Source organism: Rousettus aegyptiacus, unplaced genomic scaffold, assembly GCF_014176215.1.
Source record: "Rousettus aegyptiacus isolate mRouAeg1 unplaced genomic scaffold, mRouAeg1.p scaffold_m13_p_4, whole genome shotgun sequence".
Taxonomy (NCBI): domain Eukaryota; kingdom Metazoa; phylum Chordata; class Mammalia; order Chiroptera; family Pteropodidae; genus Rousettus; species Rousettus aegyptiacus.
This window is the reverse complement of record NW_023416307.1, coordinates 87,081,619-87,153,707: the sequence shown is the minus strand read 5'-3', so window position 1 is coordinate 87,153,707 and position 72,089 is coordinate 87,081,619. Positions and strand designations below refer to the sequence as shown.

The 72,089-nt window shown below is 33.9% G+C and overlaps 1 protein-coding gene across 1 annotated transcript; it reads left to right on the top strand.

Moving 5' to 3' along the window:
- The first annotated feature begins 25,524 nt into the window (after nt 1–25,524).
- LOC107514385 (putative uncharacterized protein ENSP00000383407) lies at nt 25,525–71,749 on the top strand. The gene is made up of 6 exons (XM_036219665.1): nt 25,525–25,676; nt 47,628–47,665; nt 49,317–49,400; nt 55,734–55,813; nt 70,075–70,201; nt 71,385–71,749. The coding sequence occupies exons 1-6, from the start codon at nt 25,525–25,527 to the stop codon at nt 71,747–71,749; spliced, it is 846 nt and encodes a 281-aa protein (XP_036075558.1).
- The last annotated feature ends 340 nt before the right edge of the window (nt 71,750–72,089 follow it).

The following is a 72,089-nucleotide window of genomic DNA, read 5'->3' as shown; positions in this document are numbered from 1 at the left end:
CATCAGACCTCAACTCATTTTTTTTCTCCCATTGGAAGTAGCAGGAATGATCTTCTGCAATTATTCTTTTGATTGTGTCACTCTCTTTAAATAACTTTAAAAGAACTCCTAGTTTTAATTGGCTTCAAAATAAAATGTTCCAACTCTCTTTCTTTGTCCATCTTGTACCTTACTGTTCTTATTTTGCCTTACACGCTGCTCTCCTCCCTTCTGTAGCTGGACATAAACTCTGTCACCCTCCTTTCCTTGTTATTTTCCTCCTTTAAGATTTGTTATTGTCCTCACTTAAAACATCACTCACCTCCACTTCCATTAAACTGGGTCACTCATTTCTGATTTAAGTTTTAGAACTTTATTGCAACTGTTTTTTGTTGTGTGTGTATATCTGTTTCTGATACTACATTTAATTCATATGCATCTATGTTGTTCTCCACCAATAATGTTTAAGTTTTTTTTTAGGGATAATAGAATGATCCTCTTCCTTTTTTGTCATTATCTTAGTGTGAGGCTTATCGACAACCGTTGATCATTGGTTCAATTTGTATACCAGTAAATACCATGCTGTGTTGCTCTCCATTCAAGCTTAGGTAGACTGTATCACTTTGTATTCATGAATCTTTTCCATTTTCTATTTCTTCAGGTTTCTATCTCAAGTTTTAATATGTTTCCCTTGAAATAACAGCAAACATGGTATCTCTGAGCTCATGGTGGGTGGATTCAAGTGTGGCAGATCATGCTTTGGATAGCCGAGAGAGTGTAAGATAAATAGCAAACTCACAACTCTTTTCTCTTCCATTCACCCAATAGTTACCTGGCTCTGTGTTCATGTACATGTTAGATTCTTACTTATTTACATACTCATCAGTAGCCAGTATATCTTATACTGTCTATAGTATAAGCTTCCAGAAGTTTAACTTGTCTAATGATTAATATATATTGTCTAATTCCTAGTGTGGTGCTATGTTCCCAGTCTCTCTTAATTACTTATTGGTGATAAATAAACCACCAAACACTTTTTCTTTTACAAATACTTCCAAAGCAAAAACAAACAAACAAACACATTATAAATGATAGCATTTTCAACAGAAGCTTCCCTTGAGTCTCAGCCATGATCTTGTTACTTGCTGTGAGAGCCAAATCTACAGCAAAAAAAGCTTTGTGAGCTGTGCATTGAAACCACATAGACCTTTAAGTGTGAAGAATTTACATACAGACATGTATTTGCAGGCATGTGCAATATCCATTTCCTCCTGGAATTTCTCAAACTTTTTTTTATGTGTGAGAAACTGACCTCAGGGACTACTAGTATTAGTCATATAATTGCTCACTCTATATGTCAGGGTGTGAGCTTGACTCTGAGATCATTGTACTAATTTAAAATATTTGGAAACCAGCAAAAAGACAGACTTGAGGAGGCCACAAATTTTCCATTGTGCTGAAAATGTCAAATTTAGCCCTCTAACATTTATCTAAACAATTCTCAATAGCAAAAATAACCAATAGTTGAGAGAGAGTTAAGATGAGAATACTGCTCTTAAGTTTAATTGAAATTCTGACTAGGAAAAAATAATTATAATGTTGAAGGGATCCTTGTGACATGTGAGTTAGAGAGCATTTATAAAAAAGCTCTGTGAGATATGGATAGGTGAAGGAAAGTTGGAATAAAATAATGTATAAAGATGACAAATTGATCTGGGCTATTATTTATATTTTTAATTTGAACATTCTTTAAGAATACCACCCTCAGATTCAGGAGGAGCTTGATAAAAATGCCCCACAGGCCTGCTGGGCCAGCCTGCTGTGGGAGTTGTATTCAGGGAATCCATACTCTTAACTAGCTATCATAAGTGATTCTCATGTTCGGTAATGTTTGAGGGAACTATATACACTAAAATGGTACATAAAAATATTCACTGAGTGCTATATACTGTACTGGATGTTCAAATATGAGGTTAAATAAACAAGATCCACTGCAAGAATTCCCAGAGGCAAATTATAGTGCCAAAGAAAGTGAACACAGCTATGAACTCAAATTGTCAAACTTGAGAGAGTTTTAATAGGTTACTTTTAGCTACTTTAAATAAAAAATAATAATATTTTCTTAGCAATTCAACTAACCCAAACAATTTATTTAAAATGCTCTAGCCAGTTACAGTCAGAAAGTTTTAAAAAGTTATTTGCCTGAGCCAATCTAGAATGTTTTGGCAGAGCTGGTGGGCGTAGTCATGTCTCTGGGGCCCCAACTTCTTCCTTCTTTGTCTCTAGAACCTCCCTGATGTATCTCGAAGGGTTGCCTGACCTCACGACCCTTCCTTTGCTCTCCTGTCAAACTGCTCTAATAATACGGATATAATAAAGAGTACTAAGCTGATAGTCAAGAAAAATGGGTTTGTGCTGTGGCCATGATAATACATAAATTATATGGTTTTGATCAAGTTTCTTGAGTTCCTTTTGAGTTTCCTTATCTGAAAAAAATGAAGGATGGTGTTTTAGGAGCTTTGATATTTTCCAATCTTCTTTCTATGATTCACTTAGTTCTCTGTGCATTGCATGTCAAGATGGGAACTGAGGTTTACATTTGGCAGGAAGATAGACTGTGTGAGGAGGAGTCCTGGATGAATGACTCATGAATGTTGGAGCAGGGACCCAGGCAGGGACCCTTAGATCTAGTGACAAGTTAGAGTCCAGGATCTGAGAGAGCCTAGCTCTACCTTTGATTCAGTGTGTGAGATGTGAACACTTCCTTTGGCTTCACTGTGATTCATTTTCCTCATCTTTGGGGTGGAGACAGTAAAAATAACTGTCTTACAGTGTCATTGTTGACATTATCATGGGAGATGAGCAGATGTGTTTCTTTATTCATTGTAAAGGTGCAGTTTAATCAATGCCTCACTTTACTTTCCTAAAGTTGTGCTATTTATTTAACAAGTGTGATGTTCCAGGAACTGATCTAAGAGCTTCACTTTAATAGTAACTCTATTAATCTTTATAACAAGCCATCAAGGAACTATTATTATCCCATTAGACAGACAGGGCATCTAAGGCACATAACCTGCCCATGGTCATCCATGAACAAGATGTTTCCTAGTCCTAAACTCCCTCCCTTCCTCTTTCCTTCCTTCCCTTTCTTTCTTCTATTTTTTATCCTTTTCTTTTTTTTCTTTAAATTTTGCAGAAAGATTTTTTTTTTCTCCATAAGAGGTAACTGTTATCCTGATTCTATAGGAAACAAATATTTTATTTTCAACGGCAAACCAGCATTATGAAGTAAGGGGAGTGTGGGAGGGTCAGTTCTCAGGGAAGCTTCTCGAGCCATTGGGCTTTGGGGGCCCAGTTCTCCCACTGCCCTCCTACCCCGTTATGGCTGGAACAAGACCCATCCCCAACCTCCATGGCCTCCAGGGATGGATGTAAAATCATTCTTTATAAGAGTCAGGCTTTATTGATTGTTACTATTATGAGCCACTATATTAGATCTTTACACTGGTATCATAATTTTATTATCTGTAAAATATAATAAATTGAACCACTTTAAAATGGAGCTGGAGCTGCCATCTCAAAGGAACTGTCCTGCATGTCTTACAGCTCAGAACTTTGGAATATTAAAACAGGGCAAAAAACATTTGGACTGGGCCTAAAGCAACGTTGTGTCCCAAAGAACCGTTTTCAAGGAAAATACAAAGCAGATATTATGATTACCTAACTGAAAAGGAAAAAAACAAAACATTATTTAAAATTAGTATCATTATGTTAACTTATCTGCACCAATAGAAATACCTTCTTTCTAACATATAATTGTTCTCCTTTGTTTTCTCATAAATACCCTTTGTCTTTGTCTCCTAATCTGAACACTATTTGAGTTTCTGCCTGAGTCAGTGCTTCCTAAATAGCTACTCTTTTTTTTTTTTTTTTTTTTTTTATCTCAAATAAATGCCTGTTGCCTCTCAGTTTGGCCTTTTATTTATTTTTTGGTTAATACCTCCCAACCACTTAATGAAATAAGAACTACTATTCCATTTAAAATTGAGGAAACTGAAACTTAGAGAATTTTAGCATTTGCTTAATGTCAAGTCTCTAGTAAGTGGGCAATGCTGGTTTGGAATACATGTCTAAATTCTAAATCCACATGCTTTAAAAATGGTTTTCCCTTCCCTTTTCATGAGTGATTCCTATATTAGACTTTAGTAAAGTATATAGTTAGGAGTAATATTTACGTGAAGTTGTTTCTGTGGGAAAGTAGAGCCAGGATAACAAAAATCTCTGTAGATAAAGAATTGGTAGAAATGAATGGTTAGTCCAGTGGTCCTAAATTTTGTCTGCAGAAGAGTCATTTGGAATACCTGTTGAAACACAAATTTCTGAGCCCAACCCACAAAAGTTCTGTTTTGGTTAAGTTTGGGATGGTGTCTGAGGATTTGCATTTTAAACAAGGTTTTATGTAGTATCAGTGCTGGTGGTCAGTAATTTTAAAATTCAGAGGCACACTAGAATCACCTGGAGGAAATTTTAAAATTTTGGCATCCAGTCTGCTTTAATAAGTCTTAGATGAGTCCGAGGATTTGTAGACTTTTAACTTCCCCAGGTGTTTCTAATGCACAGTGAGGATTCAGTAGCGCTGCTTTGCACTCTCCCAATATCAATATCCTCTGTGCTCAATATTCAGCATTCAATTTTGTTGGGATGGACACAGGAGATTGATAAAAGACAACTTAAAATTAAGATTCTTGGCCAGTTCCTACAGTGGCAAGTATTATGCTATTTATTAAAAGGAGATAGATGCCAGGCAAGTAGGTGCCAAGGTCTTCTATTGCAAGTTTTATGTTTTTTCATTAAACCTCAAAAGGCCTGATCATCTATAAGATTAGCTCAAAATATGCCCCCCAACATGCAAATGAGGTAATTTGATGACAATATTTATTTTTACTTCATCGCTCTATTTTTCTCAAATTGATGAATTTGATTTTGGCTTTAAGAGGTCACACTGGTCTATTTGCTCTGACAGCAATAAGTTGACATGCAAATCACATCCAGAGACTCTTCTTTAATGTGATCCAAGTGCTCCTTGCTATTGTAGCATTGTTTCTGCATAACCTGAATTTTCATACATTTAACAGCATGCCCCTCATCCATCTTTCATATGACAAATACAGACTACTCCCATCATCTAAGTAAGTAATATTACCAGCTCCCGTGTAGTGAAGCTGCCCCAGAGTCATGAGTTCCTTCTGGGCTTCACTATCATGTTGGTCTAAGTAGTATGGGTGTAGTATGCAGGCAGGAGCTGGCTAGTTCTTCAACATTTTCTCTTATTGAAGTTTTCTTATTATTTTATTGGAGTGAGTGTTTCTAAAAGACAGGTAGAATTAGAAATTTTATATAATATTTTAACTCTTAGAATGTCCAAGCCTATCACTTGACTTTCATACCTTTGAATTTTACTCATATATTCATATATTTGTTCAACAAGGCAAGCCTGTATAATAGGCGACTTCATTACAGACAATTATGAAAGTAATTGCTCACTGAAAATGATTTATCTGATTTTATATTTGTAGTTTTGTGACCTGAATTCTCTGCTCTGGTTCAACACAACTTATTTTGTAGCACAGACAAACATATAACCTGCAGGAAAGTATTCAAAGTTATAAGATTGATAGGTATACAGTTCACAGTAGGGATTCAAGAGAAGCATTGGTTATTACCCGTGGGTATGTCAAGACAGGTGTAGTGACACAGGTAACAATGGAGGTGGCTTTGAAACTATCAGGTGTAAATTGTGAGCAAAGAGGAGAAGGGCATTCTAGAGGAGCAAAGGCCATAACAGCACAACATATCACACAGATCAAAGATTTTCCTGATAGTGTGAGGACTGTGTTCAAGAAGAAGGAGAGGCAGGGTGCCACAAGAGATAAGATAAGAAGAATTGCTACAAAGAAAGCAAATGACATTTGTGAGCCATCTGTAGCAGATGCTGTCAGAACCTCACCCATATCTCTTGCATTTTAACCAGTTCACTGTGCTCCAGTGCCAACTTCAGGTTGTGCCTGAGAGCTCTGTTGGATCTGTGGAAGGTCATCCTGGCCACTCATGGCAGATCAGAAATGATATGGGAAATGAGACTTCCCACTCCCAGGAGCAGATTGATTGGAGTTAAAGTATATGTATGCCAGCAAACTTCCCCCTCAAGTGGGAAAATTCAACATGTGAGTTTTGCAGCATTTTCCCAAATATTCCCGCAGGATTAAGCTCTGGTCACCTTCCCTTCCTGTCTCTGTTTAAGTTCCCCCACTCCACTGATAGTATTCTTTATAATCCCAAATGAGCTATTAGCAGATGACCACTTATGTCAGGGTCTGCTTCTAGGGAAATTTAAGCTAAAGCAACATGATTAGGAATGCTAGCAAGGAGTTCAACAGTTTTAGGTAAGAGTGATTTTTAGAGATCACATTGACAGCAAGGGATAGAGGAAGTGGAGGTGGAAGAGAGTGAAGGCAGCAAGACCAGTGAGGAGAGAATTGCTGGAGTCTAAGGAAAGGTCATAAAACCTGGACTAGGGCACTAGGGGGTTGGAGAGTGGAGATGCATGCGGAGGTGCTGGGGAAGGTGATGGCAGTAGACAAAGAGGCAGTAAAATTAAGGCCTTAGGGAAAACTGAGAGAGAACAGCCCAAGAAAGAGAAGAAGACCAAGAGAAGAGTTATCCATTTCAGGAGGAAGAAAGCTATCAACTGTGGCAAGTGCTGCAGAGACATGACACCGTGATAACTATCAAATTGGGAAAATTTGAATCATTAATAAGCTTTCACAAATTACTTTCTTTGGAATGATGGGGACAGAATTCTGATTGTAGCAAATTGAGGACTAAATGAGATGACCAAGAGATTGTAAACCAATCTTTGGAAGAAAGTGGCTGTAAAGAGAAAGAGAAAAAGAGTCATGGTTAATGAAAGGAGGCTTAAGGTCAGAGAAGGTGTTTTAAAAGGCAGAGAGAGTGTGACTTGATATATAGATTGCAGTGATTAAACAAGTACAGGTGAAAATGTTGAAAACACATCAGTTTAGTAGTATAAGATCTTTGTTCTGGAAGGGTAGAGAGGGTTTAAAATCACGAGTATAGCAAGGAGTTTAATCTCACATTGTCAAGTTGAAGAGAAATTGTTTATATGCCAGAAAAATGAAGAAAAGGAAGTCAGGAAGCTGGTAAAAGGAATATAATATTTGAAATCATTTCTCTGTTTTGATAGGCAGTCCTGAAAACTCATATTCATGAAGAAAGTCAGATTGTTTGTTTCAGATGCAATGCTGGGTCCTCAGCTGTGTGCTACAGAAACAGAAGGTGATGAATATATCCAAGGATTGGGAGTAGAGAAAGAAGGGAGCCAGTTTGGGAAATGACAGTTTGGGAAACTGTAAAGTTTATGGTGCTAATGATTTTCAAACATTTTTGGAAGCAATGGAAAAAAAGAACACAAAGAATTAGTTTATTTTCTAAAACGCATCTTTATTTCTCAATTTCCCCTTGCTAACATCATCTAAATTGTGTGGGTTTCTATTTTGAAACTATAAAGACTATATCATGTGTGTGGATTACTACTCATCACTCAAGCAGTAAACAAGTAAATGGATACTCCAGGTTTTAATGAAGCAGGTTATTACTTTTTTATACCAACTTACTAACTTCTCTAAATTCTACCTCGAATGTGTACACTGATCAATCTAACACCTACACCTCCCTGTAAAAGAAGAAAAAAAGGACCCAGAGCTTTCAATATTAATCCTAAAAATATCTCTGCCTGACCTTTTTCTGTAATGTACAGACATAGCAGGTTTTAGTTTTTCGGATCTTCTTTTTGGTGTCTAATTTCCTAAAGACTGAGAGACAGCTGTCTGGGGCCTGAGAACTAAGATGATGAACATGCAGATATCAAGGAAATGGTTTTCTTACAGCAACAGCTCCATTTAGAGCTGAGCATTTCCTCATTCTTGTCTGACTGTAGAGCTTCATAAGTTGCCATTTGTGCTAAATTCAGAGATGTTCTTTCTTACTGTTGGGGATGGATCTTTAGCCGGCTTTACACAAGGCAAGATCAAATCAAAGCGTATTTTCCAGATTTCATCAGTTGGACATTTCAACTGTGTATCCTGTAGAAAAACAAAGCATATAGCTACTTGTAAGTGAAACCAACAGAAAAATATTTAACCTCCCTTTTTAACATTCAAAGAATGCTTGTTCTTGTTTCTGGGCAATAACACTTGTATTTTAGCCAATGTTTCCTTATCAGTCTGAGAAAAGTAAAGTATTTTGTCTTCTCTTGCAGTTGGGGTTTCTAATAAGAGTATGCTACTTTTCTGCATATTAAAACAGGAAGCACAATTGACTGGTTGACAGAATTCTTTCTCTTCGTGTTTGCTTACTTAAAATTTGGCTTGATAAATTGGTTGAATCTTTGTGGTCTAAGTGAAATAGAAGATGAAACAATGAACCACCTAATTTAAACTATGTTAAAAGTCAATCCACATAATTCTAACATTGGACTCTTTTACACCCTGAATTATTGATGAAGACAAATCTATAAAGTAAAATATTGGTGATGAGCCAATACCTAGCTGGGTCACTTAAGACATAAAGTAGACAGTTCAATTTCTAACATAGAGTATTTGTAATCTCTCTTGATGGTTTATATTAGTGTTTTCAAACGACTAAACTAGATATTTTCACTCATTTACAATTTTCAATACTATAATGTTTAATTTTAACATCCTCTTTCATGCCTATATTCTATACAACAATTTTGATTTTTAATAAATGACTTTATACTTAAATTTAAGCAACTATATGCCACTTTGCTTATATATTTTTTTTCTCGAGTTACTTTAAAACCCCCTAATTTGCCTTGAAGGCAATTTTAGAAATTATTGCATTAGAAATAGAAAACTGTAAGGAATCCTAGGAGCATCTGGTCCTAACTCTTATTTTAGAGATAAGAAACTGAGGCCTAGAGAGGTGAAGGGAACTGCCAAAGTCAAACAGCTAGTTAATGGTTGTCGTATACTGATTACAAAATGGTTCTAGTTGTACTTACCACTTGTGTCTACATCCACTGCAATGTGACTTTCCAGCTTTTTTCATTAAAAGGTGGCATCTACTTCCTCACACTTTGAATCTTGGCATTGCGACTTCTTTTTGCTGATAGAATGCAGAAGAAATAAAGGTGCCAGTTCTGCAGCAACAGATAACTAATACATAATTATTTTATTTTACTTTTTAAAAAATTCTCGAGTATTCTAGAAAATCATCAGTTCTCAGAAAGATTTTTTTCCCTTAATTTCTGCTTCCAGCTACTTGAAAATTTTTCAAATATTTTCTCTCTTTGCTTGTACATTTTTTTTTTTTTTTTTACATCTTCTACCTCATAAAGTTTTCTAAATGTGTTCTTTCCTCTTCTGTTTTTTAGTTTTTAGGAACAGCTTCAGCTGAAGTGGAATTTTTTACTACACTATTGGGCATTACTTTACGGTACAAAATTTTAATTCACTTAACAGCTTTGATCATATTTATGTTTTTCTGGCAGGCAGGTGATGCTGTCAGCTATATCCATACCAGCAGGTAAATTGCAGCAAGCAAGTAATTCTTGGAATTAATTTTAAAAATATGTAATTGAGGGAGAGGTCAACTTGCTGTGTTTGATAACTTTTGGTTGTTTGTCACCTGAAGCCATGTACTTTAACATAAGAAATTATCATATTGATGGCCTGAATAGAATCATATTATCTGAAATCTTCTATTTATTTTGGATGTTTAGTCATTCTTATCTGAGAGGCAGTATGATGTAATAAAATGAGCCCTGAACTTCATCATTGGAAACCTGAATTTAAATTGCAGATCATCCATCCATTAGTTTTGTCACTTTGGGCAACTCATTTAACTTCTCTTAAACCAAATGTCTTCATTATTTAGTTTTTTTTTTCCTTTTTTTTAGAGTATAAGATGAAGCTTGTAAAGCATTTTGTAAGCTGCAATCTCTAATCTCTCTTTCTACCTCTCTCTCTTTTTTTAATTACCTACTGAGCATTCTCTGTCGGATGTCCCATGTCCATTTCTATATCAACATGCCCTATTCAAGCTTTCATTTTTCTCCTGACTTCCCTAATTCTATTAAATGACACTAACATTTTGCCAGTTACCTTGATTTCAAATCTCCAAAGAAGTTTTTTATGGCTTTTTCTTGCTTATCCCTTATAAGACATTCATTTATATATTAATTCATGCATCCAGCAAAATTTTATGAAATACCTGCTCTCTTTTTTGAGGCTGCACATCCTCCTTTCTCTGTCCCATCCCTATGTTTCAGACCAGATTAGCTTCATCTTTCTATCAACCTCAAACTCTGCCCCTCTAGATTAGGCATCCATCTTGGATAGCTCAGCCTAGGCCTTGACCAGATTTTATCATTTCTCTGTTAGTCTTTTCTCCAGCCCCCAGTGTCTCCTGTCTCTGGTAAGAAGAACACTTTTTTCTTAGTCTGTGCTCTTTAAAACATATCTCCTCATCCTTCAATAACCAGCTGTGCCACTAAGACAGTTTGTCCCATCAAACTGATTCAAGAGGAGACTCAGACACTCTATGTGACACTGGGAGTGTTACTTAATTGTAATAAACATTGCTTCATCATTTTAAAATGAGAGGGATATTGACTACCTCATTAGGTCATGAGGAGCAGAGAGAGGACCTAGGATCATCATTAATGACAAAGAGCAAAGCTGGGATACATTCACTACAAGATAGCTAGAACTGTTCTCAACTTAATAATTAAGAGAGTGTAATATTGGTACCAAAACAGACCAATGGAATATAATAGAGATTCAAGAAATATATCCACATTGAAACGGTGCCTCGATATGTAAGGGTGCAGCTGTACATCAGTAGAAAATCGATGGCCTTATCAATAAATAGTGCTGCATCAACTGGATACATCAATGAAAATAAAAAAAAGAACTTTTGACTCCCACCTCACAACAAACACAGAATTTAATTTGAAGTCAATCACAGACATCACATACAAAAGCTAAATCGATCAAGCTTCTAAAATTAAACATGGAAAATATCCTCATTTGAACTAGGTTAAGACTTCTTAATTTCTTCTCCCTTTCCCTGTCCTTCTCCCTTCCTTTGATACTGGTGCTTCAAAATGGGAAGACAATGTTATCTGGTTGACTAGCTAATATGATAGTAATCCTTTCTGTGAATTATTTCCAAAGCGATAGGTAGTTTCCTGTTCTACTGCTCTAATTAATGCTTCTTCAAATTTCATAGCTTCACATTTGTCCTTTGCTTATGAAATTTTAGAAATGGGCTTGAGACAATAAATAATTATTAAGCTAAGACCTTTTTTCCCACTGAAAAAGACTATAAGATTTTTTAATTATTTCAATTTAATTTAAGGAAGCACCATCTGGGGATAAGGTGGGATCTGTACTGTAATTTTATTCGACAGTCCATAAGATGTGAATATTAAGATTAAATCTAGCTTGAAATGTTTGTTCCCTCTCCACTCTAGTTTTACCATTTTCCAGGCTCTGAAGTATCCATCACTGAGTATCATGAGCTAGAGGGACTTTAGATATCTTCCAGACCAGAGCTTCCCATGTGGTGCATGGTGACATGCCGATATGCCAGGAATTATTATAGACATGTTGAGATATCATCTCTCTGGAAATTGAAGGAACTGTTGGGGACTGGAGGAAACTTCCATTTTTTTTTTTTTTTTGTATGCTATTACATAACAAATGTTGAGAAAGACATTATTTTTTGTTTTGTAGATAGATGTAGAAGCTGAAAAACCTTTTGAGTTCATAAGCTGTGGTTACAGAGTTCCTTAGTTCCAGGGCTAGGTATAGAATTCAGATCGTGTGGCTTTTGTTCTGATGCTTTTTGGCTATGACACACTTCCTTCCTTTTTTTGAGCGAGACAGTAAAATTTAGTGGCTGCTCTTGGTATGCACTTCAATTGGAAGAAGTGACCAAACTAATTTATAATAATCTGATAAATTTTTCTTAGAATTATCTTTACATACATTGGTATCAATTTATATAAAAAGGCTTTAACACAGTTTCTATCAGTATTTTTTATAGAAGTGGAAATTGGCATTCATAGGAGTTAAGTGACTTGTCAAAGATTTCATAGTAAGTTATTTAATTCAAATCAGGTCTGTCTGGCTCAAAAGTGTATGCTCTTTGCACACTACCTGATAATTACCTATTGGAATAATAAAAAAAATATATACAACTCAATAGCAACAACAACAACAGTAAAAAAAAAAAATGATCTAATCAAAAAACAGGCAGAGGACCTGAACAAACACTTCTCCCACAAAGACATACAAATGGCCAACAAACATTTGAAAAGATGCTCAATGTTGCTAGCTATTAGGAAAATGCAAATCAAAACCACAATGAGATACCATCTCACACCTGTTAGAATAGCTATAATCAACAAGACAAGTAATAACAAATGTTGAAGAGGATATAGAGAAAAAGGAACCCTCATACACTGCTGGTGGGGCTGAAAATTGGTACAGCCATCATGGAAAACAGTATGGAGGGTCCTCAAAAAATAATTGATCCATCATATGATCCAGCAATCGCTCTACTGGGTATTTACACCAAAGACTTGAAAACTCATATCCGAAAAGATATTTGCACACCGATGTTCATAGCAGCACTATTCACAGTGGCCAGGACATGAAAACAACCAAAGAAGCTGTGGTACAAATATACAATGGAATATTACTCAGCCATAAGAAGAGATGAAATACTAACGTTTGTGACACAGATAGACCTCGAGATATTCATGTTAAGTGAAATAAGCCAGACAGAAAAAGTTGAAAGCCACGTGATATCATTTATGTGTAAGATATAAACCTAGAAGCAACAAATGAACAGGACAAACAAACAGAGACTCATGGACATGTACGATCAACTAATGGTTACCAGAGGGTAGCAGGGAGGGGAGAGGAGGAAGGCATATAGGGAAAAAGGGGTCAAATACGTGATGACAGAAAGAAATCTAACTATGGGAGAGAAACACACAATGCAATATATATATATATATGCCTTACAGTTGAATTGTATACCTGAAATACTGGATTTCATTAACTAATGTCACCAAAAAATAAATAAATTAAAAATGCTAATGATAAGACAAGTAATTGTCAGCTTACAATGTACTGAAATTCTGCCTGCTGAGGAAATAGAGAAAAGATATTTAATTTTCAATATATAAGAAGAGAAGGGTATGAGGGGAGGAGACAGGGGCATTTGCTGTGCCTACCAGGACCTTTTTTCCATTTTGAATTGGCAATGGCTTTAGTGAGTGGTTGACTTGGTGAAATTTAAAACACCTCAGAGACCTTTTGTGAAAGGAGTCTTATGATGTTTTCTTGTGTCGTTGCTTCTACCAGGCACAGGAGTAAGGAAAATTTCAAGTTGAAGAATAAGTACAGAAAGGCATGTTTTTACAAAGATTTAAAAAGTCAGATACTACAAAATTATCTTCAGAATCTCCCAATTGCTATCTCCTCCTTAATGTCATGAGTCCATGTAACAAAAGTATCTCTGACCCCAAATTGAACTACTCGTAGGTGATATGAAGAAATAAATTCTCTAATCATCACACATACGTAAGACTGGATATGTGGGAAATAACTGGTCCCTTAAAACAAGCAAATGAGAATCAAAGAGAAAAAAGAACAGCAAAATACCATAGCACATAGATTTTCTATTCAGACTCTATTAAAAGATTTTGGACTTTCCTTGGATGGATGGCTGACTCTAAATCTGAGGAGGAAAATATACAAAATGGACCTGTGACATCTTGTTGTACTAGAATTCAAACAACTCAAAGAACAATGAGCTGTTTTTTTTACTAGAACACGTTTACTCAAAGTCTCTCAATGGCTAAAGATAGAACAAATTGTTTATCAAGAATATGAAAGCATTAATTGAAGCACACTGTATATATAAAAGTCTATAAGCTTTTAATGTCATAAGAAATAGAATGAAAAGAAGAACAAATTGGAGAAAAAAATATATAATTTGTTGAATACCATTGAAAAAATAACTAGAGCACTAATTCTTTCCTCTGATATTGTCATGTACTGTCTTTTAAGTTATGAGAAAATTTTTTCCTAGTTAATGTGGGATGACTTATACAATTAAAACAACTTTATTTTGTAGTTTCTAATGAAATAATATTTAAGTTTGAGTAACCAATAGTTTAAACTACTTTAATATCAGTAAAAGTGAGAAATATTGAGTGCCTCCTCATTGGATACAATATATAGCACCAAGCATGACTTATGAAATGTTCTTGCAAAAATTTGATTCAGAATCTAACCAGTTTCCATTTGTATGAAAAAGCTGATCCTCATTCACAGAAAAAAACTACAGATAGAAGAATAAGTGGAATGATACACAAAAGAAACCAATCAATGGAAAATTCTGCATGTGATACATTTTACAGGTCTTAATTTCTGCAACATGTTAGTTGCAAAGGGAAGGGGAAGAGAGAGAGAGAGAGAGAGAGAGAGAGAGAGAGAGAGAGAGAGAGAGAGAGAGAGATTGATTTAGTTCTAAAGAGACATAGAGACATGAGAGACATGACAAATGAATGTGAAATGTGGTCTTTCCTTGTTTGGATCTTGATTCACATGGGGCAAATGAAAAGATCCTTTTTTTTAAAGATCATTGGAGAATTTAGGCAAAATATTTTAGCTATCTTGTCACATAACAAATCACCCCACAACTTAGTGGTTTAAAACAACATTTATTTTTTCACAATTTTGCAATTATGCCAGTCCTCTTGGGATAGCACTCTGCTCCACTGTTGTAACTAGGGTGGCTCCTGTGGGACTCCAGGAGATAGAGTCAGGAAGACTTGGAGTCACTTCCACATCGCTGCTAGTTGTCAACTTGGAGATCAGTTGGGGCTGTCACTGGAGACCTTGATGTTCTTCAATTAGGTCTCTTCGTATGCTGCTTGTGTTTCCTCACAATAGGACCCCTGGATTCCGAGAAAGAGGAACTGGAAGCTAGAAGCACCCTTAAAAGCTAGGCTTAGATTTAACACAGTGACACTTCTGCCACATTCCATTTATCAACGTAGTTACAGCTTTAGCCCATTTTTAAGGGATGGGAAGATAGACTCCACCTCTGTGTGGGGAGTGACACAGGGAGATATTTGAAGTTATCAAGGAATAATTTTTAAGTGTAGCAGTGGTACTCTGATTATCCAAAAAAATGTCAAAATAATTTAGAGATACAAAATGAGGCGTGTAAGAGAGAAGTGACATGATATCTGGGATTTAAAATGCTTAAGCAAGAAAGGAAAATAAGGATAAAATGAGATAGATGAAGCAACTATTGTAATATCTTGATAATTTTTGAATATGGGTGATAGAAATATGGAGAGATTATGGAACTCTACTTTTAAGTATATGTGAAAATTTCATAACCAATTTTTTAAAATATTGAGACTTGAAAAATATTATAGTTTCTAAAAGAAACTCGAAGTTCTAATTTATCTGGCCTTGATTTTTATTAAATTTTAACATTACATCTTTTCAAAATATACCTTAAAAAATACTCCCCAAAAGCACTAACTTGAGAAAGTGTGCAGAAATAGAGGAATGCACAAGGATGCAGAGGCTCTCAGGAGGAATAGTAGAAAGGCAGTGAACATGGAGCACGGTTTGGCATTGGTGCAGATAATGTCTTCCTTTCATGTGAGGGCAACTGGTGAGGACTTAATGGTTTGAGTTTCTGCATTCATCTTCAGACCATGAAGGGAAAGGAAGGGCAACTACAGACAGTGACCATGATTCTAACCTCACCGGCCATCTGCAACAACGTAAACAATTGTCAATACATGGACCTGTTCTTATATAAGAAGAATAATTTGAGTAAGCACTCTCAGTCTTATTATCTGTTACTCAAAATGTTCTTAACCGATAACACTCTAAAAGCAGAAGGTATCACTGCAACTCTCCAGGTATTTTTATTTAAAGAACAAGGGACAACAGTGCGTAACCTTTCCAAAGGCATTAGATATAAGTGTTATTGAAAGAAAAAATAAGTCCAGGACTAGCTGAAGAATAAACATATTTAAAAGATCTAAATGTAACTTTACAGCAAGTCCATTTCTGGGTGTATTCTCAAAAGAATTGAAAGCATGGTTGCAAATAGATATTTGTACACTGATGTTTATAGCAGCATTAGTCACAATAGCCAAAAGGTAGAAGAAACCCAAGTGACCATCAACATGTGAATGGATAAACAAAATGTGGTATATACATACAATGAATATTATTCAGCCTTAGAAAAGAAGGAAATTTTGACACATACAAAAACATGGGTGAGCATTAAGACACTATGCTAAGTAAAGTAAGTCAGTCACCAAAAGACAAATATTTTTTCCACTTGTATGAGGTACCTAGAATACTGATATTCAAAGAGACAGAAAGTAGAATGGTGTTTGTGAGAGGCTAGGGGGGCGAAGGAATGGGGAGTTAATGTTTAATGAACATAGAGTTTCAATTTTGCCAGATGAAAATGTTCTGGAGATGGATGGTGGTAATGGTTGTACAACAATATGAATGTACTTACTGTCACAAAATTCTGCATTTAAAAATGGTTAAAATGGGAAATTTTATGTTATGTGTATTTTACCACCATAAAAATGTGCTGATCTCAGTATCTTACCATATAGAGATCCAATATTGTTTAAATTATTGGAAGAGAAAAGAGGGATGGGAGGCATAGGGACAGAGCCTTAACCTACCTTTGAAGGAAAGGATGATAGTTTTTGTCAGAGTTTACTTTATATTTTCAATTTAGTTAGCTAGGTCTATGGTTGTTTTCACTGCATTTTCCTCCAGATTTTAGGGATATTATTGTTGCCTTTGAAATCCGTTTATGCAGATCTTGGTATGTCTCATTCTCTCATTTTATTATTCTAAGTTCCTCATTAATTTAGGAAACTGTTCAATAAAGACCTATCTCATTTGATAATGGTTTCCAAATCCCCTGGATTATGGCAGGGATTTTACTTTGTAATAATGTCCAATGAGAATTGTCTAAACAGCTGTGAAGTCAAGAGAGAGCTACAAGGGGCAATCGTATTTTTTAAAGGAGCAAGAGACTGAAGCTGACCAAAATGAATCTTTTCTGCTTTTCGCTGGTAAGTTTCTTTACATGTACCATTTATATTCTCATCTTTATTTTATTGTGTCGACTAAAATGAATGAAATTAGGGTATACTCTAAACTTCCTATGTGGTACTATTAATACATTTAGGGTCTTAAAAAAAAGTCCACATCAGAAAGAGGAGAAGAACATTTTCATTAAAGTACACTATTCAGAGCCAAATAATTTACCAAAAAAAAAAAAAAAAAGAGAGAGAGAGAGAGAGAGAGAGACAGAATTTATACATTTATCTAATAACTAATTGTTTAATAGTTTGATGATGAATTTCTAAGTATGACATGCAAACAGTGTTTTTGAGGAAATATTTCCTTCTACTTATTATGACTATGAGAAAAATTTTTGCAAAATAGGCCACACTTGAGTTTCTTGCTTTGAGACATCCTAGGAATCACAATTTCTTCTTTACTGTTGAGTAATGAATTCCATTCAATGTTGGCTTGGTTAAACTACCATGAAGGCAGCTTTCTGAGTTTCACAACACTGTAAATGCAAGGTACAATAGATTTATCCAGTCTTGCAGATGTGCTCATTCAAGGGTATAAGCACTTCTCAAATTCCTTTTTTACAGTTCTTTTTTTCTTTAGCCTGAAGTAGATCAGTGAAAGTTAGCAGATAGTCATAGGTCCGGAAATACTTTATAACTCTGCCTATAATTGTGATCATCTTCCAAAGCAAAAAATGGATTTTAAAATAATTTTATTCATTTTTATCTGTGTTTACAGAAGGGCATTTTGCTGATTCATTAGTTTTTCAGGATGACAATGGATGATCTTTTTCATTTAGGGAAGTAAAGTGATTTAAGTTAATGTTTGTTTTCTTTCCAAATTGCAAATAAGATGAACATTAGTGCTAGAGATGGTGCTGACATTCGTTGTAATACCTAGGCAGAAAGTGTTTTAAGCCAAGATAAGGGATTTAATCTTAGAGCATCTTGAAAAATAAAATGCAATTGTGAATTGCAGCAGGCCGAATCATCGCATTCAGGTTGCCTATATAGTCCCAATTTAAAAAATAACTGTCAGTGCTCAACTTTGCTTTGTGATATATAAATCTGACTGGAGAAATTCCACATTAGGTGATTTAAGTGGTATTGTGCATTCCTTTCTATTTGATCTAAAAGAGCTATATGTAGTTTAATGAATACACTTCCTATGGAAATAGGCAGTGTAGCAGCAGAGGTGAATGCATTCTGAAATCACTCTGAATGGTTCTATAATCAGTATGCTAATGTTTCTACAACATAGCACGACTCGGCATAGCATGGCATAGGTTTGTAATCCACCTACTAAAGACGTATAATCATATAACGACCATGATTGTTTTTCTCTGTATATAAGAAAAGGAACACATAACCAAAAAGAATTGCTTCAAAGCCATGCCTCATAGACTCAATTTGACTGTAACTCTTTTCTTTCTTTTAAAGTTGTCCTTTAAAAGTTACTTACTCAGAAACATGTTGGATTAGACTGAATCATCATGAATACTGAATTATTTTGTTCAAGCATTCCAAGGTTTATAGGTTGTCAAAATTAATTGCTTTAATAAGAAAATGTCTACAAGGTAATGGACACAATCAAAACCATCTTAGATTTTTTGTTCCTTCTTGTGAAGTAAATAAATAAAATTATTTAGATTATGGGCTCTCAACCAGGGTGTTAAAACACCTTACTATGCTGTTATGAACTGTGAAAAAGGGATGGGGTTACAGCTTTAGCCAGGAATTTATGCATAATTCAAAGCATGGTTTATCTGTGCCTATACAGATGTGAACATATTGGATACTGAATTTTTAAAAAGAGATTAAAACCCACTAATTTAGTGGAAAATAAGATTGCAGAATTAAAAAGTGGAGGTATATGTAACTATATTGACCTTTAACTCTAGGATGGCAATGACTTTAAATATTGAGCATCAGATAAAGATTATCACTAAGGAAAACCCATGTTAAACATTCTCTTATTTAAGTATAAAGGGAAATTGTAAATCTTTTAGGAAGTGGGATTTTTAAGAAAAATATGAAACAAACTTAATGAACTACCCATTCTGAACCAAGAATACTATAAATAATCCACTGAAGGTGACTACTATTATTTTGGATCTATAAACTCAAAATGGGGTCTATCTTTCAAAAGAGAGGCAGCAATATCCTTTTACGTATGCCATTTTGACTCTAGAATTTATCCTTAGAGTTTTACATTATGATAAGGCTGTTAGAAAACTGGTTCATTAGAAGCAAGATGATTTTCTTGTTGAACTCATCATACAGTTATTGAGTTTACACGAGTTTGTAGCCCAATATGGTTACTATTCAATTGATCTGCACCATTTCTTCAGCGATTCGAAATGCTTGCCTCTATGTTTATTCAAACTCTGTATTCTATTCTATTGGCTTATCTCTCTCCCTTTCCTTATATCTGTTCTTTTACATACCTATTAAGATAATTCTAATGCCATATAGATATCTTATTCAGCAGAACATTTTTCTTTGTCTTTCTTCAGCATTTGGACTTTTTAAGTCTTTGGGCTTCTATGTAAATTTAGGATCATCTTGTCAAGTGATATAAAAATCTTTGGTGGGATTTTGCTTATGGTGAGTTTGATTTGTCCATCATCTTTAAGGGAGATTGGCTTCATTGTGGGGTTGAGTCCTCCCATCTGCAAACATATATAGCTCTTCATTTATTCTAATCTTTTATGGCCTTTAATGATGTTTTATACTTTTCTTTATAAAATTCTTATACATCTTTTGCTAAATTTATTGGTAGTGGTCTAAGAATTTTGGTTGCTGTTGTAATTATTTTTTCATTTGTTTTCGATGATTTACATATACAGTATTAATTTTCAGATATTGATATTACAAGCAGTTTTACTGAATTTTAAACATTCTAGTAGTTTTTAAATATTTTCTATGGATGTAACCTGAAATTTTTCTTCTTCTTTAGCAACTTCTCAACTTCTCTGTTTTATAACATACACAAATAAGAATGATAATGGCAGGCATCCTTGTCTTGTTTCTAATGTTTGTGTAATTACTTTGAATTGAGTCATCCCAAGGTTTTTAGTAAATAATCCTGGAGGTTAAGAAAATCCTGTCAATTCCCAATTTTCTAAGATTTTCTCATGAATGAATAATAATTTGTTTAAAATCCTTAGAATATTTAGAGAAATTTAAAAAATATTTTAATGTATGTTTAAAAGTTAAAACATCCATATATTTCTATATTAAACATTGCCCATTTTTATACACACTATTAAATTTAATTTTATTACCATTATATTGAAAATTTTTAAAAACTATATTATAAGTAAAATTGGTCATAGTTTTCTTGAATTGACAAGAAAATTGTGTCATCTTATTTGTTTAGAATTCTTATTAATTCTATGTTCTAGTATCTTAATATATCCTCCACATTTTTAACTGAATGTTTCATGTGTTTTCTGTTTATATTTCTATGCTACATCCTGGATGAGAACTCTTCAGCATTTTCTAATTCCTTTGAGAGGTCTAGAGTTCATCCCTGTTTTTTGATTATTTAATATAAATTTCTATGATTATTCATTTTCAAGATTTTTTAATTGTTTTTATTACTATTTCATGGTTCTTGTTTTATTTTTGCCTGTTTAGGTTTCATCATAGATTATTTTTAATTGGAATTAAATTTTCATTTAGTTCTGTAAAGATAATATTTTTTATTAAATTATTCCTCCATTTATTATGTGATTTTAATTTCATCTAGAATGAAATGGTTTTATTTTCAGATTGTCAATTCATTTGGCTCTCTTCTTCATCATTTATTCTTCTCATGTGTCTTGGCTAATGTCAAATAACTATTTTTCTGTTCTCTGCCTCTGTCTCTTTGTGTCTCTGTCTCAGTTTCTCTCTTCTCCCCCCTAAAGCAACCTTTCTCTTTTTCTCTCCTTTCTGGCCACTTCCCTTTTATCAATCCAGTTATGAGGCAAAATCTCAAGTCTCTCTGAGGCCCCAGTTTAAAACCAAGGCTTGTATTGCTAGTCCAGGGTGATGTTTGGTGTATTACTGACCCTGTCACTGAACCAGCTGAGTTTGTTTTGAATCCCAGTTTGAAGGCTTTGTTGTTGAATTTTGCTGTTCTGGTCTATAGCTTCCTAGAAACAAGGGCCCTAGCAGCTGTTACAAGGAGCTTTATTTAGCCTCTTTTCATTGTTTTGAGTGCTGCTGTGGCCCCTGGATTTTAGCATGGAGTTTGTTTTATGTGGAGGACCTCTAATGCGTGTTACACCACAAAGTACCTGTTTGTGGATGAGTGCTTAACAGGTGCAAAGATTTACTTTCACACATCACTTTGTGTTGCTTTTAGGTTTTCAGTTTCCCTATATATTTATGTATTTTATGTATTTATGTATTTATGTATTTTAGAGCCCACATGTCTTAGGTCTTACTTAGGTATTTTTTAATTTTCCCAATAATTTGCCATGTGTCTGGAGCAGGGGGTTACTTAAAATTTGAAACTGTAGAAAATTTTGGTTGAAAGTTCTAATGCTAAACAATGCAGAAGCAATTAAATCTTTACTTTGCGTATATGTTAATAAAAGACATTTTTTTAAAGATGAGAATATTTCAATGAAGCATTATAGTTTTTTACTAATTTCTTCAAGCAAGAAACCTTTTTCATAATCTAACATATACTTATATTGTTGACACCATCAGCATCAATCACTAGTTACTAAATCTAGAAATTTTCAATATTCTAAGTGTATACATCTCACCCTTAAGACTATTTCTAGATATTGCTATAACTAGACCAATTCTGTCTCAAAAGAAAATACATATATATATATATATATATATATATATATATATATATAAAACAAGTCAATTCAGTTAATAAGTTTGCTTCCCAAATACAAAGATTTACAATATAGCTCACAATGGCTTTATATTCAAACTCATACATTTTAAAATTCATCGTTCCATAAAAGATAAAAACAAATAAACTATTATTTCTTAACATGAATACTGTAGACTTTAATATTAATACCTTTATTCTACCTGTGAAAAACTTTTGCTGTTTCAAGGCATATACTGTATTTATTTGATCCTGACAATTTCTCTTTCCAGTGAATGAAGCTGTTGCTTTATAGTTGAGAAAGGTGAAGTACAACAAATTTTGTTTCTTACACAAGGACATAGTACAAATTAGAAGCATATATATAAGTCTAAGACTTGACACCCAACATAGTTTATTGATATTCAAATAGGCCTTTATTTAGAACGTGATGTCATCATCATGCTTCTTGAGAATTTGCCTCTTTTGTACATGGCTCCCCAACACTTAGAGTCGTGTTTGAATTTCTGGTTCTGTAATAACTTTTGAAAATGCCTTTCTTCACTGTCTTGTTCACTGTTGAAAACTGGCATACCATAAACTCTTAATCTTTATGCCCAGGATAATCTAGATAGGGTACTATATAAAGGTGGATGGATAAATTAGATGGCTTTTCAAGGAAAATTACTGTTTTGTTATTTCTTGACTCATAAATCTCTTTATTGCAGGCGGGTTCTATGGATAGCTTATATGAGGCCATCCAAGAGAAACAAACTAACCAAGAAAGTGCCTCTGGCAGAACTGGTTCTTTCATGTCACCCTTTAGGGATGGTGAAAATGCACACAACAAACCTTTCATGGTAAGTGAAGCCTTGAATTGAGTGGATTGTTTCTGTATTATAAATTTAGAATAACTTGCTTGATGATACTTGTTAATACAGCAAAAATCCATTGTTCTCAGAAAGTTCATTTACTTTTAGTTTTTGATTTTTCTCTTCATTTTATCTCTTTTGTGATTTTGGCTTATTAATATGAACTGCCATTTACAGACTATGTATTAGGTGGTTACATAAAATAACTCAGTCCTCAAAGCAACCTTATGACAAAGAAATACTTATATTATTTTCTAGATGAGAAAATTGCTGGAGAAAAAAGCAAAATAACTTGTAAAGGCTATAAACCATTAAGTGTTAAAGCTTCCAATTAAATATACATGTGTCTGTGTGAGTAGCTTATGAGTAGTTTACTTGTAAACCAGATTTTCAGGGTGGGTGGAACTCCAAATATGTAGCATTTACCAATTGCCATGGTGTAAATGGTCTTACCATGGTCGATTTCAAGCTACCAATAATTTAACAACAGGCTTAGAATATGTGAATATTTAATTACTCATTTTCTCTTGTGCTGACTCCAGCACGCTACTGACAACATTAAAATTTGTGCTAACCACTTACTAAGCTGCTTATTAAATTTATGGACACACACCATCAACTTACAAAACATGAGTATTACTAGAATGCAAATGCAAAGAGTTTTTGTGAATTACCTTTATAATTACTAGAGGGATAGAGTTCTTCATCCTCTGCAAAATTGGCCCCGTCCCTGTTCAACCATGTTCTCTCTTAGTCAGTTATGAAGTTGTGCTGTATTTAAATGAACTCTATACTAATAAATTTATATTGCTTCTATTGTGGCTTAGGAAATACAAAACATCTTATGTCTGCTGCAAACAATGAACTTCCCTACACTTATATATTTAGATTTCATCTCCTACCGTTATAATCAAACCTTTGCTCAATGGCAACACAAAAATTAATATTAACTATATTCGGTGCATCCTATTTGTAAGGCACTGTATTAGGTGGTGCAATATGTAAAATTATTTGTGTTGATTCTTATAATAACTTTAGAGAGGTTTAGAAATGTTGAGAAAAGTTAAATAATTTTCCCAGTTAAAAAGCAGATGACTCTGGATTCAAACCCAAATCTTTTTGTGTTCTAGAGAAATGGTTAAAGAAATGTACCTTTGAATTTTATACCTACCTTTGCACCTACCTATTTTATTCTTCTGAAGCAGTGAACACTTTTTATTTACATAGATTATGAAACATCACTTTTTCCTAGAAATTTAGATCAACTAAAAAACAATGTAATTTTTGTTAGAATACAAGTTCAATCATAAGTCTCAGTAAGTAAAATTAATCCAGAAGATTCTTAGTGTAGTAGAAATTCTTTCCTCAACTCTGTACCTTTTTCAATATCTATAAGATTTTGATGATGACAGAAATTCTTAAGAAGGAATGATACATTTAACATATTAATGTGAGAGAGAATGTCCATTTACATGGAGAGTGTCCACCGACTTTGCAAAAGTAAGCACATTTACTCTATAATTAAAAAGAAAAATTGAATAAGCTGAAGAACCTGAAGATATTTCCTCAAATGTGTGAGTTTAATAACTATGCATGAAACATAAACAAGTTCATGGCTGACCAGTCTACTAGAATTTTTATCAAACTTCATTTGCATTACAAAAGTAGATGAAAATAATAAAAACATGATTTAGATTGCCACGGTTCTCTCTATATAGATAGATGGATATATATATACACACACACACACACACGCACACACACACATATACACATACACACACACACACACACACATATATCACTATATATATAGCTCATGTATATATATGCATCAGTATTTAATTTAAAATATAATACATATATACAAATAATGCGTGTGTGCCTATATACTGAAAAGCAACTAGTTCATCTATTAATTCCACTATTTAACTTTTAAATAATATCAATCCTATCAAATTATCATTTTTACTTATTTTATTCTTAATGAAAATAATTAATTCTTAATGAAAATGATTCTACAGCATGGACAAAATAAAGTTTAGCTTTTAATAATTAAATTTAGTGATTTAGAACTTTCCTGACTTTTCCTCTAGGCCTCTGAAGGATGAATGCTTCTTTTTTTTTCTTCTAGTATTCTCAGTTCCTGTTTTTTATTCCTAATTTTTTTAAAAAAGAAACTTTTTGGACTAGTCTTCACAATATCATAATAAGATAATTCTTTTTAGATTTATGTTCTAGAAAGGTTAATAAAATTATGCCTCAAGCTCCCAGTCCTCAATTCAAAAGATCTGTAACCTTTCAGAAAGGAGAGGAGAGGAGAGGAGAAGAGAGGCCCCCAAACCCACACTCTTTGGAACCACTAACAGAATATCTAGTTGTTAGAGTGGAAATTATAGTGCATACTGAAAACGACGTTAATTGCCACATGAATGGTAAAAAAAAAAAAAATCAAAATGACAAAAGAATCCTAGGCTTCTCATCTTCCTTTAAAGATATTTTATTTATGCATATTTATTAGGAGTTTTACTGTATATGAAAAACACTTCTTAAGCAAGGCAGAGCGTCACCTAGTTGAACATAAGATGACCCAGTGTCCCAAAGTTGATAATCCAGTGCAGATCAACTGCACGATTAAAGGTAGAAGAGGTATTGAAAGAAAAGAAGTTTACTTGAGGTTTTTAAATAAGGAACATCAGAAATATTCGGCTTACCTTTTAATTGCAGTTCCAGGAAGGTTTGGTAATGGAGAGTTAGTCCAAAGAGAAATCAATTTAAAATATGAGATTTTATTAAATTTTGTAGAAAGAAATAATAAGCGATATACTTACAGTATATTAGCAAAGCCAGTGAGTTTTGGAGGGCTACTGCCAATAAAAAAAAAAAATAGTGGATAAAAGTTTTATAGAGTGAATAATCACACAAATAAATAAATATGTTGAAAGAAAATACATTAATGTACTAGCCTCACTAAGGATTGACTACTTCGTTATTATATCAGTTAAAATGTAGGCTATTATTCCTTGATTCTGTATTATTTTAGTACCTCTGTATTATGTCTGAAGCTAATAAAAGATCTTAAATTAGAAAAAGAGTGAGGACATAAAATATTTGTACCTTTGCCAATTTAGGGTTAACTGGATCAATCCTGAATTATCTGATTTGCCATCTACATTGATTGAAGTAAGCAAATAATTGTCATTTTTCCTTTTCATTTTGTATCTCATAAATTAAATTGGAAAGAAATTTGAGCCTTTTTGAAAATGAACTTACATGTGGGGCAGGGTCAATGTTCCATTATTTATATGTTGCACTTTTTATTTGTATGTTGCACAAATATTCATTCTCTAAATACTTAAAAGCTAAATAAATGGATCAGTGAATGTTAATTACTCAAGCTAAAGTCTTGATGAAGAAGAGTGTATAATGCAGTATCTAAAAGGTTGGGCAAATATAAATTCTCATTCTAGCTCTACCACTTACCAGCTATTCGACCTAGGAAAGTTGCTCAAATTCTCTCCACCCGGAGTCCCCAACCCCCGATTCTCAGACCAGTACTGGTCAGAGGCTTGTTAAGAACTGGGCCACACAGCAGGAGGTGAGTGGCAGGTAAGAGAGTGAAGCTTCACCTGTATTTTCAGTTGCTCCCCAGTGCTAGCATCATCATCTCAGCTCCACCTCAGGTCATTAGACACTGGATTATTATAGGAGCACAGGTCCCTGGTGTCAAAGAAGTTGGGGACCATTGCTCCAGGCTTCAGTGTCATCCTCTGTAAAATAAGGAGAACAATCCTCTGTATAGGTTTAGCCAAGTTCCATTGCAGAGAAGAGACCCCTTTTGCTACCCTGGGCAGGAAGAATTTAGCACAGAAGTTAGAGAACCATAGGAAGGGCTCATGTGTCACAGTACAACTGAAGTTGCAAACTATGGCCTGAGGCAGCCTATATCTGTACAGCCCATGAATTTTACAATTTAAAAAATTTGTTTAAAAACAGAAGCAAAAATATTATGCCATAGAAACTATATGTGATCCACAGAACCTAAAGAATTTCTATCTGGCTTTTCACAGAAAAAGTCTGCTGATCCTTGCCCTTGAGCTGTGCCACACAGATAGAGTGGCAATCAAATGCTTGAAAATTAGCTAGTCCAAATGCAGATAGCATTTGGTAAAATATATGCCATATTTTAAAGACTTTGTATGAATAAAAGAGTGTAAAACATATTATCAATGATTTTATATTATTTGTTGAAATAATATTTGAGATATGTTAGATTAAATGGAATTTCATTCATCTCTTAATGTGATTACTAGATTGTGGCCTTTATTTCACATCCCATCTTTCAAATGTCACATGGATGCTGATGTGCTGCTGAACCTAAATTGTATCTGTTATTCAGCCTTCAAGGATCTTGTGAAATAAGGTTTTAGCCTTCTGGCCTCTGATAGAGGAAGACACACCAGAAGGAAGGTGAGGAGATGTTAAGTGTTAATCTGCTATGTCCACCACCCCTCCTTCCCAAAATCTCTTCATCACCATCCAAAAAAAAAAAAAAAAAAAGCAGTGCCCTCTATCTCTGGAGTTTCTCTATAGTGGTCAGGGAGGATGGTTGGCTTTCTGAAGATGCTCTCCTTTGTCTTTATAGAAAATGATTTATATCATTTCTACCCCAGGCTTACAGTTTTATGCTAACATTTAAAGTGAGCTAGCTATGACAACTCTTCTGTAATTTTTGAGTCTTATAAAGAAATGATAAATTAAGACTTTCAATTTTTTTCCAGTTAAAATAAAGAGAAATGACAAAAATAAAACGCACAAGATAATTTAATATTCTGTTAGAAAATAAATCACAAACAAAAGAGTCATTGAAAAAAGATGTTGCCACAACTTCTGGCAGTCATTCTTCACAGTGGTTGGACTTTAGGTAATCTTCAAGGCACAAATATCCAGACACCACTCTGGACTTACTGCATCAGTAAGAAGGATCTAAAGTAGCCCTGTCCAGTAGAAACACAGTGCAATCCACAGATATAATTTTAGATTTTTTATTAGTCATATTGAAATTTTAAAAGTAGAATTAATCTTAATATATTGTATTTAAGCCAACATATCTGAAATATTATTATATCAACATGTAATTAACATAAAAAATTAATGAAATATTTTATATTTTTGTTTTTAAACTAAGACTTTGAAATCTGATGTGCATTTTATACATCTCAATTCAGATGCTAAAGTTTCAATAATGAAAGTGAAATCCAGTCATAGTGAAGCAATGATAATTATGTACTTTTTACTAACTTCAGTTTTTAAATCAAATTAAATTAAACTAAAATAAATTGAACTTTAGTTCTTCAGTCACACCAGTCATATGTCAATTGTTCAATAGCCACATGAGGCCAGTATGGTTTCCCTATCAAATAGTATAAGAGACTTGAAATTGCTGGTGGTATTGAGGTACCAAAGTAACCAGGTAACTTCATATGCCACTTTAGTTAAAGGGGTATAGATATTAAAGTATAAAAATATTTGATGATAAACATTTAGTGATATACTTTTAGAAAGAGATAAGACTATAGGGGACAGGTATGTTAACCATGAGGAAGCTGAGGTTAGTGACTTGTCTGAAGATACAGATGGAGTTTGGTTTCCCAAATACTAACCTTATTTTTTGGCCTCTCTGCCACAAGTGGACAAGCATTATGGGTGTGTAGTGTGTGTGTGTGTGTGTGTGTGTGTGTGTGTGTGTGTGTTGTGGTATGCATATATGTGTATGCAAGAGTTAAAAGAATAGCTCGGGTGTGAGTGAGTGTGTTTTGGGAGATGAAAAGTGAAGAGGAGGGGAATAAAGAATGAATAATTTGACCTTATAATAGAGATGCTAAATATAATCTGATGATATAGGGAACATTGCAGAAAGAACTTGAGATGGGCAATGCAAGTTATAGACTTGAGTTTTATTCCTGTTCCCCAGGCAGCTGAGAACTGTGTATCTTTGAGAATGTTATTGAACTTTAACTTTAAGTTTTCTGAGGAATGGAATATAGATAAAAATGTCTGCCTCTTGGTTTGTTGTGAGGATCAAATGTTATCACATGCGTTAAATACCTGGCGCAATGCATGTTAATGTTCATTTTCCTTCCTTTTGCAACCTATCACACCAGGCAGAGTGATCCTTTAATATTCTTGATTAAATGACTTTAAGTCAAACTCTCACTGGAGCTTGGATGTCATTTTAAAATAACTGCTTAAAATAATTCGTAATCAACACTCCTTACCTAAAAGCATTGATTTTTACTAGGCTGGACAAGGAGAAGCAATAGGATTTATTGTTGATGTGCATTAAAAACTCAAGGTTTTAATCTCCACAAATTGTCTCAAATCATGAAAACCCAGGTTGAGTGCACTTTTTGTCAATTCAGCCTTAGATTTCCCACCATGTATAGAAAGAGGTAAACAAGAAAATTTATCACAGTGGCTCGTGTTTGCCTAATTCTTATTTCAGGGTGCTTTTTTTTTTGTCCATTTTAACTTAAATATTTTTAAAATGCTACTTTAATTTTTTTGTGTATTCATTCATCAACATTCTGGACCGATTAAAAGCACTTGATAAATCAATTAAATTGTTCCCAGCTATCAGATGATAATGAGAGATTAATGTAGCAGATTTAAACATAGTTTTAAAGACAAAACTATATAATGTATGTCTAACAGTTGATTTGAGCTCAGCACTAATGAGGCCACAGTCAGGGACTTAATCCCTTTATGGCCAGTTATTTCTGCTGTGTTCCATAGCTGCTGGCAGCATCCATGACCCCTGTCCGCTATCTTGGCTATGTGTATCATTGATCATTAAGGAATCTGGGTTGGAAGATGAGGAGGCATCAGCACAAAACCAGTATTCACTATAGGGAGAGCAATTTTCTTTCTTTCTTTCTTTCTTTCTTTCTTTCTTTCTTTCTTTCTTTCTTTCTTTCTTTCTTTCTTTCTTTCCTTCCTTCCTTCCTTCCTTCCTTCCTTCCTTCCTTCCTTCCTTCCTTCCTTCCTTCCTTCCTTCCTTCCTTCCTTCCTTTCTCGTTCGTCCGTTCGTTCGTTCTTTCTTTCGTTCTTTCTTTCGTCCTCTCTCTCTCTCTCTCTCCCTCCCTCCCTCCCTCCCTCCCTCTCTCTCTTTTTTTCTTTCTTTTTTCTTTCTTTCTTTCTTTGTTTTTTTCTTTTGTTCTTCTCTTTCTCTCTCCCCCTCCTCCTTCTCTTCTTCTCTCCTTTCCTTCCTATCCTCCTTCTTTTCTCTTTATCTCTTCTTTCTCTTCTTCTTCCTTTTTCTATACATTGATTTTTAGGATAAATGAATGACAGATGTCAACTACATCAACAAATATGTATACCCAAAATATCTAGATAGTAGCATAAATAATTAAATGCTATATTACAAATATTAAGCCCAAATTCTGTAAGAATACTTAGAAAGAATTTTTAAAAATATATACAATGTGGTTGTCAAGAACACAAAATTTGGGGGTCAAACAAGCACTATAAAAACCTCAGCTTTGAAATTTACCAGGTATGTGATTATGGACAAGTTCCTTAAACTCTTCATGCACTGTTTCTTCTACTGTAAAATGAAGAAACTATTTGTAGTCTTATTCGTTGTTTGAGAAAAAAAAGTGACAATGTAATAAACATTATTAGTATAGTGGCTAACACAAAGTAAATGATCTATAATAGATTTTATCTCTAAGAATATAACTGTGGTTTGTGGTTTAACGGTGCAACTTTCATGAAGACAGTGAGATTTCAGCTGGGCTCCAAAAGGAAGAACTAGAGTTAAAATTAGTGAAAAGGAGGTGGTTTAGACATTATCTTTGCACACTGTCCTAGCATTTTTCACAATGGACCTTAAAAAGCTCTTAGAGCCAAGTATGTTATAAAATAGATGAATAGACATTGAAATGTGACATGTCATCTTAGAATAGGTGACTCATGGAGAAGTCAAGGTAGGTGATTCCCTAGTTAGTACTCTCTAACTGCTCAACTGCATTTCTTACTTGCTTCCAAACTATTAAAATTGGGATTTTTTTCCCTTCTGTCTCCATATTAGCATCAGCATTGATATAGTTACAAATAATATAGACACTCTGGGAAGGAAACGAGATTAAGAATGGCATCCCATCAGCAAGATCTTCATCAAATTGTGAACAAAAGGAGTCAGTGTCAGAACAGTGCATGTAATCATTTTCTTGATTTCTAGAGTGTAAAATGACTCATAACAAGCTGACTTATGTTAAGACAAAATGAAATCAATAGATTAAGGTTAATTATGCCCCACTCTCTTTTTTATTTCTTAAACTTATGATGCAATTACTAATTGGATCTGATTAAAGCCATGGTTATCTCTTTAATCATGTTTTAAACATAAAGCTGCAAAACAAACAAATAAAAAACCATTCTCATTTTAATTTTCTCTTAAATGCTTTCTCATTCTTATTTACTTTGGATTCAAATATTGTAGATAAGAAACCATGGATTGTTTCTACTGGAAGAGATTTTAAAGTTATTGTCCACCAACCTTCATTCTATAAATGTAGGGACCAAGGTTCTAAGAGGGTTCTTGGATCCTGCCCAGTTTAGTAGCAGACCTGGGAAAGCAAGCCAGGTTCTGGAAGTGCCAGTTCAGTGTTTTTCCATTGTAAGGATGGAGTTTGATATTTTTACTCATTTTATTTCCTATCATACTTCTTGTGAGTTTGTTTGGCTTGCCCAAGTTTCTTTTGTGGCTGTGAAGATTAAATAAGATAATGATAGAAATATCAGGAAACATAAAACTTAATAAACATTTGTTGTCCTTTCCCTTTCTAAAACCTTGTGTAAATATAATTTCATAAATCACAATGCACTTAAGGATACTTTTAAAAGCTCTCTATTTCAAGAAATCTGAAAGAGAATCTTTTCAAAAACGAAGAATCTTTTATAATGCAAGTAACAATCCCCTAGGTAACCTGTTTTGCCATCCTGGATATTTATAGTGTTGTGAGAGGAGTTTGTTAGTTCAGGATTGACAGAAAACTCACCTAGCACACCAGTCGACAAATGGCAAAGTTCCATGCAATTTACTAGCTCTGTCCCTGATGGATTAGACACGATACCTGTGCCTTCTCCAGGTACTATAGGCTATACGATCTGCACTGGGATGATGAGCTATGTGGGGATGCCAAACACCACCTGCTTCTCTTGGGGAAACCAGAATTCATTAGCTGTATAGTGTTGTTACTCGCACAGGAGCTGGACAGGCTGGCAAGAAATTCTACTTTTCCCATCAGGATGAGCTGACATTGCTTTTTCTTCTTTGCTGCATTCTCATGGGGAGGATAAAATCTGTTTTCCCCGAGAAACATAATATTATTACAGTAATATACTGGGGTAGGAGGGTGCCCCAATGTACAGACTGTCATCCAAATTCAATGATTCTTGAAGTAGCCACTTTTAATTAAAAAAGCTGTCATAAATTATTCGACATTCTTTGATGATCATGGCATACACAAAATGATTAACACCTTTAAAACATATCAATGTGCTGTCTATATACTTGTCTTCAAATAACACTAAATTATTAATATTAGTGCTTTATAAGGGTGTGCTTTCTGCATTATTTGTTTAATAGTGGAATATAGTGGTATATTTTCTCTGCATTTTAATGGCCACTCTCCCTTCTGGCCAATAATGCTCGTTTCTGAGGTCTCTTATCTAGATGACAGGTGGTTTCTGCATCTGTGCAGTCAAGTATAGAAGTACTATCATGTACTAGTTAAGACATCAGGCATAAAATCTCAGTGTTACCACTTACTAGTTATGTGACCTTAGGCAAGAATCTTGACTGTTCTGTGCCTCATCTGTAAATTGAGAGTGATTATAATTATCAACCTCACAGGATTGTTATAAGAATTCAATTATTTACTATATGTAAGGAATTAGAACTGTTTGATAATACATGAATGTTCTGCCATTATTATTGTGCAAATATGTTCAATCGAGAAATTAAAAAAACAATAGGATTTAAAATCTTGTCTTCTTAGTAACTTGCTTTAATCTACTGGGCTTAGTCTGGCTAAACTTACTAATACTTCTCTGTGCTGTATGATCTATTTGGTAACCTAGGAGATTTCTTCATGTTTCCCCCACACATTTGTAATCAGGTATAGAGGCAAGGTAGAAGAGCTCATAGATGGTGCAACTCTTCTACATGGGTGATGGCTTGTCACACAAACCCCTTTGTTGAGCACAGAGCTGAAAGCTGAGTGTATGCTTTTTCATCTCTCTGATGGCTTTGGGTGCACTATAAATTGAGTCTACTTTATTAACTTTGAAGCATCATAATAATCATCACTGTTGCAAGATGACTATTACAAATTTTTTAAAAAATAATCTATTAACTTCCATCTCTTTTTTGGACATCTGTAGGAAATTAATTAAAGCATGAGGCGCTAAGAAATGTCAAAAACAAGTTCATTTGGTTTGGATGTTGCATTCTTGGAATCATTGCATTTTAATATTAGTAAAACTATTTTAGTTATGTAAATGAATAATCTTCATGCTTGCAAGAAAATGAATTGAACAAAATAGATACTGAGTTAACTTATTTTAAAGAAAAGGTGTGTATGCGTGTTTATATTTCTGAACTCTTCTCTCAATATCAAAATTATATGTAATTATTATTGAATAAACAATCTAATGAGACATAACATCTACAAGTATCTTCCATGTGTTTGGCATCATATAAGCGTTTTATAAAGGGTAGCTTATTTAATCTTCGAAGTTAAGAAAATCATGGGAAGCAACAGGATTTTAAGATTAGCAGTAATTGATGGTGGATACTTGAGAGAAGGACCACTCTTCTTTGCATCTAAAACAGTGTCTGGTACATAGTAGATGCTCGATAAATGTTTGCTCAATAAATTGTGGATATATGAGAGAATAAATTATATAATTTGAAAGGAATATATTAGCATGGAAAAAAATGACTAGCATTTAATCACGGTAAAGCACTATACACATGACCCTAGATAAGTCAATTTACATTTGAGAACTCAGTGTATTCATTTGCAAATCAAAGGTCAGATCTCATCAGCTCTGCAGTCTTAAAATTTCACCATGGGATTTACATCATCATTTACCGCCAATCAATTTTCTCTGTTGCAGAAACATCTTTCACATTTCCATTACCTAGGCAACAACATCTCCTTACATAGTCGCTTCATTTTTTCTTTTGACTTTGTGATTTGAAAGTAAGATTTAAAAACCAATAATGCAGGAAATAGGCACATATTAGTTTCAACCCCAAAGGACAGTCAACTACAACCACTGCATAAGAATAGAAATAAGGTATTTGGTATCTAAAATTTCCCTCTTCTTTTAAACAGTATCTTTTTTCATTTCTAATTGTTTTTTAATTTGTCCTAATTTGACCTTGTATCATTATTATGTGAAAAGGCTTTGCTTCTAGAGTCTACTCTTATCTACTTGAAAAGTAACACAGATTGGACATATTCTTTAGTTTTACTGGCCCATTCATAACTTGCCTACATTTCATTTTTTATTTTCCTAATAATTGCCAGGAGTTAAAATTAAATTAAGCCAAAAACTCCTTAGTGAATGAAAGGTAAGACTAATGATTAGTGCTTGATTTAGGGGATAATGAAATGAAAGGTAACAGGAGCAAGTTTTGCCTGGTATTTATAACAAGTGTCAAATTAATGGACTAGACAGAATTATTTCATTGACTTTCTTAAATGGTACCTACTTTTTGAAGTTCAGAGTAACATACACACAGAGAGATGTACTTCTAAAAATTTAGCTATAAATAGCCTTTCTTTGACTAGTTCCTCTAGGAATAAAGAACCTAGGGTCTCAACTCCGAAGGACATGACAGTTCGCTATGTAAGCAGAAGTCAGAATTTGAAAATAGGTGCTTTGATTCTGGTACGAGCAGTACGAAAAATTGCTTGACTAATTCAGTAGTAATCTACAAGTAGACAACACCCAGAAAACAAACATATTATTCTAATTAAGTAGATGTTGCCCTGTTTGAGTAATCCCTTTCCTTCATATAATTGCGTTCAAACAAGCATTTCGTGTGCTTTACTCTCTCTACCCTCTTGTAGGAAGCAGGTTGCCTAAAGAGAACTACATTAACTATTTTGTCCCAGTAGGGATTAAAAACCAGTTTTAGCTCAAAATCTTTTTCAACGTATTCATTGCAAGAAAAGTCTTTAATCTAAGATTTATAAACTTAAGCTGATTCATTACAAGCAAAAATTGGATGATCTGCATTCCAGTAAAACAGAACAAAGTAGATCATCTCTAGAGAATGCTGTGACAATGCAAGACCTAAAGTAACCAATTTTTATCCATGGCCTTGTGAAATTTCTTCAATCTTGGCCCAGATGTCTCCAAAACTTAGCCCAGAAGCTAACTGTATCCCTTTCACCACAATCAGCAAACACAAATATTTAACCAGTTTTATATGGGCCCAGAACTTGATTGTATTAATTTAGTCAAGGCTTCACTTACGTGAAACAAAAGACTATGCTTTAATAATATGCTCCCTGCTCTAATTCAAATTCTCAGTTGTACACAAGTTTTGCAAGACATCTGGAATTAATCTTGCTGGTAGTAAAAACAATGAATTACTGATGTAATAAGTTGATGTATGTATTGCTACAGATTCAGGTTTCTGAGGTAAGGGATATGAGGCTCAGAGTTGGAAGAAAATGTGGGAGCCATAGGGAACTGCAACATAGCTCTTTATTCCAGCAAGGGTACAGCCTACCTCGCAGTGTGGCATCATCTTTTTGTACAGAGGTTAAACAATAGTGGCACAGTGCCAGGAGCCCACGCTTGTGTACCGAGCACATGGTTACCTAAAGGAAAAGATGCTGATTCACTACCACCCGGAAGCTGCTGAAGGTGTCAGGAGGGAGTCTGACTACAGCCATCTTTCCTTCTCCTCACAAGACAAAAGTATAGTTGACCCTTGAACAGTACAGACAAAAAACAGAGGTGCAGATCCCTGATCAGTTGAAAATTCACATATAACTTAACTATATTCGGCCCTCTGTATCATGGGGGATTGGTTCCAGAGCCACGCCCCCAATCCTGTGCAAATAACAAAACCCAAGGATGCATAATATAAAATGAAGCAGAAAAATGCATAGTCATATCAACAGATTTCCAACCAAGAATGAAATACTGTTTCAACAGTTGGATAAAGTCATGTATGAGAAATTCAAGGGTATTGTATTTATTGGGAAAAAAATTGCATATAAGTGGACACACACAGTTCAAACTATGTTGGGTCAATTGCACTGGGATTTGAATAACTAAACATACAAAATATATCTAATGTTTCCCATCTTTTTTATTGCAAATCTACGTTTTGTGCTGATTAGCTTCTAGACTAGACATCTTTATTTTCATAGAATCTATTTTAAAGAGTGCAAGCTGCTTAATCCAAAGAGATTTGTGTAAACCCATACAACAAATTAATGAGACTCAAGACATGCACTCTGATTATAGTGACATATTTGACCCATACTACATAGATCGTGTGAACATGGAACTTGCTCCTTCCTAGCTAAATTCCAAATATATATGACAGCAAAATGCTACTATAAAGATAGATGGTCATTCTCTTTCCTGATGATCCTCACAAAGCTGGTGTGGCTGCTGATTGTGGTGAAAGAGGCACAATTACTTTCTGGGCTGAGATTTGGAAACTTCTAGACCGAGACTGAAAGAGTTTCATAAAAAGACCATAGATAGAGATTCATCATTTTTAGGACACATGACAACAAAGTATAGAGAATTGAAGGAGCGGTCAATATAACTTTTAACTCCTCAAGGCTCTGATAGTATCCCATCCACCTCAGGACTTGGTTCATGACTCCTACTCACCTGCCCCCTACTAGACACTGTTGTCTGGGTGATCCGCAGGCATTTTAATTCAGCAGAACTTGTTCCTCAAGTTCAGGGACTACTTGTTTCAGAATATAGAATTTTCAGTGATCTGCTCATCAGCTTGAAATAGGTAATGCAATACCAAGAATTAAATCTTGGTAAAAACACAATAAGGTTTAGAGAAATAGCTCCCTCATTTATTACATAGGGAAAAGACTATCCTGGATTTGACAGTGTTCAGACAAATACTATCAACCATTAGGGTAATAACACCAACTTTCTTTTTTTTTTCTTTTTTTTTATTTTCATGCACAATTTCTGCTAGCCTTTACATCGTGTTTTTCCCTATCTCTATGAAATATTAGTCTCAATATTCTTTGCTGCATACATTTTTACCATGTCATACAAACCTGTCCATAACATGGTCTGTTGCCTACTCATGCAGAAGTTCAAAAAGCACTTTGCATATCAAGAGTATAAATGCTTTTTAGATCAAGGAATGAATGGATGATAATGAGAGAAACTGAAGAGTTCTTAAAGGTGCCTGGGAGCAGTTCAAGTTCTTCTAAGGATGGTGAAAGATGTGACGACCTGTTCAACATTCAGTTGCCTGATGAATCACAGGTATATTTCAACACACTCAAGGAATTGTGACAGGCTATTTTCTATCTTTTCGAAAGAGAGGTACTGTGTAATGTAATTAACATATTCTCCTATTTCTCCCCTTATTCTTGGTGGGTTGATGGAAGATGGAAAATTGAGATATGAGGATTTAATTGCATATATTTATTTAAAAGACTTGCTTTATTAACTGGCCAGGGCTCAGAATAAAGTACAAGTCTTAGTTAAAAAAGTAAACATTCTATATTTCTTAACATGACAAAAATAAAAAGAGAAGAAAATAAAAATCTGACCCAAGATTCTGTGATGTCTTACTAAAACACAAGAGGGAAACACCAGTCATTTCACTAAGAGAAGGAAAAATGAACTACATTTGGATTATACCTGATGATGAACTGTACTTGAATTCTTTTTCTGATTTTTTTGAGTTAGTATTATTTTACTTTACTTTTTATTTTATTTTACAGGAAGTTTCTAATTTTGAGAATGTAAAACCAAAAAAAAAGTAAGTCAAATTTACTTTGAAAACATTGTTATCTTCTATAATGTCAAATGGAATATTTTAGTGGTTTTCCTGTCAAAGTGCTTTTTAAAAAAATATCATGTGTAAATCTAGATATGTGTGCTACCATTTGTCTGTTTATGCTGATATACAGGAAACCTATGTTGTGATTTTCCTGTAGACAGGGATGTAAAAATTAAATTTTCAGAGGAAGAAACATGTTTAAACTAGGCTCAGATTAAAGTGGGAGCCTACTTGAAAATATGTTTCTCTTGGTGACCTGTTAATCTTCTGAAGAGTTCTAATCCAAATAAAAATGTGTTTGCAAAGAGATTTGGGTTATTTAGGTCAGGCTTGGCTTTACATTCAGTATATCAAGCTGCCAGAGGATATAACACATACATGTTGCATAAGGTAATGAGATTTTAGCTAAGCAGGAAATACATAGGGACAGCAAGTTAGACTTATAAGGAAATTTCCAGATTGGTTGCTGATGATACAGAAGAATGAGTTCCTTGCACTCCATAATAGACTGGGACCAAATTGTAAATATGTGAAATTCTCTCTGGATGCAGTCTTCCCCCACCCCACTGCACAACAGCCCTTGTGCTCCCTGTCCCCAGTATCTGCTCCCCCAAGGGCTGTGGCTTTCTTAATTTTTTCTCCTTTTCCGGCTCAAAGCTTTCTCCCAGTAAGGATAGAAAATGCATTCATAGTAAGTGGGTAATTGCATAATTAACAGCTTAGAGTATCAGGCAAGTACAGTTGTATTTTAGCCATAGTTACCTACTTAAACTACAAACACTATGGAATTTTGAGCATGAGCTGGAGTAAAGAAGGCTTTTGTTGTTTGTTTGTTTGTTTGTTTTAATTCCAATCATCTATTGAAGGAGATTTTGGTTGTTTGCATGTCTTGGGCACTGTGAATAATGCTGCGATGATGTCAGATACATATATCTTTATGGATAAATGTTATTACTTGTCTTGTTGATAATAGCTCTTCTTAATAGTAGTGAGGTGGTATCTCATTGTGGTTTTGATTTGCATTTCCCTAATAACTAGTGAAGTTGAGCATCTTTTCATATGTCTGTTGGCTATTTGTATGTCTTCTTGGGAGAAGTGTCTGTTCAGGTCCTCTGCTCATTTTTTAATTGGATTGTTTTTTTTGTATGAGTTCATTGTATACTTTGGATATTAGCTCCTTACTAGAGGCATTGTTTGCAAATATCTTCTCCCATTTGGTTGGTTGCCTCTTGGTGGTTTCTTTTGCTGCATAGAAGAAGCTCTTTAGTTTGATATAGTCCCATTCATTTATTTTTGGTTTTACTTTCCTTGCCTTTGAGGTCAAATTCATATAATCCTCGCTAAAACCAAGGTCCATGAGTTCAGTACCTATGTTTTCTTCTATGCAATTTATTATTTCAGGTCTTATATTTAGGTCTTTGATCTATTTTGAGTTAATTTTGGTCTATGATGACAGATAGCAGTCTAGTTTCATTCTTTTGCATGTGGCTTTCCAATTTTTCCAGCATAATTGCTACATATATACAATGAAATATTACTCAGCCACAAGAAAAGATGATGTACTGCCATTTGCAACAACATGGATGAATCTCGAGATTATCAGGCTAAGCAAAATAAATGAGATAGAAAAAGTTGAGAACCATGATTTCACTCAGATGTGGGATATAAAACTGAAAGCAATAAATGAATAAGACAAACAAACAAAAACTCATAGACACAGATGACAGTTTAGTGGTTACTATAGGGAAACAGGGAGGGGGGGAAAGTAGAAAAGGGAAAAGAGGCTCAACTATATGGTGATACAAGGAGATTTGACTTTGGGTGGCGAACACATAATGCAATATAAAGATGATGTATTATTGAATCGTACACTTGAAACCTATATAATTTTATTTGTCACCCCAATAAATTAATAAAAAAGGGTTTTTTTGTTCAGGACTTTTCTCAGTCTAAAAGTCACTCCACCTATGTAAGTATTTATTCTATCCATGGATAGAGAACTTACTGGTTGCCAATCAAATACTTACATGAAATTACAGCTATTGATTTATGATTGATGCTTCTACAGATTCAAGGATACCATCACATTGGGCCAGGGGCAGAATAAGGATAATGAGAGGGAAAGTACCTCATGCTGACCGAATGGGGTCTTTGAAACACAAAGCAAATCTATTAATGCGCTCCTCAAATTCCAACCAGGTATAATAAAATTGAACAGTCTTTCGAATTCCTCAATTTTTTTGTTGACCACTCACCAGAAGGTAATAACATCTCATATTGTTATGTACCTACCTCATTTTACAAGATTATACATAGATTTTTGAAACATTTGTTTTTTGCCGAGAGGTCCTAAGCATTTTGCATTGAAAATTTAAAAATAAACCTAAATAAAATGATTAAGAAAAGAAGAAACATTATATATACAGAATTTTGCTTAAAACCCTGAGTTTATAAAAAGTGGACTTGGCTTTAATTTAATGACTACTCAAAATATAGACAGTGAAAAACACTCAAGCTATAAACAAGTTAGTTATATGTACAGGATATGTGTGTGTTCGCCCAATGCATATATTTATTAACATGGTCCAGTCAGCATAGTCTTATACTCTGTTTCAGTTTTAGTCATTTTATTATGGAAATTTTCAATTATATACAGAGGAAGAGATTATGAGCTCAACTCACTAAATTTGAAAAAGTATCAACCTATAGTCAATCTTATTTCATCTCTACGCATTCGACTCATTACACTCTCTACCCTACTGGTTTTATTTGAAGCAGAACCCAGACATATATTTTTTAAAGATTATGTATATATAATCTTTAAAAAACAGGAACTTAAAAAATAACTACAATATCACTACTTTACTTACGCAAAATAAGAAAAATGACATAATTGTACCAAATATACAATGTTAAAATTTCTCTGAGAGCCTAAAGTAATTTTTTATAGTTAATTCAAATCACATACCAAATAAGATCCTTGTAATATATTTGGTTCATGGCTCTTAATTTATATGTCTCTCTTCATTTATTCATTGAAGAAACTGGATGGTTTTTTTTGAGAAATTTTCCAAATTTTTAAATTTGCTGATTGCACCTTGTATTTTTAAAAAAACATGTTCTATCTTCAATGTTACCTGTAAAATTTTAGTTAGATCTTGTGATTTGATAACATTCAAGTTATATATATATATATATATATTTATATAAAAATTTTTAAGTAGGTCGTCTGTGACTGTATACTTCCTGTTGCATCTCACTGGAGGCCCACATGTCTGGTTGTCTCTATTTTTATGACTGCAATTGCTTAGTGGGTTCAGATGGTATCAGGATGATCGATTCAGTATAAACTACCCATCAATGTTTCAATTAAAAGCTTTAACAGCAACTGGTGATTATTGTTCAGATCTATTTTAGGGATCATATGATGGTTATATTAAATTTGCATCATTTTTTCTATAAAAAAATTATTGGAAGAAAAAATTTTTCACATGACTATTTGATTATCTTGAGATATATTTATGCAGAAATGGCCCATTTTTAAAAATTAATTAATTTATTTTTATGGTGACATTGGTTAACGAAATCCAATAAGTTTTAGTTACACATTTTAACAGTAAGGTATATATATATTTAAATTGTATGTTCACCTCCCATAATTAGATTTATTTCCGTCACCATATATTTGACCCCTTTTACTCCGTCTACCTCCTCCCTCCCTTTTGCTCCCACCCTCTGGTAACCACTAGTCTACTGTCCATGTCCGCGAGTCTCTATATATTTGTCTTCTTCATTTGTTGTTTTTGGTTTATACTCCGCATATAAGTGATATTATGTGATTTTCAACTTTTTTGGCCTGGCTTATTTCACTTAGCATGATTATCTCAAGGTCCATCCATGTTATCGCAAATGCCAGTATTTCATCTCTTCTTAAGGCTGAGTAATATTCCAATGTATATATGTACCACAGCTTCTTTATCCAATTATCTATAGTAGGACAATTTGGTGGCTTCCATGTCCTGGACATTGTGAATAATGCTGCTATGAACATTGGTGTGAAAATGCCTTTTAAGATATGGGTTTTCAAGTTTTTGTGGTAAATACCTAGGAGAGGGATTACTAGATCATATATTAGATCAATTCTTAGTTTTTTTGAGGAAACTGCATACTGTTTCCCATAGTGGCTGTACCAATTCGCAATCCCACCAGCAGTGTATGAGGGTCCCTTTTTCTCCACATCCTCTACAACATTTGTTATTACTTGTCCTATTGATTATAGCCATTCTAACAGGTGTGAGATGGTATCTCATTGCAGTTTTGATTTACATTTCCCTAATAGCTAGTGATGTTGAGCATCTTTTCAAATATTTGTTGGCCATTTGTATGTCCTCTAGGGAGAAGTGTCTGTTCAGGTCCGAAGGTGGCTTTCTAGTTTTCCCAGCACCATTTATTGAAGAGGCATTCCTTTCTTCACTGTATGTTTTTGGCTTTTTTTTTTTTGTTGAAAATTATTTGCCCATGTAACTATGGATTTACTTCCAGACTCTTAATTCTGTTCCACTGGTTCATGTGTTTGTTTTGCTGCCAATACCATGCCGTTTTGATTACTGTCACTTTGTAGTATAATTTGAAGTCAGGCAGAGTGATGCCTCCAGCCTTGTTCTTTTTTTTCCAGGATGGCGTTGGCTACTTGGGGTTTTTTGTGCTTCCACATAAATGTGATGATTTTTTTGTTTCATTTTTTGAAAAAATGCTGATAGGATTTTGATGGGATCGCATTAAATCTGTATAATGCTTTAGGTAATATGGTCATTTTAACGATGTTGGTTCTTCCAATCCAAGAACATAGAATATCTTTCCATTTCTTTGTATCTTTTTCGATTTTTTTAAATAGAGTCTTAAAGTTTTCATTATATAGGTCTTTCACATGTTTGGTTAGATTTATTCCTAGGTATTTTATTCTTTTTGCTGAATTATAAAAAGAATTACTTTTTCCACTTCTTTTTCTGATATTTCATTATTACAGTACAGAAATGCTCTGGATTTTTGAATTTTGATTTTGTATCCAGAAACTTTACTGTATTTGCTTATTGTTTCTAGTAGTGTTCTTGTGGCATCTTAAGGGTTTTCTGTATAGAGGATCATGTCATCCACAAATAATGACAGTCTGACTTCTTCGTTTCCTATTTGGATGTCTTTCTCATGTCTGATTGCTCTTGCTAGGACCTCCAATGTTATAGAATAGCAGTGGTGATAGTGGACAGCCTTGCTTTGTTCCTGATCTTAAAAGGTTTTTAGTTTTTCACCATTGAGTATAATGTTGGCTGACTGTTTGTCATATATGGCCTTTATTATGTTAAGGTACTTTCCTTCTATACCTTTTTTTTTTTTTTTTTTTTTTTTTTTAGTGTTTTGATCATAAATGAGTGCTGTATCTTGTCGAAGCTTTTTTCTGCATCTATTGATATGAGCATATGATTCTTATTTTTTAATTTGTTTATGTAATGTATCACATTAATCGATTTGCATATGTTGAACCATCCCTTTGCCTCTGGGATGAAACCCACTTGATTGTGGTGTGTAATCTTTTTAATATGTTGCTGTGTTCAGCTAGCTAGTATCTTATTTAGGATTTTTGCATCTGTGTTAATGAGAAAAATTTGTCTTTAGTTTTTTTTTTGTGTGTATGTGCTATCTTTACCATTGTTATCAGGGTGATATTAGCCTCAAAAAATGCATTAGGAAATATTGCTCCCCTTCTATTTTTTGGAAGAATTTGAGGAAAATATATATTAAATCTTCTATTAATATTTGGTAGAATTCACTGGTGAAGCCATCTAGTCCTGGAGTTTTACTTTTTGATAGGTTTTTGATTATTGTTTCAATTTCCATACTGCTGGTCTATTTAGATTTTCCAGTTCTTCTTGATTCAGTCTAGGAAGAGTGTATTTTTCTAAGTACTGGTCTATTTCTTCTAGGCTATTAAATTTGGTGTTATATGCTTTTTCCTAGTATTCTTGTATGATCCTTTGTATGTCCGCGGTGTCATGTCCTTTCTCTTTTCTCTTCAGTGAGTCTAAACAGGGGTTCGTCAATTTTATTAACCTCCTCAAAGAAACAGTTTTTGTTGCATTTATATTTTCTATTTTTTTTGCTTTTGTTTTCAATTTTATTTATTTCTGCTCTAATTTTGATAATTTCTTTCCTTCTCTTGACTTTAGGCTTCATTTTTTCTTCCTTTTCTAGTTTTTAAAAATGAAGCGTTAGGTTGTTTATTTGGGCTTGTTCTTGGTTTTGGAGATAGGCCTGTGATGATATGAACTTTCCTCTTATGATCGCTTTTGCCATGTCCCAAATGTTTGATATGTTGTACTGACATTATCTTTCATTGCTATGTATCTCTTGATCTCTTTTTATTTCTTCTCTGACCCAGTTATTCTTCAGTAGCATGTTGTTTAATCTCCACGAATTTGTGGTTCTTCCTGATTTCTTTTTGCAATTGATCTTTAGTTTCAAAACATTATGGTCAGAGAATATGGTTGGTATGATTTCAACCCTCTTGTATTTGTTGAGGCTATCTCTGTGTCCCAGCATGGGGTCAATTTTTGAGAATGTTCCATGTGCATTAGAAAAGAATGTATAAGCAGCTGTTTTGGGATGGAAGGCTCTGTAAATGTCAATTATGTCCAGTTGGTCTAATGTGTTATTTAAGGATATTATTTCCTTACTGATTTTCTGTTTGGATGATCTGTCCATATCCGACTGTGGGGTATTTTGGTCCCCTACTATGACAGTGTTTTTGTCTGTTTCACCCTTTAGTTCTCTTAGTAATTACTTTACATATTTTGGGGCTCCCTGATTGGGAACATAGATATTAATAAGTGTTATGTCTTCTTGGTGCATGATGCCCTTTATCATTATGAAGTGTCTCTCAGTATCTTTCTTTACATTTTTTACTTTGAAGTCTACTTCGTCTGATATTAGTACTGCTACTACCGCTTTTCTCTGAATGCCATTTGCTTGAAATCTTATTTTCTAGCCTTTCACTTTGATTATATATGTGTCTTTAGAGCTGAGATGTATTTCCTGGAGGCAGTATATGGTTAGGTTTTGTTTTTTGATCCATTCTGAAACTCTGTGCCTTTTAATTGGTGAGTTCAGTCCATTTACATTTAGGGTGATTATTGAAATATGAGGTCTCTTATAGCCATTTTACTTTTGCTTTCTGATAGCTCGGTGTTTCCATTGCTTCCTTGTCCTTGTGTTTCTGTTTTCTTTATTTAGGTTGGCTTTTGTTGATTTTACCTCTGGTTCTTATTTCTTGTCATATACTTCAGTTCTGAATCTTTGGTGTGTGGTTACCATTATGAAAGTGTAAAAGATAGTTATGTGTGTGTGTGTGTGTGTGTGTGTGTGTGTACACATACATACATACATATATATATATATATTTACAGCCATCCATTTTCTTCTGTGTGTGCTCTTTCTCCATTCCCTTTTGTGAATTTGGATCTTTGAATCCTCCCTTTTTCAATTATTGTTATCTCAAATTGTCTCTGCGTGCTGAATATTCATTACTATCTTGCTATAGTAATTGTTTTGTCATTTAAGCTTATAATGTCCTGTTCTTAGTAAGGGTTGCACTCCTCTGCTTCTATTTGCCTCATAGTCACCTTACTCTTAATAATTTTTTTTTTTTTTTGTCATTTTGGTTTAGGTGAGCTTACCTCTTTCAGTATTTCCCATAGCGCAGGCCTTGTAGTGGAGAATGCCCTCAAATTTTGTATGTCTGGAGAGATCTTTATTTCTACCTCATATGTAAAGGAGAGCTTAACTGGATACATTATTCTAGGCTGATAGTTTCTTTTACTTAGATATTTTGAATATTTGTTTCCATTTCTTTCTGGCTTGTAAGGTTTGTGCTGAAAAGACAAATGATAATCTAATGGATTTTCCTTTATAAATTATTATCTTCTTTTCCCTGGATGCCTTGAGAATTCTGTCTTTGTCATTGATTTTCGATAACTTTAATATAATGTTTTTTGGTGATGGCATTTTTGCCTTGAGATAATTGGGTGTTCTATTGACTTCTTAAATTTCAACTCCAGCTCATTCCTTAGATTTGGGAAATTCTTGTCCACTATTTGTTTGAAAATGCTTTTTGTCTCTGCTCCTTTTCCTTGCCTTCAATAATTCCCATTATTCTTACATTTCCTTTCCTAATGGTATCAGCTAGTTCTTGTATTTCTCTTTTATTATTTTTCATTCAGTTTCTCTCTTCTTCCTTCTGATTTATTTTTAGATTTCTGTCTTTGTTGTCACTGATCCATTCCTCCATTTGGTCTACTCTATTTCCCAAGGTTGCTATTTCATTCTTCGACTCTTGCAGTATGTTTTTTAATCTCCAGATCTATTCTATTCTTTTTGAGGGTTTCAATCTCCTTGCTAACGAACTCATTCTGCTCATCTAGTTATTTTTTTTCAATTCCTGAAATTGTTCTTATGACTCGTTTCGGAACTCATTGAGTTTTTTCAGAACTGAATTCTCTGTCTTTTTTGTTGCATATTTCTATTTCTATAAGCTTATTTTCTGGATATTTTTTTCTTTCTTTCTGAGATGCCTCGTCACGTTGGTTGTTCATGGTGTTTAATGGACTATTTCTCTGCCTGGGCATTAATGGAAATGTATTTTGCCTTTTTCCCAGATAAATATTTATTATATAAAGGTCTTGCAAAGAAGGGGCTTTCTTTTGGTTTTCAGTAGGTGGTATCTAAGCCTCTTGGATCTCTGCTTTATATAAACCTTAATAATGGCTTTCTATTTTCTTATAGATATTTAATCATGCTCACTACTCTCAGTCCCTGTCAGTGTTAGTGACAATTTCAGTATCATTTGCTCATATTCCCTTGGGGCTCCACGGTGTTTGTTTTCAGAGGATATGGGAGGAGATTGGGTTTGGGGGTTGTGGTTCAGCCTCGGTTTTGTAATTGCGGCCGGTAAAAACCAACTGTTGTTTCTCTGCCATCTTGCTTCTCTGCTTTATGATCTGATGTCTGGGTCCTTCCACTGCCTGTGTGGAGGTCACAGCACTCCCCTCCCCCTCTCCCTACAGTGAGCTCTGGAATCTGCGAGAGTTACCTTCTTTATTTCTCACGGTTCACTGTTGGACACCTGGGGTTTAGATCTTCGGTAGCTCTTATGTGCAAATCCCACACTCATACGTGCCTGTGTGCAGTTTAAGTATTTTTTATTAAGTTTTAGATGTCCAGCTTTTTGTTGTTTCAAGAGGAGAGATCTGAGGACATCTCTCACTCCACCATGTTTCTCCAAACCTTTTTTGGGGAGTGTGGGGGTGGGTTTAATGAAGTTAGTTTCTCCATATTGCATAAAAAATTTCAGACCATGATAATACTTGTATTAATTGTATTTTCCCATCTATAGTGAGAAAAATTCAAAACCATATATAGACTTTGGTTAGAAGTAGAATTTATTTGTGTTGTTAAAGGCATTGCACATATGTCTAAATGATCTCTTTGGTTATAATAGTCGTTATTAAATATAGACTTAAATATCTTTTTATTTTATTCTTCTAGGTCAATTCAAAGATCTATGTCTGAAAACAAAGGATTTGGTTAGTAATTTATAAGATTACTCATACAGATGATATGTTCTGTTTCCCTAAAAGTTCTTTATTTTTCCTGCTACTGCCATAAAGCAACGATAAGTGATTAATGAAGATCAAATTGAATTGTTTGAATTTTTTTTAAATGCGATTCTTTTTGTGGTTAAATGGCTAAGACAAAGAAATCATTCATTTATTCAGAATAATTTCTTTTTATGTTAAAAAATTTCTCTTTGATGATTCATTAGTTGATTATCTTCCAGCTGCCTAACTTTAGCTTGGCTTACCATAATCAAGATGACTTCTTAGATATCTTTTCAGATTTATAAATCTAGGAGTGAATTAAAAAAATAGAAAATGGTTAGAGCATAAGACTCTTCCATGGCATATCAAATACCAGAACTTTTCTTTAGTTTCTGTGATATCCATAGTAATGATAAAGGCAATTTGCTAGATTTTTACTTTAAATCTGAAGTCAATCTCTAATTCTGTTAATTAATTTTTGAAAGCTAATGGATAATGTCTCTTCTTCCCTAATGGAATATAGGGTGTCACTAATTATAAAACATTCACAGTGGCAAGAAAAATCTGGATTATTCAATCAATAATTTATTTTTATGCAGTTTGTCAAACTTGTGAATACCCTTTCTCCTTTCTCCCCAGTAGCACCTAAGAGTCAGATACTCAAATTTTTCTCCCCCTCTTTTCAAAATCAGTTTCCTGAGTAGTTTTGAAAAGCTCATTCAGACCAAGGTGATGATGATCAATGGATGTATTTTCCAAGGGTGTCTGTATCTGATATTCTTCCAGTGGCAACATCCACAGGGGCTGGGTCCAATCTCATTAGTCATGGCCCTCTGGGCAATTCATTGTTAAATATTTTGACTATCAGCCCTGATTTGAATAGTGAGTATTCTTAAATAAGGCAAAATTATATTTTCCACCTAGATCCATTTTCATAGCATGCTACTTAGTTTGTACAAACCAGACTATAGATGTTTTCACCCTAACATAATTCTTAATGATCAACTGCCTTCCCTGTAGTTAAATAGGAGAGTGAATAGTGACTTTAAAAACACTGGAGCATGCTGAGTTTGTTTCCATGTGTTGCTTTGAAATTTATTTTATCAATGGTATGACAACATATATGAAATGATTAGTCTTTGGTAAGTAGATTAGAAGGGATTCCAATTTTTCATTTCTACGCAGTTCAGTTCTTCACAATATGTCCAGACTGCTCTAGGTGTTGAGAAGACAAGCCTAAACAATAATGATTATTCCATTTAAGGATCTTAGAGTTTCTTGACTCTATCATAGCTCAATATTCTCTCTAACTACTTAATCATTTTGTTAAAAATGATGAGAGATGTGAAGAGTAGGGATACCTTAACTTATGCATAAAAAAGAAACATTTACTAATTCAAGATATTTCAGTAGCAGCATTCTACTATATATGCTTGGGTACTTATGTAGTTCATGGAAATAAATGGGAACCCATAAGACACCTGGGGGTGTCCATCAGTGGCTAGAACTCCCTAGAATGGACCACAGAGTTCTCATATTGTATCACCAAGTTACAACCATGTGCTGAACTTGTTTTGATTTCAAATTTCTTACACTTGCTGTGAATTGTCTTAACCAATCCTCTGCTTTACTTTAGAAAAGAAAGTCAATGACACAATCTGGCAGAAATCCAGCAAGCCTGAGAATGATTCCCACATCAGAAGACTCTGTCAGCTAAAAGGTAATTACTAAATTTAGTTCCGCTGACTTTGCATTTTACCAAAGTAGTTTAAAGGGCAGATAAGAAAAATTTACATTTTTCTCCATTAAAATAAGCATGGCATTGTGGTCTGCTTAAAAAGAAAGACAGAATAGAATAGAATGTATATATTATTAATAGACTATGTAGATATATGTGTAGATACACGGAGACATACAGAAAGGAAGTGAAATCTAATTAAGTTGCTGTTGAAGCAAAGAATCAATTGCAAATAATATTTGAAAGTCTTTAATGTCTAAAATAATTTAAAATATATTTAAAAATCAGCACATAGAAAAAACCCTCTAAAATAACATGAATATATTAACAATTGTTATATTTAGGTTTTCTTTAAAAATTTAAGAGAAATAACCTTGATCATTAATGTAAAATTATATTATTTTATAATTTAAAAATTCCCAAAAGCAAATTAGCAGCCAAGTATAGAAAAATTATCAATAGTAAATGACTTTCTAATTAAAATGACTTAACTATGAGAAGGTAATGAATAAAACAAAATGTCTTAAGAATTCACAAAGATGACAACAGAATAAAAAGTTGATTTAGTTGGTATTCTCTCTCCAATGTTACTGGAACAAGAAACATTTGATTATATTCTTTATTGATTATTTAAAAATTTCTGATTTTTAACTAAAAGTTTTTTAATATTTTGGAACCAAGATAATTACAGTGTATTTTTTTATAGTCAGGAGCTTAATGATTATACATTCTATTCAGATTTTGCCTTTTGTCTTTTTAACAGAATTCTTAGCTTTACAAAATAACTATTTATAAAAACAATCATTTCCCCTGAAATATTTAAATTTTATTCAAGATTACATAACATTTTGAAGAATAATTTAAACTAAATTTAAAAATATTTACCAATTTTTCATAAATAAATAGATAAATCGTTTGGGGATTATTTTAAATATTTTCTTTTGCTTACAACATAGGAAATGTTTTAATAATACCATGTTTTGATTTGACTATTTTCACTTCATGGATGTCAGATATCTTACTAGTCCATTCCTTTAATAAACACATGTAATACTTAGATTATTATATATTGACCTATGGATTAAAAAGGTATAACTGTATTATAGATTATTTTAGGTTATAAATTTGAACATAAATCTCTTCCAAGTTTTCTAATTTCTACTTTCTCAAACTGCTTTTCTGTGAACTTTTATTTCTTAAATTAAGAGTACTAGGAAGGTAATTCTATTATATCTACTCTGACAAAGCAGCAAAAAATCTTTGACCTTAGGTGAAGTGCTTTGGGTCAGTGATCTCTATTTTGTCAAAGAAAGAAAGCCTTCACAGCAAATTTCTCAGCTTTGATATTTCTCAGATTCTTAAGAGACCCTGTGTTTGGGGGTTAGGGGAGTGTGTGTCTAAGAAATTTAGCCAACATTTCAGCAGCAGCAGCTGCGTCACAGGACATTTCCTTGGGCTTAATGTTGTGCTAGGAAGAGTTGATGGCCTGAGACCAAGGCTGTTGGTGCTATTGTAAATGGAAGGGAGAAACTGTGGGGGAGGTAGGGGCACAAGTAGTGGACTTTAATTTTAAGTATGTAGTAGCTTTATTTGGAAGACTCAGAGTGTCTCTAAGCAATTAGTACCCTACATATCAACTCATAATATTTCTTTCTCATTTTAAACACCAATTTTTAACTGTTAATTGAATAATTACTTGAGAGTGGTTTACTGTGCCTGAGGATAGGCAGTCTGTGAAGTTCAGTGAGATGAAGATTGGAGGGTGCATTATTGCTATCATCCACAGCTCATGATTTTATTGAACATTTATAATGAAATTGTAAAGACAGCCTCGATAAAACAGAAATATATATATAGGAAAATAAATGGTAGAAATGATGTTAACTCTTAAAGAATCTATTAAAAACTCTAAGACCCCCCCCCCCCAAAAAAAAGGTTCTTTCTCTCAATTTCAATTTCGAAATGGTATTTCTGCATGACACATACTATATTAACATTATTGCAGTCCTAAAGAGTATTGAGGCCTGATGAAAGAAATATCCACAGGCTATATTTAGCCAACAGTTTGTACCTGGTATTTTAATCCATAAAGAAATTCACATAGTTCGATAATATGACTGTGTTATATCAGTTAAGACAAAATTTATCAGAGCCAGTAGAGTGCTAGAAGCTAACATTTTTAGTTTATCTAGTCCATTTCCTTCTTCTAAAAAGAATTTTATCTAAACCTACATCTGTGTTATTAAAAAAGACTACATCTGTAAGATAAATGTAGGACAAATTGTGTGCTCAGGATTTTACAACTGAAAAATTGGCATCTCTAATTCATATTAATTGCTGTATTTTCAGCATTACAAGCAGGCAAATATTCATAATATTTATTTTAGTGAATTAAAATCAATTCAAAAATCTTTACATTTATTTTGGCCTTAGTTTTACAAAAATTTAAAAAGCCCGAAAAAACAAACCGAAATCTATGAATTGTAATTTATCTAAGATCATTATGATTTAAATAAAGATAACTTAAAGAACAGGGTTTTTATATTTTACACTAGTAAGTCCAAAGAATAAAAGAGAAAGCAAAATTTAAAAAATGATAACAAAGAAATATGTCTGAAGATTTGGAGATTTTTTTTTTTTAAAGTGTGACTGCAATAAGCTATTCCATAAAACAAAAAAATTGACATGTTAGTGAAGGAAGTAGGGGCTGGATAAGGTCAAGAAATATGGTTCATCATGAAGGGAGTATTACCCATATGGCAATAAAATTATTTAAAAAGTAAATCCTCATTCCATATGGTTTTGATGAGATTCGTTATATATATATATATATATATATATATATATATATATATATATATTCATTTTATACATATTTACACATATATATGATAAATGTCATTAGAGCCTTCTAGTTTAGCATTTGAATTGCCATTGTTCTGAAACCTTCTTTCCAGAATTCTAGTCAGTATTATTTGGCCAATCTCTTCAGAGTAAGCACATAAACACTTTGGCTTAATTTTTCCAGATCTTATTAATTCTTCTTTATTGGCTTGATACCCTCATTTTTAAAATGACAAATGTATAGTCACAAATGAATTTACTATTGTTTAATTTTCAGGAAGTACAATTTAATTTAAAAATTGTTTTTTAAGAGCATGTGATTTAAGTCTGTAGACTGGAATACATGAGGAATAACAGAGAGAAGTCCCAAATCGTACATGAATGTCTGCTTATGGTGTGGGGATAAACTCCCTGAGCAAAGGCTGCCTGCTGATGGGCCTCATCTATTTCCGAGAAAGACTTTTTGGATTGAATGATGAGAACACTCTAGAGTTCTAGTGTTTTATTTAAATGAATCTTGGGAATTCCTTCAATTCATTAGAGGAGTCTTGATTAGAATTATAGTTACCTGAGTATGGTCAGAAGTATCCCTGTTAGAATAACCTAGACGTTAATTCGAAATATTGTTTCTTGTTTTCGTTTTTTACTTAATTCCGTTTTTTCTCTGCATTTGCTTCTGAAGGGCAGTTGAAGTCTGAATGTTTACGTTAGATGGTGCACATTTATGTACACTCTTATTTGTGACCCACTTATATAGTTTATGCATGTTCTGATGACCTATTGCTGCGAGTCAACACCCCAAAACTTAATAACATCAGACAACATTTTATTAGGCTCACAGATGTTGAGGGCCAGAGATTCAATTGGGACCATGCTTCATGGTGTCTCTGAGGATTCCTCTGGGAAGACTTTAGTGACTGGGGAAGACTTAAATGTGTGGTGGCTGCAATCACCTACAGCAGGGGTCCCCAGCCCCTGGGCTTTGGACCGGTACCAGTCTGTGCCCTGTTAGGAACTGGGCTGCACAGCAGGATGTGAGAGGCGGGCAAACAAGTCAAGTTAAATCTGTATTTGCAGCTGCTCCCCAGGGCTAGCTTTACCTTCTCAGCTCCACCTCAGATGATCACATATTAGATTCTCACAAAAGCACCAGTCCCTGTTTCTTGAATAACTGGGCTCAGCTGAGACTATCAACTGGAGAACCAATATGTGGCTTCAACATGTGCCTTAAGCTTCTCTCAGGCTAAGGGCTGGGTTTCAAAAGGGAGGGGCATCAGAGGCAGCTTCACACATCACATGAGGAAGTGTCTGGAGAATGAGCAACCCAAAATATCAAGGCAGAAGCTGCAAGGTTTCTTCTGACCTAGCCTTGGAGGTCACAAAGCATCACTTTCACTACATTCTACTGTGACAATGAATCACTAGGGTCAGCTCCATCCAATAAGTAGAGAAGTGAACTTCATTTCTTGATGGAGGAGTGCCAAGGTCATGTTGCAGAACATGTGATATTAACATACTTTTGTGTCATCTTTGGAAGATACTACATATGCCTAATGTGGGCCATTTGACATTTTAAAAATCAGGAAATTTTACATGTAAATAAATATATCGATACTCTTAAAATATTGGAGAGACACAGACGATCCTGGGCTGAAAATCTGAGATGATTTCAGTTGGAAGAGCTGAGAGCAAATGGCTGCCTTTTGGCAATGGTGGTCCATTAGCCTACCAAAGACCTCCCACTGCCTCTTTGACAGAATTCACTTCACTTAGTTAGGTTACATGTTTGATTCCTGCAGACATTTATATTTAGAACACTGGTTTTGTGGGTAATGCCCAAATCTCTCCACCTAGCGCTCAAGGCCCATTAAAATTTGGCCTTACTCTTCCAGCCCTACCTCCTCCCAGGCCATGTTCAGAATTGCCTATCCCAGGTCCAAGCTCAATTTCTCCACTTAATTAAACATGTTCTAGTTATTCCACACTACAGGCTACGGTTTATAGCATTGATACTGTATTTGTAGCTTTTCTTTTTCTTCTGCTTTTCTGAACTATATCCATTTTTCAAGCTTCTATTGGGTTCTGTCTCTTCCACAAGTCTTCGGGGTCATAGTGATCTCTTCCCATAATAGTGTCTGAATCACTCATTTTACTGCTGTGCATTGGTATGTAAGTGATGTAAATGAATTGTGCATATTCTTCAGCTGTTTCCAGATTTTAGAGTACAGGTGACCTCTTCTAGAGTACAGGTGACCACTTCATTGTTTTTTTTTTTTCCTGTACCCAGAAGAATAGAGAGAGAACTCTCTAAAACTCATGTTAAAAGGATTTTTTTAAAAAGATGGAAAGCAATAAAGGAGCAGGGGAATAACTTTTTTTTGAATGCAAAAACTAAAATAATAATAATAACTATAATAACAAAAAATAAAACTGTGAAATTCTGCTTCTAGCAATCTGACCTTATGATGGAAGATGGTGCTTCAAAGAGCCAGATCACAAAACCAGCTCATTTCAAAACAAATATATTCTAGAATCCTATAGTGTGGTTACTCTGATTTAAAATATTAAGTTATTGATGTAAATAACTCTGAAACTGAGCTGTGAATTTAACATATCTTTTAACCACTGCTATGATGGAGATTTGGAGAAAAAACCTGCACTTAATTTTTATTGAGCACAAAGGGTAGACCTTACCTGCCCCTTCTTCCCCAACAGATTATCAGAATGAGGAATCGTGGAAAATTGAAGCAATGATTTCAAATAGAAAGGTATGAGGGTGAAAGGAAAAGTCACTGGCCTCATGGCCAGTGATTTCTGTGAGTCTCATTATTCTCATCTGTAAACTAAGGGGCTTGGATTAAGTGATCCATAAAGTCCTGTCCTCTTTTAATACACTATATGTTCCAGATTTGAATAAATGGAGCCCCTTTTACAAGGCTCGAAAGGGAAACGCTGATACCTTTTGAAAAGGTTTCATTTAGCTGCAAGCAAATGGATGCCACATTCCAAAGCTTTTACTAAAGTATACATAGAACAATTTCAACATAAATAATTCATACTGAGAAGACATAAACTAATGAAGTTCAATAAGCCAGGGGTGGAAAGCTTAGTTTAACAGAAATAGGTGAGGTGATAATTTTATGAAATCATAGCATTTTGGAGTTAGAAGTGGATTGAGTATCTATATGCTATTCTTTTATTACCTAGAAGGAAATTGAGTCCTAGAGAAGTTTCATGGCTTGTGCAGGTACACAGCTGATTAATGACATTCTTCATTTTTATTTTGTTTAATCTCTATTTTATTTTCTATATTTTTAGTAAAAATCACCCTTTTAAAAAAAGAAACATTTGCGATCTAGTCAATATAGTACATTAACAGACTAAAGAAAAATTTGAGCATTAATTGAACTCAAAGTTTTTAAGTCCTATAATATCTAATAATTTGTATATAACATTTATCTCTTTTCATAGATCTAAATAAAGATGATTTTCTTTTGAGTAATAACATACATACTCTTCAAGGAGAAAAACTACAAGGCATTTCCTATCAGGTAATGTGAATTATTAACATTTATGTGGTGTTTTGTGAAAATCATTCTGTTATTGAGCTCTGTAATATGCCATAGTAGTGTACAATACTCAGATAGCCTTGTAGTTATTTTACATTTAGTTAAGGTAGGTTGTTTCATAATTGATATGCTTATGTCCCTGCAAATTGGAAAATAAATGAAAAAGTCAAATGACTTGAGTTAATAAACCATTTTGATTATGCAAAACATCATGCTCTACAGCCTTTTGAAAAGTAACTCTGAGCCTGTTAAATTAATGTACTGGGATTTCCTCTGACAAGACCTATGCTAAGTGTTTAGAACTATCTGGCAACCTTCAGCATGGGGTACATGCCTTGTTTTTCTTACATTGGGTATAAAAACATATAGTATGATTCCTGACATATCCCTTTTAAAATTGCATTAATCAACCCAGAAGTTCAAACAATTAAGAATCTCTGAAACTTGGACCTTCCTAGTGATAACATAACATTAACTGACAGCCAAATTGTTGCTATTTACCCTGTAACGAAAAGTAGTGTATGTGTCCAGAGGGCCAACTCAGGCTTTATACTGATTTTTGATATGTTTCTGACAGCTGGGGGTTTTCTTTAATCATTCTGATAGTTTTATTAGAAAATTTAGAACTGACCTTACTCAGTGCAGGTTGATCAATAGGCAGAGGATATATAGCATATGAATCGTGGGTCTTATTTGGTGAGCTTGAATTCCTAAATCCAGCCTGATTTCTGAGGTTGTCAGAGGCCCTCTGATGAATTGGACAGTGGACCATAACTTTTGATCAACCACACAGTTCCTGCTGGCTGTTCTGAAGCATCCGGAGTGATAGAACTGTGCTTCTGAGGCCGGCCGCACACAGCTGCACAGTGCCTGAGCACCTGTCAACCAGTGGGTTCTCCTGCAGTGCATGGTTGAGAGCTCTGAAAATGGATGGGTCTGTTTGAATCTTAGTTTGGCCCCTAGTAGCTATGTGATTAGGGGCAATTTCCTTAATCTCTCCCTGCTTCAGTTTTCATTATCTGTAAAATCAGTCTATAAAGAACCTATACCTCAGGGCTGTCATGAGAATTAAGGAAGATCCTTCATTAAAAGCACTTAGCTTTGTGGCTAGCATTTAGGAGATGCTTAAAAAAATTCAATTGTTGTCATTGAGACTCCTCTCTTCTCTTCTTCCTCCTCTTCTACTCTTTGCAAGGGCTTCATAACACTTTCATAAGCACAGCTGGCAGATTTTCTCTGAAATATGCAGTCTCATTCTCCTAAATTTAGATGAAGCCTCAGATATAGTATCTAAGTGAAACACTGTCTGATAGCCAGGAAAAAATAACGGCTGGTTTTTAGTAATAGCTCCCCAGACATGGCATTATACCAAGAGAAATCCTTCTTTAGATTTTTAGTAGAAAAATAGAACCATCTCTTAGAAATAAGAAAGGAATGTAGAAAGTTCTTAGAAGAAAAAAGTGAAAGATAAATCTTCACTGTAACTCCAGTCTTTCTGGACATTTTAACTGGCCAGGAAATGATCCTTCTACAATAGTAACCATTCAATTGTGCTCTGTAGTTTGTTACTCAAGATTATTTTAAGGAGTTCATACCCAGTAGCAGACAACAAGCAGAAGCTCTCTGTCCAGAAATCTTTGTTTGGGAGTAGGGGATGGTCTTATCTATGTTTAATCTCTTTCTTCTTATTCATAGTACGCATTCAATTGAACTTTAATTAAGAAACTCTTTTTTTTTTCTGTCTGATAGAATACTTGGATGTAACTATTATTATTATTAGGAAGTGTTATGTAAATTATTAATTTATTAACTCCTGTGACTGAGGAAAATTAGAAACAGTTAAACAACCCTTTGAGAGGTGGGGCATAGAGGAAGGCATTCTCAGATGGAGAAGCAGCTCTGTTGTGAGTGAGGAAACTGGCCTGCCAGAGGACATAAGAATAGACCTTGGCACAGACTGTGGCCTGTCATCAAGTGAGCAAATGGCTTATTGGAGCAACGTTTTCCTAGATGTGTCCCGGGCACCATCTTTATTAGAATCACTTGGTGTGTTTGTTAAAAATACAGACATCTGAGCTACATCCCTGTCAAACCAAATTGTCATTTTTGGAGCCCAGGAATTGGTATTTTTGTGAAAGTTTCTGTAAGATGCTTAGTACGTGAACCATGAGACTCTCTGGGATCAGAACAACTGGTGGACCTTGGCCCTGTGCATTTTCACTTTGCAAGCTCAAACGTGTCTCAGGTCTATTCAGGGAAGACAACAGCCTCCTGGAAAAATTGAAGTTGATTTTTGTTCCATATATGGGAAAGATGTTTATTCATTATAAAGTTTTTTTAAAACTATGTGAAATAGAAAGGATTAAAATAATGAGTAATACCTTAATAGCATAAATATTTTAATGTGGCTGGACATTTTACTGAATATCATTAACATGGGATAAAGTTCGTAAGATGTAAAACATATTGGTAGTTATAATTATCATGTGATCATGCCTATAAAATATACCTTAGACAATAACAACATCCAGAATAAAAGATTTAATCATTAACTCAATTCCCAATCAGAAAATACTCAACTAGGTATGTCTTCTTCATGCTCTCAAAGTGTGGAGGACAGATCTTAGACATAGAAGGTACAAGGAACCAAATGGCAGATGTTTATGAAATGCTTTTTCAGATGCTAACTTTTCACCATGAATATTTCTAACTACTTGGCCTGGGATAAACTTGCTGGAGAACCAGGCTTTCAGGAGAAATGCTGATGGGGAGAGTTTGAAGCAAAGCAGACTGCTGGTACTGCGATCATTATACCAACCATAAAGAACATCATGGGGTAACTCGACTCAAAGCATTTATTTTTGTATCCTTGTTCTTGTTTGTTCTTTTCTGGCAGCATTCAGTTGAGGCTAAAACCTTTTGTAGCATACTGAAAAGGGTATAAAATATGCAATAATACAGACTTTGGGCTAATATATTTTCAAAAATGGTTCATGCCTCATTTCTCACATAAATTCTTAGGTTGCATTCAGCCTTCAGAGCGTCATTCATATTCATGATAGAAAAGAGGGATAACATTTATTACCTTCAGTGCTGGTGATATTAAGCACTGTCAAACACACCCACCCAGAACTGCACCAAAACATTTTCTCTCTGAGCTCCTTCAGTAGAAAAAGTGTTGCCGAGTGAATTAATTTTTTAAAATTTTTATCTATCTATCTATCTATCTATCTATCATCTATCTATCCATCCATCCATTATCTCTATCTATCACCTATCTATCTATCATCTATCTATCTATCTATCTATCTATCTATCTATCTATCTATCTATCTATCTATCATCTCTATCTACCTACCTACCTACCTACCTATCTGACTAATCTATCAGTCATCTATATACATACATATACATACACATCTATGTACATATATGCCCACCTCCCCCCTCAAAAAAAAAAAAAAAACACAAGGTTCCCTTCTGTGGCAGATATTAAAGTACTACTGGTTAGATCACTCCACACCCATTTCAACCAATGGGTTGAACATCTTTCTTCCTGTTCTTTGCTTAGGGACTGTAAGTTTAGATATTTGAATTCTCAGCCTCCCTATAATTCTGAGTAGTCATGAGATCCATTCTGACCAATGAGATGTTGTCAGGCCCATAGTGAGCTTTTCATTCTGAAAGCAAAAACAAAAACAAAGCCAAGAAAAGAAAAAACAAAGCCTCATAAAGAGGAAACTCTGTCCTTTGTCCTTCCTGCTTGGAACTGAGACATGATACCTGGAAAGTTAGCCCCTATTTTCTAACTGTAAGGGTAATAGGCACATGTGAAGCATAGAAAATCAGGCAAATGTATGAAGCCTGATTCACCAATGACATTCTTAAGTAACTGCACTAGCATTAGACTGCTTATGCCTGGACTTCTTATTGTGTGGAAACATAAGCCCCATACCTGTTTAAGCCACTATTGGTGGGATTTCTGTTCCTCAAAGCTAAATGTAGTTCAAACTGATACACTTTGTTTTTAAAGCTGTCACTTTTGCTAATGCCGAACTCTAATTGCTCTAAGACACTAGACCAAATTGTGCTCACACAGGTGAATGGTGTCTAGACACAGCTCTGATTGTGCAACCTAGATTTGCGTCCTTCAGTTCTTGTGCAGTGTAATCAGCATCTAGAATTAAGAGTTAGTCATTTAGTTCTTAAGATAAAAACTGGATTAATAACAAATAAGCTATTGGCTATATACAGACTTAAAACTGTCTCCAGTGTAGCATACCATGTTGAGAAAGGTGTGTAGACTGGATCAAAATGAGACTGTTTTTTGGTAAGCTTAACTGAGGTCACTGCACCAGGTGACTGGGGAAGAACTTCAAGATTATTCTGTGGTCTGTTAACAAGCAGAGGAAGAAGGTCTTTTATCGAGTTTTGTCAAACAACTGTTGGGTGCTTCTAAACTAAGAACAATCTATAAGACAGGGGAAAATAGAGGTCAAAATGATAATGTTTAAATAGTACCTGCAAGTGTCAACCAAAAAATAGTCTTTATGTATGGTGTGCTAACATAAAGATGAATTAATGATGTTACGCATTGTTATTATTTTCAAATACTTTTTTATCCATTATATAACTTTAGATATTACATTAGTTATCTATTACTGCATAAGATATTACTCCCAAATTTAAGAGCTTGGAACAACAAACATATTATCTTACAGTTTCTGTGAGTTAGGGGTTTTGGAGTGATATAGTTGAGAACTCTAGCTTGGGATTTTTCATAAGGTTGCAATCAAAATATCATGTAAAGGCTACCCATGGCTGAAGTATCTGTTTCCAAACTCCCTCTCATGGCTGTAGGCAGGAGGCTTCAGTTTCTTGTTGGTGGCGTCAGTCTCTTACCATGTTGCCCTTTCCATGGGATTGCTTGAATGTCCTTATCACATGGCATTTGGCTTTACTTCAAGACATAGAGTAAGCCACAAACCATAGTGCATTTTAAGATCATACACCATAGTCTCAGAAGTCATACACCATTTCTTCTGCCTTATTCTGTCTGTTAGGAGCCAGATATAAAATCCAGCTCATATTAAAGCATAATGACACACTTTTCGAAAGCAGCAAGATAAAACAATTTGTGGATATATTTTAAAACCACCAGAGCTACCTAATAATGAGGTTATAGGTGGAGGAGTTTTCCTACATCCCAAGAGCAAGATTATAACTCATTTTATAGATAGGAAAAATATAGAGTTCTATTTGTTAGTTAGATGGAGAACATAATCTCTCTCTTTCTCTCTCTCTTCTATTTTAAAACAAACGAAATAAGTCAAACTTCCATTTTAACTTTTAGTTGATTCCCAGAAAAAAAAAATGGCTGCGTATCTTTTTTTTTTTTTTTTGTATTGCCAACTCTCTCACATTATAATCATCAGATGACATTAACCACTTTGCTTTCCTTGTTGCACTGTTGTGAAACAGAGGTTTACAGATAGGACATGTTTTAGATGGTATGGAAAATTTCCAGGACAATCATGTACATCAGAAAGTCTCATAGTATTAAGAACTTGACTAAATTGTAAACCTTTTTTGCAGTTATTTTTCCAGACTGGCTTTTGAGAACACTGCAAGCTAAATTATACAACTTTATTTTGTTATTATTTGCCAAAATGTAATATAATATTTGTAGGTTCAGTGGCAGATAACTACCTTCAATCAATCATGTCTCTTTATATAGGCATGAATATAATAGATACCTCCATTCATAGCCCTTTCTTCCCAAAGATAATTAACATGTTAATGTCTAAATTTCTATAATAATTTTCTTAACAGTAATTGTTTTTTTTTCTTTTGTTTATTTATTTGTTTTACCTAAGAGATAAAGCTATACTTGGTAGGAAGATGTGATGGATAGGTACTATTTAAATATTACACTTGAAAAATTACTGTATTGTGCCATTTCTGTTTCCTATACCTTCTCAGGTTTTAATAAATAGTTAAATATCAAAGAGCTATGGGAAAATCAACTGAATCTCAATGAATGCTGAAAGGACTTTCAGTTGAAAATAATGATATGCAGGGACTAGCAAATAACTTAGAAACAGAATCAAGAGAAATAGATCAGGAGGCCTGGAGCCTCCACTGACTGTCCTCTTATGCTACCAAATCCACACTCCTCTGCCCAAGTTTCCTCATTTTTAAAGTAAGGTGTTGGACTAGATGATTACAAAGACTTCTTCAAACTCTCATGATCTGTGATTAACAGTAGCTCATTCCTACTTTTTCCTTGATACACTTTTGAGGTCCAGGAGTTAAGAAGATACTTTACTTAGCTTAATGTCCTTAAATTTATTTAAGAGATAGTGAATTCCTGTGCTCCATCTTCTCATTTTATAAAAGTGTAGAAAAGTGAAGTGACTTGTTCAAATTCACATGGCTAGTCACAAAGCAGAGCGTCACAGCAGAACAGTCACCTATCTGCAGACCAGGAATGGATTATTAAACCAGCTTTTCCTGACATTTTAAATTTATTTCTTGTGTATATTAAGTTATAACTCCTACATAACAGGATTGTATTTTTTTTTCTATGTCATTTCCTATACCCATAGCTCTGTATAGTGCTATGGGTATAGGAAATGACATAGGAATACAATACATAATTAATAAAAATTAATTAACTTATTTACTGACCATTAAGGTTCCTATTGTCTACAGTTTTTTGGTCAGCTAGGAAGTGTACCCCAAAAGAAAAATGTTATGAATGGCTCTAGAATCATTTTCGAAATTTCATAGACAAGGATGTTACACAAAAAGTAAGAAAGATGTTGCTTCAGCAACCTTTTCTCTTAAACCAACAACCCCATTTGCATTTCTGACTTGTGTAATCCTGGAAGCTTCTAGCTGGTTTGGCAGTGTCTCCACCTTAAAAGACTGACCCCAACCTATCAGCTTAGTGAGCAAAGAACAGACATGGAGAGAGATGATTGTGGAGTTGCAACTTGGAAAACAGAGCCTGTGTGGCACATTATTCCAAAGCCAGAATTATGTACCCAAAAAGCTGCTTGAGAGGAAGAAGAAAGAACTTGAAACCTGTATTAGGACTTGAGTGGGTGATTTGTATGTGTAGAGCGGCTGTTTAATAAAGGGCTTTCTTAGACATGCTAAATTATACTGCATAGCTGTTCAAATGCCTGCTAATCCCCTAGGCAAGTATATTTTCCTTCACCTTACCTGATGTAATCTTTCTCTCCTGTGAATAATTGTCACATTTTATTTGTACTTCTTATAAACTTTTCTTCCAGATGTATTTTTGACCAACTGTTCAGCTGACGTATATTTATTGAGCATCTTAGACACTAGGTTTGAGATATGCGAAACAGATCTGGAACCCCGAAGAACTCACTTTCTAGTGAAGGGGACAGACATAGAAACAGATGATTTTTTTTTTTTTTTAGTCACTCATATTAAACAATGAGCATCACAAGACAGATAAAATGTTTTAGTCTCTTTTGTGTCCCACAAATTAGGTGCCCAGTAAATGTGCGCTCAATGAATAAACAAATAACTTAGAAGCCTTCTAGGAGAATATATTCTATTTCATTATTTTATTCAACTTCCTGCTCAGTCAATGACTGTATTTATTGTACCCAGGCCTATTTTAAGTGCAGGTCCAGACTTAGTTTAAGTTCAGTTTCTATCACAAATTAATAAAAATTGTAATTATATATAAAAATATGTAACATCAACATGGCAAATTTTCCACCAATTATTTCTGCAATCAATATTTCATTTGCATAAATGAATTATTTTTGATTTGTCTTTTTAGTTGTAATTCTAAAACGAAACCTGTTTATTTTTATATGTTTGCATTGATTGATTCTAGTTCATAATCATCTTGATTTGATCACTGTCTATTGAGTTATTAAATATTAATTGAACATTGTGACCCCTTAAATTATCTTTTTCAGAGTATGTCCTAAGTTATAAATAAAGTGTAGTCACCTTTATATAGAAGAGAATGAAGATACAGCTTTGGGGTTTTAATAATGTTATCATTTAAAGTGAATTCTTTAATTTTAGTTATACTAGGAAAATAACTCTCCCTTCTTTTTTTCAATCCCCAGGCACTTTTCTAGTCGAGTGGCTAGGAAAAAATTCACAGTGGAAAACCTGGGTTCTTCTGTTCTGCTTGGCAGAAATAGATTTGATTACAACAACCTATAATCTAAATACAACCTTTAATTATAAAATTTCTCCCACTTAAAGGAGTAATTGTAGAAGACTTGGAAAACATAGAGTATATGAAGAAGAAGAAATGCCACTTAGAGTGGTATTTATACTTTGGACACAAATTTACATTCTAATTTTTTACTTAATGGTGTATTTTGAGCATACATACAAAAAAACTTTCTGAAGCCTAAAAACTGGTAAATCTGCAGCAACTAAGTGAAGAATCATAAGACTAGGAAGCTTAGAGAAAATTGTCAATGCAAAATACATGAAACTATCTGAAGTTTCACTTCCAGGTGTTCATTACAGCTTTCTTTTAAAATAAACCAAGATTTAAAAAAAATAATAATAATCTCTATTTCTTCAGTTGAAGAAATGATATGAAATAGATATCAGGTGGTCAGAATTTTTCTTAAATTAGCTTGTTAAAAGGCCACTAAAGAGGAAAACTTTTCTAAATCAGAAATTAAGAACAAAAAGAGAGCAAAGGGAAATTATTTTACTTCATTTGAACTCTGTCATGTTACTTTCCAACTTCCTTTTCATTAGTGGAATAAAGAGAACACAATTCAGACCATTAAGTGATCTGGATTTAGCCTCTGTGAGATTAAGTTTCTTTTGTGTTAAAAAAACAAAAGATAAAATTATAGAAGATTTAAATTCCCTTGTAGTGAAATACATATATAAAAGAAGATATATATGCATATATTTTATAAATATATTAAATTTTCCATAGAAACAAGATAAAATAATATATATAACAGAGTATATATATGTATGAAAGTATACATACACATATCTATATGCCTATAAAGTTGAAAGTGTCTAGTCTACCTGATGCTTATCCTCTATATTGAGAACCATATTTAACTTCCAAATCAAAACCCTGAATTTGATTGGTCTTAATTTAGCTGTCAGGACTAGGTAACTAGTAATTATCCTGGCTCTTAAAAATCTAGTGAGAAAGAACATTGGATTGGATTAAAAGTCAGAATACTTGATTCTCATCCTAGGTCTGTTATTAATGAATTATCTTTCCTTGAATAAGCCACTTAGCTTCTCTGGATTTTGTCATTTTTAAAATAGGCCAGTAGACTAAATGTCCAATAAGTTTCATCTCAGCTCATAAAATATGATCGTATGGCTAATTCAGTTCAATAATTCATTAATGCTATTTTCTAAAAATTATTCTATCATCCTAGTAGTCAAGCAAAATGTCAGAAAATGAGGTCTGTTTAATCCAACATTTCTAACAAAATTTTTACATTATTTAAGGAATGTGAGCAAAATGAACTAAAAGATATGTACATTTATATGTAAAAGATATAGTATATATATAAAACATATACATAAAATTATTTAATTTACATTCACATATAATTTCTATTTTATGGAGAAAAATAAGCAAATAAACACAATAATTTTATCTCCTTTCATTTCTCAATTACTAATTTCATCTTTTTGCATTATTACATTTCAAAGGCTAGATAGATTTTACCAAATCAATTCCTCATTCATTTATTTATTTGTTCATTTCATATCATAATTTCAACTAATTCATAATCAGTATCAATTATTGACAATGTTACAGGTACTAAGAATACTGCATGGAACCTCTATGGAAGAGTATGGTTCCTACCTTCCTTCAGTTGAGAGTCTGTTGGGGAATAAATACATTTAACCAATGATGATGCAAAAATATAAATCTGAAATTGTGGTGAAAGCCAAGAAGGTAAAAGAATGGGGATCTAATTTGAATGTGGGAGTCAGGAAAGATCTCTCTGGGGCAAAAAAAAAAAAAAAAAAAAAAAAAAAAAACAACCATTGACATTAAGGATAAAGCTCCAGGGGTAAGTAGGAATTAACCAGATCAGGAAAATGAGAATAAGTATTCCAGGCAGAGGGAGCAACATACACAAAAAAAGATGGAGAAAGGGAAGTGCTCTGGAGTTCGTGAACCTAAAGATCTGCACCTTGTGAGCCTGAGGGAGCTTGGAGACAAAGGCCTTATAGATCCAGTTAAGTATCTGAATTTTATTTAAAGAACACTGGGAAATATTTCAGTCAGTTAAGTAGCATTGCAATGTCACCAGATTTATATCTTTTAATAAGAACTCTGATGTTATATTGTGAATCAGCTGAAGAAGGGCAAAAGTGAAAAGAAAATCAGTTAGAGACTTGTCAATATTTTCAATGACAGAAAATTTAACTAATGTGGTAACAATAGAAATGAAGAAAAATAAACAGAAACAGATTCAAAGTACAGTTTGGAGAATAGACCAAACTCAGTAATGGAATAAAAATAAGTAAACAAAGGAGAGGTAAATGGCAAAGGTGATCACCTGATTTATGGAATGTGCAGTAGAGTATGTCCACTAAGTTGAAAGAGATTAGATGAAAGTCATGGTTAGAGGGGCTAAAGGTCAGTCCTGATCATGCTTTAAATTATTTTAAATAATTGAATGTGCAAGTTTGAAGCTCTGAAGAGAGCCTTGAAGAAAGAAATTAGGAATTATTATATAAGTGGTATTAAAGCTGTGTGTGTGTGTGTGTGTGTGCATGTGTGTGTGTGTGTGTTTGTATGTGTAGATGATAAGAGAATGATGGTGATATTAGATGATGGCCCAGAGCAAGTTCTACAGGAATTTAAGCACTTAATTTTGAGAGAAAGGAGGTGTCGGCATATAGGAATTAGAGAAAGAACAAAATAGGTGAAAGGTAAACCGGGAAACATGGCATCACAGAAGTCAAGAAAAAGTCCTGAAGGTCATCATGGTCAATATTGTTGAATATCAAGTAGTAACAGAGTTTGAGAATGGTTCATTGGAATCCAAAAGCAGTTTAAATGGAATAGTAGAGACAAAACTGATTGGTGAGTACATGAAGTAGGTTAAAAGGATAAGAAATTAAAGGAATTAAATGAAAGGAAGCATACACAGTTAACTTTTTAGAGAAGCAGCTTGGGAAAAGGAGTAGAAAGAATGGTAAATTAAAGATGGTGAATTAAAGATGGATGGTATCAGAGCTAGGAAAAGACCTTTAAAAAGGAAGATGATCAGAATTCAATAGAGATGGAAGATGAATAAAAAAGTAAGCAAATGATTATTCTAATCATTCTTCTGATTAGAATAAAATACATATTACTCAGCCTCCTCTACAAAAGCCTATTTTGAAAGCTGCTTGTTAAGTCTGGCCTCATCTCATGACAATCTTCTCTTCCTTCTCTTCCTTGGGTATACACTAAAAATTCTTCCAAGAATTCCAGCTTTAGAACTTTTGTGTAAGCTGTAACCTCTTCCAGGAATTCTTTTCCCTCTGCTATTTGTCTGGCTGACTTTTTTCTGTCATTCAAGCCTCAGTTGAAGTGTCCTTCCTTACCATCCACAAAATCCAAAACCGTTTCCAATTTTTCACATGTCTGGTCCTTTCTTATTATTCAGGCCCCAGTTTCAGTATCCTTAATGAAATCCCTGATTGCCCAAAGTAAATTAGTAATATCACCTCCACATCCCCACCCAATCACCCTATTAATTCTTAGCACAGCAATTCTTATATCACAGTTTCTTATTTATGTGCTTGTTTATATGTGTATGATATGTTACTTCCCTCTAGAATGTAGACTGTATAAAAGCAGGGATCTCGTCTTAGCTATCAATGCCATAGCTCCAGAACATGTGATAGTGTTTGGCATATAATAGGTGCTTAATAAAAATTTGTTGATTGGTTGAATGGAAAGTTTAATTTATGGGTCAGTCTTCTTAGAAAACATCTAGATATTAAAAGACACATCATTATAAATTTTAAACAAATTCAGTACAAATATACATGTAACAAATTAGGAGACTGTGAATAAAATCATTATTTTGAAACTAGTCTAGAGGATTTCTTTTTAATAGATAAGAATTCTGCATCTCTTTTAACAACATTTAATTCTAACTTTCATCCATTAGGGATATACTACCTAGCAAGAGAAGGCTTTCCAGAAATACTTTGCTATTAGAAAGTAGCCAATTTAGTATAAAAAATTTGCTATGGATAACCCATTTGGTAAATAAAACATTACGAAATATGAAATCAAGAGTGTATTTACATTCTACAAACATTTATTAAGCCATGAATTACCCTAAGCATATGGGATTCAAAAATTAATAAAATATAGCAGACTGATCTCTGTTAACTGAAAGATGAGCTAGTGATTAAAAATAAGAAAGTTAATAATACTGTGCTTTAAAAAGACTATCATAGAGTTTGAACAAAATAATGAGGGATCAGTTTGTTTTAACACCTCTGGGTCATGAGGTCTCCATTCACCTGAAGTTAGACAGTACACAAATGCTTCCATTCCTCCTAGAGGCAAATCATTAATATGAAGTTCAGTTATCCTGGAATACAACCCCTTTCCTCAAATCCAGTGAGAGTCTTTTTCACAAAGGGAGAAAGAGAAGGCTATATTTGGTGCTAGTGTTTCAGTGAAGCAATGAAACTTTGGCTGTAACAGGAGGCGGGTGCCATAAGAAAAGACATGCGGCAAAGGAAAACATTGTGCTCAATGATAGTGCACTGTCAGCTTATTATTTCTGGAAAGGGACAAGGATTAGAAAATGGTTCTCCCTGACTTGTGAGGGATGTATAAAACTGAGGAACTCAGAAATCATTGAAAAAGAACACTGCAGAATATAATACAAAATAAACAGCAACAGAAATTGTGTTGAACAGAGTATGACCTTTGGAAAGAGATGGAAGGTTTTGCGTGTCTAAGAATATCTCATCACAGTCCTCTCTGAAAGATTAAAATGATTTCAATAATTTCCTATTTATTTAATGCAGATAGGTATGGCTTGCTCTGACAAAACATCACATTTCCTACGTACGTGTTATTATAGAGAGAGAACATCAAGTTTGTATTGGTTGCTCAAAGTCATTCTTAAAGACCAAGAATAAGAATTGAAAATAATGACTGGAAATGTTTGCATGGCGGAGATCCTGTTCTTCAAAACAGTTCTTATAGACGCTAAAAGCACTGGAAAACACTATTATAAATATGACTCATTCAAGCATTAATGAGGAAGCAAATCATTTGCCTTTTGAAAATTGTTGTATCTATTTAGATGTCATTTATCAGTTGTTTAATAGAAAGAATGAAGCAGAGGCAGGGGGAGAAATATTTCTGAGTCCAAAGCATTCTGAATGAAAAAGAAATCTTCCACTACCTATTACTTCACATAGAGTTAATAGAACAGAATACGACTATTTTACCAATTAGTATAAATTTTAGAACAAAAAGTACCAATTTCCAAAATATTTCGAAATCCTTGAAAGTAAGACAGCTTTAAAAATAATAAGGAAAAGCATTAAACTAGTGAGTAAAAGTCTGTATCTTCCAAAGAAACTGAGTTATTAACACAATGCTAATTCTTTCATCAACATTTTTTTTGCCATAATAAACCAGTGACATTTACATAATAAACCAGTGACATTTATATACTAAAACATAACAAAGTAATCTGTGTCTGCATTTTGTTTGGCTAGTGTGTGTCTTCTAGAGAGTGAGGGGCAACTTAAAAAAAGTCTGCTCAAAAACATATTTCCAAAAGGAAAATAAAAAAATTTGAATTTGCTTATTTCTTGCACACCATTAGTCTATTCTAACAATTGCAAGTAGCAACTTTCGACCTCTTGTTCTATCTATGTTATGCTGCAAAGTCGGTTTCCACTGCTTCACACTGAGCAGGAGCGAATCATTTATAGGTGGTTCTGGATTCCATCCATTTTGCTTCATTTTGAAGTGAAAAAAAAAAACTGGTAAAAATACACCCTGCTTTAGTATGACTGGCCAGTTGTAGGATACTTTACAAAAAAATGTGCTGTGCTTTCAAGTTATTGCTTAAATTTTCTGAGAGCACAATTTGTAAGGGCGCATTATTAATTTTCTCATAATTATGATCTCTACACTTTTTACATTTATTACCTTGTGAAGAATAACTTGTCTTTACCTTGAACTGTCTTTGTTTTAGGCCATAAAATCAGATGGTGACCCAGTGGAATCAATGGGGACATTAAAGAGATTACAAAAACTGATTTGGACCAAAAAAGCCAGGGTGCCAAGTCTGGATGAGATGGAACCTCCGTTAAGAAATCTCCGTAAGTAAGAACTCAATGATCTGCTGAAAATTCTTCAGAGAAGAATTGGGGCAGCATATACTAACGAAGGCCATTTTGGTAAGGCCTTAAGATAATCATTAAACTTTTTGTTTGTTGTTGCCAAGTTATTTGTGAAACAGATATCATCACCTTATTTCTGAGTTTCACCTCGTACTTATGCCCCAACCTGATTCTCCTTCCCTTCAGGAACAGGCGCAGGGATAGAGTGAGGAAAGGCACTTAGCAAGGTGACAGCAAGAGAATAATGTTAGCAGTGACCCATTCTTTGGACATAGAAAACAGTATTTTTCAGTTTTGATGTGAGTGCATGCAGCAAATAGGCATGTCATGGCGTGCAACTTTGATTTTCATTTATTTATTTACAATAATGCCCTATTAATCATAATTTTTTGTTTGTACCAGTTAAACACTTGAACATAAAGAGAGTCAATGATATGAATTTACTATGTGTAATATGTATTTCTATTGTCTGTAACTTTTTTTATATTACTAGAAATTTCATCAGACCTTTCACATGTAAATATAGGTCTCACTAATCAACTTTACAGTGTTAAAGATGTACCTTTTTCTTTTGTTTTCTCAGTCTTATTCTTGCTTTTCCAAAATATTTCACTGAGACACAGTACATGCATAAATCTCTTTGCAGATTGATATTAAAATAGAAAATTTTATAATGCAAATAAGAGTTCAGCCCAGATCCTCCACGATTTCATTCTTTTAAGTAAAGATTGTATTTGTTTCTTTATGTTCCTTTCTTACACACATGACCTCAAAAAATAAAAAATATATATATATTTAAGAATAGAGACATACCATATCATGCTTATAAGCTCTGAGGATTTTTTTAATTGTAACTTTTATAAAATATCTTTTAGTATACTATTTATGTGTGGCTTTCAGTCATTCCAATCCAAACGACTTTTAATGTGGTTTAAAATTTTTTAGGTAAATCTATTTTTACAAAAGAAATCATTTAATATTCAAAAAACTTACTCTTCGAAGAAATGCATTGTAAAATACCTTATTAAATTAAATGACTCCTTGGTTTATCCCCTCGTGTTTGTTCAGTTCTGTTATATAAAAGGAATTATGATATTCATAATTCATACATATACAAAATTATTAGACTTACTTTTTAAACTTATTTTTCTTTATCATTTAGAAGATGAAGACGGAATGTTGATTTCCTGTATGAAATTAGCCAAATCGCAAGAAAAGAAAGTTAGCAGTATTAGCATAAGGAAGAAGGAGGAAATGGAGATTAGATTGGATTCCATTTCCGCATCACTTGTTAGATCCAATACTTCAAGTGGATGCAGCTTAGCAGAAATGTTATCCCACAATGAAGGTGAAGTTCAGATGTGGAAGAGTTGGAAGCATTTTTCAGAAAATCCACTTTGGACATATGTTGATTTCCAAATTGCCCAGGTTGGACCCTGGGACAACTATTTTCACTGCACTCACCACCCACCTCTCAAGTCTCCTTGTAAGAATATGGATCTCCCACGTTCATGGGTAAGTTTGTGAATTACACACACACGCACACAAAATATATATATATATATATATCATCTTCTCCAGATGTTTGTACTGGCAGGAAAGGGACAGATAACAAAAGCACTGATCAGTCAAATTTATCAGTGCCAGGAAAGTTACCAGAGCTTGAGCTGTTTCCAAAAAGCAAGGCAGCTCTTGTGACTTTTGCTACCATGTTACTATTGCATATATCCTTTTGTGCTCAAATAAGCTACTGCATATTCCCCAAAGATTTTGTTTAACTAAAGGAAAACTTGGGATGTTGATTCAAATCAAGAAAATGTGTGTCGAATTGTCTAAATTATTGCTGTTGTCATGATGTTTCACTGAT

Coding starts and splice junctions, on each gene's coding strand:
- LOC107514385 (XM_036219665.1), top strand. CDS start 25,525: ATGACCCAGTGTCCCAAAGTTGATAATCCAGTGCAGATCAACTGCACG. Junction 49,401..55,733: donor AAGACTCTGTCAGCTAAAAG/GTAATTACTAAA, acceptor CTCTTTTCATAG/ATCTAAATAAAGATGATTTT. Junction 70,202..71,384: donor ACCTCCGTTAAGAAATCTCC/GTAAGTAAGAAC, acceptor TTTATCATTTAG/AAGATGAAGACGGAATGTTG.